The sequence below is a fragment of the Lathyrus oleraceus genome, chromosome 7 (genome assembly GCF_024323335.1).
Source record: "Lathyrus oleraceus cultivar Zhongwan6 chromosome 7, CAAS_Psat_ZW6_1.0, whole genome shotgun sequence".
NCBI lineage: Eukaryota > Viridiplantae > Streptophyta > Magnoliopsida > Fabales > Fabaceae > Lathyrus > Lathyrus oleraceus.
The window spans coordinates 85,593,337-85,665,425 of NC_066585.1; the positions used below are offsets into that span (position 1 = coordinate 85,593,337).

At 37.2% G+C, this 72,089-nt stretch overlaps 1 long non-coding RNA gene across 12 annotated transcripts; it reads left to right on the top strand.

Annotated features, from left to right (window-relative positions):
- Positions 1-10,362: 10,362 nt before the first annotated feature.
- On the top strand, positions 10,363-37,490 carry LOC127105643 (uncharacterized). 12 transcript variants are annotated; one of them, XR_007795077.1, is made up of 8 exons: positions 10,363-10,634; positions 10,762-10,866; positions 10,969-11,682; positions 11,754-11,851; positions 11,966-12,026; positions 12,179-12,243; positions 24,499-24,834; positions 37,085-37,490. It is a non-coding gene; the product is annotated as an uncharacterized LOC127105643 (long non-coding RNA). The 12 variants fall into 12 exon arrangements; XR_007795078.1 differs by lacking the exon at positions 12,179-12,243 and adding an exon at positions 24,322-24,386; XR_007795074.1 differs by lacking the exons at positions 11,966-12,026; positions 12,179-12,243 and adding exons at positions 24,109-24,169; positions 24,322-24,386.
- The last annotated feature ends 34,599 nt before the right edge of the window (positions 37,491-72,089 follow it).

The window sequence follows — 72,089 nt, forward strand, 5'->3', positions numbered from 1 at the left end:
TGTATCAGAAGGTGTGACATCAATCTTACAATTCTTCAGATCAAATCTCTTCAGAAGTTCTAATTCATACTTGAGTTGATGCAAAATAATACCTTTCTCAGAGTATCTGAATTCCATCCCTAGAAAGTATGTCATTTTGCCTAGATCAGTCATTTCGAATTCATTCATCAGAACTTTCTTGAACTTGGCTATCTCCTGTTCAGAACTTCCAGTCAGCAGTATATCATCAACATATAAACATACCAGAGTCATATTTCCTTCAGAAGTATGCTGAACATAGACACCGTACTCCATCTCACATTTCTGAAAGCCTTGCTTCTTGAAAAATGAATCAATCTTCAGATTCCAAGCTCTGGGCGCTTGTTTCAATCCATATAGAGTTTTGTATAATCTGTACACCATCCCTTCCTGATTCTTTTTCACAAATCCAGGAGGTTGTGACACGTAAACTTCTTCTTCTAATGGACCGTTCAGAAATGCAGATTTTACATCTAAATGCATCAGAGGCCAATTCCTGTTAGCAGCTATTGCAATCACCATTCTGATTGTTTCATGTCTTGCTACAGGTGCAAACACTTCAGAGTAATCCAGCCCAGGTTTCTGTAGAAATCCTCTGGCTACCAACCTTGCTTTATGTTTGCCAATTGAACCATCTGGCTTTAACTTCTGCTTGAAAACCCATCTGACGCTGATGGCTTTCTTGTCTTTTGGAAGTTCTGTCAGCTTCCAAGTCTTGTTTCTCTCTATAGCATCAAGTTCTTCTTTCATGGCCTTCAGCCAGAGCTTCTGCTTAAGAGTCTCTTCTGTACTTATGGGTTCAGAGTCTACTAACATGGCACACTGAATAACTTCTCCTTCAGAGTCTACTTCAGTGTCTTGCAGCATGTCAAATTCTGCATATCTTCTCGGGATCTTTCTGATTCTTTGTGGTCTCTGAACTTGTTCAGAGTCTTGAGCTTCAGAGTTTCTAGCTTCAGATGGTTGAATTCCTTCAGAGCTTTGACCATCTTCAAGGGCTGGCATATTTCCAGAGTCTGAATTGCCACCAGAGTCTGGATTATCAGAGTCACCTTCATCTTCTGAGTCTTCTCCAGAGTCAGAATCACTATCAGAATCAGAATCAACGTCAGAGTTTACTCCAACTTCAAAAATTCTTAACTCTGACCTTTCTTCAGAAGTTCTAACATCAGAATCAGATTGAGACTTATCCCAATTCCAAAGTTCTGATTCCTTCACAATCACATCTCTGCTGAATTCAATTTTGTTGGTTTCTGGACAATAAAGCTTGTATGCACCTGTACTGTGGTACCCTATCAGAATCATCACTTTGCTTCTATCATCCAGCTTCTGTCTTCTGGCTTCTGGAACATGTTTATAGCAAACAGAACCAAACACCTTCAGATGACTAACACTTTGCTTATCTCCAGTCCACTTCTGTATTGGAACTATTTCCTTCAACTTCTTCGTAGGACATCGGTTGAGTACATACGTTGCAGTGGCAACAGCTTCTCCCCAGAGCTTCTGAGGAAGTTTCTTCTCCTTTAGCATGCTTCTCACCATATCAAGCAAAGTGCGGTTTCTTCTTTCAGCAAGACCATTGTGTTGAGGGGTATAAGGAGCAGTAACCTCATGCTCAATTCCATTCTCCTCACAGAACTTCTGGAACTCTTTGGAGTTATACTCACCTCCACCGTCAGTTCTAAGAATCTTTAACTTCTGACCACTCTGATTCTCAGCCTTCATTCTGAACTTCTTGAATTCATCAAACACCTCGTGTTTAAACTTAATAAGGGATACCCATGTCATTCTTGTGAATTCATCAACAAATAACACAAAGTATGTATTCCCTCCAATTGATGCTACTGGAAATGGACCACACACATCAGAATGTACAACTCCCAAGGCATGTTTTGCTCTTGGAGCAGTTTCTGATGCAAATGGCAATCGTGGTTGTTTTCCTTCCATGCAAACTTTGCATGACTTTTCAGGCTTCTTAATTGCAGGAATTCCATGTACCAACTTCTTTGAATTCAGATGTTTTAAGCTTCTGAAATTCAAATGACCAAATCTTCTGTGCAACAACTCACTCTCCTTCTCAGCACTTGTTGCAGTAAGACATTCTGAGTCTGCAGTTCTGACATTCACCTTGAATGTTCTATTCCTTCCCTGTTCTGACTCCATAATCAACTTCTGATTGCAGTCATACAGCTTCAGAAGATTGTCCTTCATGGTAACTGAAAAACCTTTCTCAATTAATTGTCCCACACTCATCAGATTGCTTCTGATGTCAGGTACATACCACACGTTCTGAATCAATGTTGTTTTCCCATTGTTCAGAATCACTCTGACATTTCCCATACCTTCTGCATTAAGATATTTGTCATCAGCACATCTGATCTTTGTCCTCTTTTCAGAGTCAAAATCAACCAGCCATTTCTTGTTTCTAGTAAGATGATTTGAACAGCCAGTTTCCATATACCACCAGTCTATCAGATCCATATCATCAGATTCAGAGACCATCAATAGCACAGATTCGTCATCAGAACTTCTGGCTATATTTGCTTCTTCTGATTTTCTCTCCTTGTTTGACCAACAGTCTCTAGCAAAGTGACCAAACTTCTTACAACAGTAACATTGGATCTTCTTCTTGTCATACTTCTCTTTTCCCTTCTGAGCATTCTTTTGTCTATCAGAGGTTGAGCTTTCTGACTTCTGACCACCATCAGATCTTCTCCTGGCTTCTGACTGCTTCTGATACCTCCTATCAGAAGTTGCTTTCAGAGCTTGTTGCTCTACTTCCCTTTCAGAAGTTCTTTCAGTCAAACGCAACTCTTGCGCTTCTAGACTGCTCTGCAGCTCTTCAATTCTCATGGTGCTCAGATCTTTGAAATGTTCTATTGCTACCACAATGTAATCAAATTGACAGGTAAGGGATCTCAATACCTTCTCCATGATTGTTTCTTTAGAAAGAGTTTCTCCACACGCTTTCATCTCATTAGTGATCAGAATCACTCTGGAGATGTATTCAGAAACTTTCTCATTATTCTTCATGTTGAGATTCTCATATTGCTTTCTCAAGGACTGAAGCTTCACCTTCTTCACTGATGCGTCACCACCATAACATCTAACCAGTGTGTCCCACGCAGCCTTTGCTGTCGTTGAATCTGCAATCTTCTCAAACACATTTACATCAACACATTGATGAATGAAGAACAATGCTTTCTGATCCTTCTTCCTTACTTCCTTCTGCGCGTTTTTCTGTTCATCCGTCGCATCTGCTGCTACCGGAACATAACCATCAGTGACAAGATCTAGAACATCTTGAGCACCAAACAGTACACGCATTTGGATCATCCAACGATTCCAGTTTTTACCGTCAAATACTAGAAGTTTGGTGTTCATGTTGCCGTTTCCGTTCATCTTTGCACAATACACTCAGATTTCTCACACAGTGTTTCCCAACCCACAGAATTAAAATTTTGATCAGATTTTGTTCAAGATTCAACACGAATCTAAGAATCAAAATCAAACACACAAGACCTCACGTTCACTCGTGTTTCCCGTGTTTCCCAATGAATCCGAACCGGAGCTCTAGATACCAATTGTTGGTGCAAAGGTAGAATGAATGGAAATATTCTATTAAGAATGACGGCTACAAAACATGATAAAAGTTACAATGATTGTCACCCTATTTATAAGCTAAAACTAGGGTTACTAGAATAAGAGAAAATACTAAAATACCCTCTAACAAACTTAGGGGCTAAGAAAATAGTACAACTAAATATGAATTACTTCTAATAAGAATAACCAATATTACCCGCAAAACCGTGAACCCAATCACCATCAGCATTTCGAATCAATCCACCAAAACCCGAGACATCGAGATTACCGAGGTTACTGCCATCACTATTCAAAATTATATTACTACCTTTGTGTGCATTGCACGTGATCGTTCTCGTTGGATGAGACAAATTATGCTTGAGAAAATATTTAGCTAACATATTAGCATAATTCACAGTGATGAGCTTCAAAATTTAGGAAGATACCACTTCGTTTATAAGACCTAGTTTGTTCCTAGCGCGCCACAACCACCAGTAAGCAGACAAAAAGATAGAGTCATCATCGATGTCATGTCTAATCCAATCATATAAATTATCCTCTTGGAAGAATAATGAGTCCAAGAAGTCAATAGATTTCCAAAAGTGAGAATCAAATTCACAATATCTCATATTGTGTAGAGTTGTCCCAACGTCTTGATTGCATTTAGGGCAGTGATTTGTCTAGAGCATACCACGATGATACAACATCGATCTCCTAAGAAGGGGCTTATGTAAAGTCGTCCAAATGAATAATTTATCCTTCTTATAAGCAAGAATATGCCACACCCACTTCCAAGAGTTATTGTTTGTTGTATTCTTAACAAATTCAAGTATGTTGAGTCAATTATAACTATCTCGAGCAATATATAAATCATCTTAATTTCCTTTTCAAGTTAACTAATCAGGCACCATAGAATTCAAACAAATGGGGGAGACCATAAACTAGCTTATCCAACATAGAAGTATTGGCCTCTCGTACTTTTTAGATCCCAATATCACCCATTTTTTTGGGTTGTATGATTTTATTTCAGCCAACTAGATGCGCACCAGAGTTTGAATTGCCTTTCCACACAAAAACTCAAAGTCATCCTATCAATAAAGTCACAAGTTGGCTGAGGTAGCCAAGCCACTTACATATAATAATTTAGTATGAAGTTCAAGACAGACTTAGACAGAGTCAAACGACTAGCCCTATTTAACAATTTATGTTTCCAAGATGCTATCCTATGATCGATTTTCTCCTATAGGAACTCAAAGTCCTTACATTGAAGGCGATCATGCAACATACGGAAACCCAAGTATTTATCTAGAGTAAGAGTTCTCTTGATACATGTATTGGAGATAATTAAATCAATTTTACTACTCTTAATGGTAGAGGGGAATAACATTGTTGATTTAGAGACATTCACTTTAAGCCCAGAAAACATGGCAAAATGATTTAAGATATTTGAAATGACCCCTGCATGGGAGTTAGAAACCTTCATGAAAAGAAAAACATTGTCTGCAAAAAATAAGTGTGATGAAGGGGATACATGGCAGGTTTGAAATGGCTTTCATCAATTGCCCTGATGATTGTCTATGACAAGAATTTCATGCAGATAATAAAGAAATATGATGAAAGGGGGTCATATTACCGTAATCCTCTAGTCATAACAAAATTTGGTAGTCGGCTCTAATTCCAAATAATAGACATAGAAGAGCTAGTTACATAGTGCATGATCAACTTTATAGTAATGGGAGGAAACTCGTTTCGCTTCAAACAAAATTCTAAAACATCTCAATTAACATGATCATAGGCCTTTTCAAGATCTATTTTGAACACTGTATCAGTTTTTTAATTTTTAGATTTACGCAAATAATGAATTGCTTCTTGGAGGATAATGGCATTATAAGTTGTCCCACTACTAGGCAAAAAACTACACTGGAAGGGTCTAACTATCTGATTTAGATAATGAGCCTATCTATTAACCATAATCTTTGTAAAGGGTGTTGCATAAGCTAATGGGCCTGAATTCCTTTGAATTTTGCGGGCGAACTACCTTAGGAATTAATGCAATAAGAGTCTCACAAAGAGAGGATTGAAAGCTACATGTCACAAAACCATTTGATATAAGTTGGACAACGTCGTCTCTAACTATATACAAAAATTATTTGAAGAATCCATCAGGGTCGGGCGCCTTGAAAGCGTACATTTGATTCAACGCATAATTAACTTTTTCCCTCATTACCTGCAAAGTCAAAGAGTGTTTGGCTTCTTCAATAAGGATTAGATCCATAGTTGAGTCACCCATACTAGTGGGAAGTATAGAAGATGTAGGGAAGAAAATACCTTTAAAAAAGTGAGTGTTGTTTCTTGAGAATCGTGTCATTATTGCACCAAATGTAACACCCCTTTTTCTACCCCAAAATACTTAACATATAATCAGAGTAAATAAGCACGCATATAAACAAAAGGGCGTCACATCGACGTTTTCAAAAACTAAAAGATTTCAAAAACCAACATCGTTCATCATCAATACGCAATACACCTAGTCATTTCAAATAACACATTTCACTTATCATGAATATTCAAGAATATGCGTTCGTAGCGGAAAATAATGAATACTCATGCATTTCATCAAATGATCCATGTCCCATACCATGATCATCTCTCAATAATCTCTTCAAAATAAATGGAAACCATAATCAGAATATTTGGCACTATGGCCTCTCAACAGCAATTGCAAATAAGCATGTTCGCAAGTAATAACATAATACTTATCCAAATAGGATACGAGTTCAGTACTACTAATCTACCCAGTGTTACATGACCAAAGCATTGACTCATTACCTAGTCTTCAAACTAAAATACGTGAACTCTCCAGCTAATCTCGAGCGAGCTACCGTCCACTTACTTCAGCGCTACTACTCTTGAGTATCTGCGCGATACCCATGTAAAGGTAACATTCAAAGAAAGGGTGAGAATTCAAATCATTATGAAGAAGTATAATCAAGCACAATGATTAAATCAACAATTAAAGGAATTCATCACACTTCATATAACCATGTAAATAATATTCACCAACATCTATTTCACATGTTTCAAACATCCATCAAACTCAAGGAGTACAATATTAAAATCCAATATTATATTCTCAAATATACACATAACTACAATTATCACATAATCACATATGTTGTCAAGTTATGTATCCAAACATCACCATATCTCATACACACATCACAATCACAATAATGCATACACTCAATGATCACATAACTCTAATGTGACTCAATGTAAGACATGTGACTCTATGCATGCGGTACCTCAATGTGAACCCAACGTTTCATCGCTTTCCGATTCAATATCTAGAATCCAAGCCACGCTTCCGATCTAGACAAGAACAAAGTTACCACGCCTATTTCCAATTAAGGATCAACGTCTGCTACGCCTATTTCCAATTAAGGATCAACGTCTATATGGACCCAACGTTCCACCGCTTTCCGATTCAATATCTAGAATCCAAGCCACTACGTCTATTTCCAATTAAGGATCAACGTCTACTACGCCTATTTCCATTCAAGGATCAACGTCTAATACCATGTGAACCCACAGTTTCACCGCTTCCACTATGAAGCCGACCATGTCATGAATGAATGTACAAATACCAATACATATGCAATTAAGATCATCTCTACCATCTTAACATTCCACATATCACCATAATTCAACTCTATGAATTATCCACCAATGGTACATATACACATTTTTCGCACCTCGAAAAAATGGGGATACGACTTCAAAGCGAAGCGCGATCGCACGCTCGCAATGATGGACTGAACAGAGTCGCCACCGAACTTTATTTATTCCTAAAAAGGAAAGGGGAAATATCGATAAAACCCAAGACAAAGGAAAGGATAAGATATGGTCATCGCAACCAATATCAGGGTTCGGGAGTCGGTTACGCAAGGGGAAGGTATTAGCACCCCTCACGTCCGTTGTACTCAACGGGAACCATTAGGTCAGTTGTGTGCGTTAGTGTTAGTTAAAATGTTAGGCTTTTCAAATTATTAGGTGGGAAAGAAAGAATATAAGAGAGAAGAAATGTTTTTTGATTTTTGACGAAGGACTAAACCTAAGTTTTTTATTAGTGGGCCTGACAAGATTTACAAATCCTGCTCCTACGTATCTCAAAAGAGAAATCAAGGCTTACGTAGTTCTGGGTAGAAAAATGTTTGTTTGTTGGTCGATTTTAGCGAAAGCTATATTGTATTAATCGACAAAAACATCGTTTTACCCAAAACAGATGAGGAGTGAACGCATACCACACATCGAACGGATTTATAAATCTACATTCGGAAAAACGTCATTTATCTCTACTCAACAATCGTGGCCGAAACATTGTTTTGTATCACTTAAGACAATATATCTTTCATTTATGAAAAAGGTTTTTGATTAATCGCACGGCGGCGAGAAAAGAGTTTGATTGGTTGGATGTATTTTGAGTGATGGCGAGAACTTGGATGAGCGAGATATACATCTCGAATCCTAGCCTCAGGAGTGCATGGTATGCACCATGTTCCATTTCCATCTTTATTGAAAAAAGTTAAAATAGGAATTAAGTATTTTGGAATTTGATTGAGAAAGGGTTTGAAGAAACCGCACTGACAATTTTTAGACGATGGCGAGAGTTAAGATTGGCGAGGCATACGTCTCGAATCTTAACCTCAGGAGTGCATGGTATACACCATGTTCCATTTCCACCTTTATTGAGAAAAGTGTTTAAATAAGAATTATGTATTTTGAATTTTGATTGAGAAAGGGTTTGACGAAACCACATTGACAATTTTAGGCGATGGCGAGAGCTAAGATCGGCGAGGCATACGTCTCGAATCTTAACCTCAGGAGTGCATGGTATACACCATGTTCCATTTCCACCTTTACTGGAAAAGTGTTTAAATAAGAATTAAGTATTTTGGTTTTGTTGTGAAAATGACTTGACCTAGATCAAGTATTGATGGACGTTTAAGAGAAATTTGGATAAGTGTTTGAGAGAAAACAAAGTGGATAAATTGGATGATGGCGAGAACTAGGATTGGCGAGATATACATCTCGAATCCTAATCTCAGGAGTGCGTGGTATACACCACGTTCCATTTCCATCTTTATTGAAAAGGTCTTGAATATGAATTAATATTTTTTGAGTTTTTATTATGAAAATGGCTTGACGTTGGATCAAGCATTTGATGAAGTTTTTTGAAAGAAATGGAATAGAATGGGGTGAAGAAATGGATTGATTTGTTTATTGAGAAAATACTCGACATTGGATCGAGTCATTTATTTTTGTATTTTTTTGAAATTGTTGATTTTATTCTTGTGTTAGTATCTAACTAAATAGTCAAACAAATAAAGGAGTAAAATAGTACAAGATTATTACACATCGGGGGAGTGGGGTACATTTTGTCAAATGGGGACTAAAAAAATCATGAAATAATTAAATCGGGCCCAAACAACAAATAATGCAATGCATGAGTGTAAGTGCAAGAGAACCGGCTCATTGTAAGAAAGCCCAAGAGTAAGCTATGTGAGGTTGACGGCGATGCTTAAAAAGCAATCGACTTACAAGGGTGTGAAAATGGGCTCGATATTAAATCGAGAAAAAAATGATTTTTATAGTTTTAAAATGGTTTTGCATGCATGAGAAAATTAAAAGAAAGCAGATCAACCATGAGTATAATATAAACATAAACATAAAATAAAATGCTAAAAGATAATAAAATGCTGAAAGAGGAAAAAATGCTAAAAGAGAAAAAAAATGCTTAATACAAGTATCAAACCCACTACACTAAAGACCATGAAACTACCCCTCTCCACTAGACCATTTATGATTAGTTATTATTCACAATAACAACTATGGATATATAAACAGAACTAGCTGAAGATAGTTTAGAAAACAAATTAATTAAAATGAGATGGGCTAATGTTACTGGACTACCTAACTAAATGATGGAGGAATATAAAACAAAACCATAGCCGCCTGGCTGTTGGTTTGACTTGAGAAAAATGGCTCGACATTGGATCGAGCGCTTATTATTTTTTTCTTTTTTAGAACACGGTTGATTTTATTTGTTTTTAATTATAAAAAACGATTTTTTTTAAAAAGGTAATTTATTTTTATTTTTAAGACATCTTTTTCTTTAATAAAATATTTTTTTGGATATTATGATATTTTTGAATCCTTATATTTAATTTTTTTTAAAAAGATAAATCTAAGCACTTATGACTACAATATCCACACTTATGACTATTTTAATATATCACGATCTGTTTCATTTCTTTCTATTATTTATTTATTATTTTTTGAAAATATAATTAAAATAAATTAATGCTTACAATATCCACACTTATGACTATTTATTTGTTTGATTTTGAAACATTATGGGAAAAAAATAATTGATTTTTTTAAAATAATTTTTGGATAAAATAAATCTAGGCAATCACTTAAATAATAAAATCAAATATAAAGATGACAAAATTAAATTAAAAAAGAAAAAAAATCTCTCATTTTTTAGATACATATTATTTATTTTTTTTAAAATAAGAACTTAATCTTTTTAATTAATAATAAAATAAAAGAGAAAGAAAAAAAGAAAAAAAGTTTATATTTTTATTTATCCCTTTTTTATATTATTTTTTAGAACCTAAAAAAACACTAAAAATAAAAAAATAAAAAAAAATAAAAGGATAAAAAATAAAAATAAAAAATGAATGAGCTAGAGTTCACTCTTCCTATCTCAAACTCTCCATCGCTCTCATTCTATACCAAACCCCTCTCCTTTTTCAGAACAACAACACCTAAACCGTACAGAAGCATCACGAAATAACGCCGGTGATGGATTTTCAAACAATGACAAACAAATAATGGTAAACAATCGAACGCATCATGCATAAAGAGAAAGTGATAACCTGTGAACCCGCGGACGCGACGTCGACTTGATCGATTTGGCCTTCCTCTGAACTGCCTTCGCCTCCTTTTCTTCGTAGCGGTGGCTTCAGGTAATCTAACTCGATTAAGTTGATGTACTGTGCAAAAGATCTTGTGAGATTGATGAAAAATTTTGTAGCCGCCGCTCCAATTTTTTTCCCCACTGATTCACCCTTTCTCTCTATTTATCTTCTGCAGATAGGGTTTCGAATTTGGTCTATGGAGATCAAAAGGGGTTTCTGCCAAAAACACTTTTTGTGCTCAGTATTGGATTGGTCCCTTTGATGTTTGAATTTGGAACAGGTAATCTGAGCTCAAACTTTCTCTTTGAATTTTGTCTTTATTCCAATTTAGGAATTTATTTGAAATTTTAACTGACTTGCCAATTGCTTTGTGTTACTGCAGTAAAAATATTGAAGATTCAAAAGCAGTTTCGATTTTGATCACAGCTCTGGTTCACAGTTTCGGTTACGGTGAATGAAAATGTTCCGTCGGAGATCTCCGAAATTGAGTGCATTGACGAGGCATCATGGTCTGCGCCAAATCCAAAAGCATGCACGGGAATTTGAAATCCCCAATTATCTCGACCACTGATGGAAATCGGCAGAAGCAAATGATAGTTTGGTTGAGGTTGGTCATTTCCCGAGCTGCCAACAGTGTAATTATCTTGCCCATCCGACAACAGAATAATATTCGCAACTGGATTCTTTTCTTTTCGGTCTTCCATTATCTTGGCACCTTTTCTCAGCCCTTCCGCAATATTGGTACCACCATTTGCAACCAAAGAATTAACAGCTTGTAATGCCTGTTGCCGTCCAGAATTAGTCATCTTACATAGTGGAAGGAGACGGCGAGCCGTGGAAGAGAAAACAATAACAGAAATCCCATAGCCCTTTTTAGTAGTGCGAGCTTAGTTCCAGCCGGGCTACCACTGATGTCAAGCACAGTGACCAAGTCAAATAGGGCACGCGGAGTCTGCGAGGTCCGCGTCAAGCTGGTTTGATTTCTGCTAAGATTTTGTCTTCTGGTAGAAGCAGCGGCTGCAGCAGTAGCTTTGAGATGAACCAAAACTGTGAAGTTAGCACAAGTGTCGGACCTTGGAACGGAAGACACTTCAGGGTATGTTTTAATCTCCATTGCTCGAACAGCATCGGTATCTTCAGTACTCTTACCGTAAATATTTCTCTCAGAAATTGCATTGTTGGTGATGATGGAGCTGGAAGCATTCCAACAGAACTTTGCGGAAGACCGGCAGTCCTTGTTGGAGTCACTCAGAAGCTGATTGCAGGTATTTGGAAGACAGTTTGGTGCGATCCAAAACCAAGCCTGCTGTTATACTGCTGTTAGTGCATTAATATATTTGGGCTGTTATGCTATGCTGACTCGTGGTTTGAATTGGCAGGTTGACTCAAGGAATAGCATCTCAAAAACTGTTGTCTGCCGCAACCACACGCTCATACATGGTAATAAGATATGCCCCTATCCCTCAAGATTAATCAAACCATGATAAAGCTCATCATCTTGTTCTTCATTTTTCAATTTTGTTGTTCACACTGCTCAACTGTCTCTCTAACCGAACATTTTTCATCTTTTGTCTCCGCAATTCGTCGACAAGGCTTCCGGTGCTCTGTTGGAGTTGAGTCTCCTGCAAATGCAGTTCTTTCTCTCTAGTTGTAACAGGTGTTGCCTGCATAGTACCAACAGCTCTTTCCTCCATTGATTCTGTATTCCTACCTGCATAAGATTACTCCATTAGATTGACAGGCTTAACCTTCATTTCTTTCTGCTGCAGGTTTGTCAAGTTTGGAATTCTGCACAAAATTGCATTGGCCGCCGGTTGATTTTAATAACAGGTGCTTGGCTTGTATTTTGATGAGGCTGAAGCACAATAGTCAGTTTAAGAATTTAATCGTCTTGAAATGACTCCGGTGGGTCTTAGCATGACGGTAACCGTACATATATAATCCTGTACTTCCAAACTCCTTTGCTTTGTCAATGAGACCAGCTCTTCCAAAGAGATGGTCCATACAAGAATAGTGCTTAATCCTTGAATTTATTTGCGTAGACTTCTATCATTTGTCTAAATAGCAATTGCCCTTGTGTTACAAGACCGGAATGAATACAAGCTGTAGGTTTGAGGTATGTGAAATGACCGGATTGCAGATTGGTTCAGGTTGGAGAGGCTATTGGTTGAATTGAAACTGAATTCTGTTAGAAACTCAGTTGGAAAAAACCGGTTATCAATTATTGAATATTGGATCAATATTGAAGGTTGATTGTAAGGTCATTATGAGTGCTTTGGAGATTAAAAAAAATCTGTTATAGTGAAGAAGTCATTTTGCTTTTATTCCTGTTGTGGAATTTTTTTTATATTTCCTTTTAATTCCAACCAATTATTGTAATGTATTAGTCATTAGGATGTAATAAGTTGTAATAGTATTTAGCTTATGTAAAATGATTCACACAATGCCAAATCTCATGTAATGCAATGCATATGGACATGTTTATGGGATCATGCTTGGTTATTATTTTTTTGACATGGTTATTCTAAAGTAATTGGATTGTTAATGAATGAAATGATTATTTGGACATTTGAATGGTGTAATGAATGTTAGAATGAAATGAATTTGTGGTTGTAGAAATGGATAGGGATTATTTTGAAATAGTCTAAAACTCATCTAAATGTCAATTTAAAATCCAAAATCAAATAAAACCAATTAAAATCAAATTAGTCTAATTTGTTAAAATTACTTTGATATCAATTCTAACATTTATTCGAAAATAAAAATCAATTAGAGTTTGAATCATTAGTAAAAAAAACAATTAAGATTAATTCGAAATTTGAAATTAGATTTACTTTGAAATTAAATTAAAATTGAAAAATTAAAAAAGTCAAATAACTAAAATCCATTTTGTAATCACAAAGCACCATGATCAAAAAGTTGGATAATAACCAATGTTTATCACAAAACATGGATTTGGGAATGAATGTATGCAAATGAACTTTAGTCCAAGTGCCAAATAAAAAATAAAAAAATGGAAAAATTCGGGATCAAAATCGGGGTATGACAGTTGCCCCTATTTAAGTATCTTCAACTAGAGAATATGAAGCAGGACACTCTTCATATGATCATAGTGGGAGATGGTTAAATACTAAGAAGACTCGGATTTTGATCCTGAATCCCCATGACATGATGTGATATGATATGATATGATATGCATGGATGAAGGACTCTATATTTTTTGTGATTTTTATCTGCTAGGGATATGGTGGACCCTTAACAGGAGATGCTACTTAGACAGACCAAACTGTGGGGAATGCTGATGGTCCACAGGAAGACAGACAGGTGGTAAGAAACAAACTCGCTGGGGAAAACCAAATCCTGCTGGAGAGTCAAACACACACTGGGGAGTAATCGAAGTGGAGTTTGATAAGCAGTATTCAGAGTACAAGGGATTTCGGTAATAAGTTCACATATAACTTACTAGACCCGAATAAGAAAGAAAATGTCACAACAGGTTCAAACACAACAAACAGGTCATATATGACCTGACAATGCTGGGGAATAATCATGGAGAATAACTCTTCAGAACAGGTTCATATATGACCTGACACCGGAATAAAGCTCAACAACAGGTTCATACATGACCTGAATAGTATTGAACAAACAGAGGAAAAATCTTCAGAGCAGGTTCAAGTATGACCTGACACCGGAATAAAGGCTCAACAACAGGTTCATACATGACCTGAATAGTATTGAACAAAAATTGGAAAAACTCTTCAGAGCAGGTTCAAGTATGACCTGACACCGGAATAAAGGCTCAACAACAGGTTCATACATGACCTGAATAGTATTGAACAAACAGAGGAAAAATCTTCAGAGCAGGTTCAAGTATGACCTGACACCGGAATAGAGCTCAACAACAGGTTCATACATGACCTGAATAGTATTGAACAAACATTGGAAAAACTCTTCAGAGCAGGTTCAAGTATGACCGGACCCCGGAATAAAAGCTCAACAACAGGTTCATACATGACCTGAATAGTATTGAACAAAAATTGGAAAAACTCTTCAGAGCAGGTTCAAGTATGACCGGACCCCGGAATAAAAGCTCAACAACAGGTTCATACATGACCTGAAGAATAGTATTGAACAAAAATTGGAAAAACTCTTCAGAGCAGGTTCAAGTATGACCGGACCCCGGAATAAAAGCTCAACAACAGGTTCATACATGACCTGAATAGTATTGAACAAAAATTGGAAAAACTCTTCAGAGCAGGTTCAAATATGACCGGACCCCGGAATAAAAGCTCAACAACAGGTTCATACATGACCTGAATGGTATTGAACAAATAGAGAAGAAATCTTCAGAACAGGTTCAAGTATGACCTGACACCGGAATAAAAGCTCAACAACAGGTTCATACATGACCTGAATAGTATTGAACAAAAAATTGGAAAAACTCTTCAGAGCAAGTTCAAGTATGACCTGACCCCGGAATAAAAGGCTCAACAACAGGTTCATATATGACCTGAATGGTATTGAACAAAAATTGGAAAAACTCTTCAGAGCAGGTTCAAGTATGACCTGACCCCGGAATAAAAGCTCAACAACAGGTTCATACATGACCTGAATGGTATTGAACAAAAATTGGAAAAACTCTTCAGAGCAGGTTCAAGTATGACCTGACCCCGGGATAAAAGCTCAACAACAGGTTCATATATGACCTGAATGGTATTGAACAAAAATTGGATTTGAAAATGACTGCGAAAACCGGATGTGGGTTTAAGGGCACCAAATACAAACTGGAATCAAAGGTCAAAGGATCATAGGATCGACAACAAGACCTGGATCAATGCAAAATGAGCACGAAGTATATTTCGGCTATGCATGATTTGAATTTCCTTTTATGCATGATATATGAATGATCATGATTATGAGAATGCTGACACTGGGCAGACTGGGAGTTTGTAAAGGCTTTTTATGGAAGCTCATGATTCCTCAACACCGAGAACTCAACCAAATATTTTATGATAGATGTTGCCAAAGGAGGATTCTATCCAGTTTGATAACCACAACTTAGCCAATGGATCCTTTTGGAGGATTAATGAATCGTGCTAGCATAATTTTCGGGCACTCGTCTTTAACTCAATAGTTGTTGACGTATGGCAGAATTTGTTTGAGCAGTTTGAAAGCATGAAGGGGGTTCTTCCCCTCTGTGGCTCATCTTGCCCCAGTTTGTTGGGTCTTTGGAAATGTTCACCTTGAAAGTGGGTTTGGAAACAACTTTCCATGAGACTACCTCGAGATGGCTTGCCCCAAGTGTTTGAAACTTGCAATGATCCGAACTTTACTAACCAAATGTTGGAATGGTAGACTCTTGATTGATTGTCCTTTGGATAGTTGGACTCATTAAGCTCTGAGGTGGCTTGCCCCAGTCTAAGTCTTGAAGCAAATTACTCTTGGCTAACTTAACCTTGGAGTGATTGGACTTACTGAGCTCTGAGGTGGCTTGCCCCGGTCTGATTCTTGAAGCAAATTACTCTTGGCTAGATGACCCTTAGGGTGATTAGCTCGAATTAACTGATGCTCAAAGTGATTTCCCCTGTTTGGACTTCTTTCACTTTATCAATTTCCTCAACTGCATATTGTTGGAATTTCTTTGCTAAGTGTTGACTCGCAAATAAGATTGTTCATTCAAAAATGGTAATTTTAATTCAATGCTTATGCAAAAATTTGAAATCAAAATTTATTGATATGAACGGGTGAAATACAGTGAACGAGTCGTTGATAAGAACACAATGGTGATCAAGTCATTCACAGTATGCAAGTTGGTGCCATCAAATGATTAACAAAAATCGTTTGGAGTCAAGTTAATACAACCTTGTTATAGTATGCTTTCAAAATAAACCCTGCCTCAATTAGGTCTTTTAAGGGTTGTAACGTGGTCTGGTTCGCGGTTTCTTGAAACAAAAGGATATAAGGCTCAAAATTTGTTTTTACCCACCCCTTTCTTCTTGATGATCTCCAGTTCCTACGTTCAGTTAATTCGATACACGTATTCGACTTCCAAGAGGGTTCGAAGGTGTGATGAGGATTCAAGACGAATTTTCTTGAAATGGCAGTCACCTTATTTTGTTTTTTGTCGAGGATTTAATGACCTCTTTTGATTGATTTTCCTTATCCCTAATTTTGTCTGGACCGCTTCTTTGAAGCTCTCGGTCCATCGGGATGCCCTGACTTTTGCCTAAGTCATTTTGTGGTATTTGGCTTAGCGGGCTTTTTTTCTCTTTTTTTTTGAAATGTGTTGACTGCCACATTATTGGTGGATAAGGATCAACCAACAATAATTTTAGCTTTTCTCAACTTCTTCGACACTTCAACATGTGTGTGAAAGATAACATGTGGTTGAACCTATTTGGAGGGTGTACATATGGACGATTTTTTTTGAAGGATCGAATGCATGATCAAACTATCTGAACACAACTACCCTGCCCCTGGTTAAGATTAAGGGTTTTAGATCCGAAATAAACACCAACTTCTAGGCTCAAAGTGGTTGACTAGGGATTAACTCCTTATCTCTTCAGTGTTTGGGGATTTGAAACAATGCCTTACCTCATCGACAAGGTTTTACTCAAAAGCATACCACAGCAATTTCAGGTGTTTCGTTTTCATCATCCTCCTTCCAATCTTTGTTAACACAACAGTTTGATAAACAAAAGTGAATGAGAGGAGAATTTTTGTTTTTTAACATAAATGAAAAACGAGTGAATACGAATGGATCAATTCAAAAGATGCATAAACATTTCATTAATCTTACCAATTCAAATAAAACAACAATGTTTAAAAGCAAATAACAACCAACATGCAAAGAAACTACAAAAGAAGTGTTGAAACAACCAAATGATTGCCAGCTTTAGGGAATTGATTTCTTCAAACTTGAAGATTGGGATCAACCAGCTTTTTGACATGATGATCTTCAAATTCTTTTCTTTCAATCTCATCGTCGAACGCAACCCTCTTGGATCCACTACTCACTTCTCCTTTTCTTTCATTGGTATAGGTCGTGACATTGGAAATCCAAGGCGGTATCTCAATGCTCTTACCAGGAAACAATGATAGCTCACTAGCCACATCCCTGACATCTTCCTTGTGGTACAAAACCTTGAGGGGTCTCAAGGGTCTTTTCCCTTTCTCATTACCTGGCTCAGAAATCAAGGTATATGTACCTGAGCCTTCCTCCTTGAGTGTTGGTGACCTTATGTCAATTAATCCTTGCAGTTTGAGCTTAAAACTCTTGCATTCCTCGATGGAGTGCCCCATTGTCCCGGTATGGTATTCGCACTTGACCTTCGGATGATCTTCTTCAAAGATTAAGCTCTTTTTGTTAATCAACCCTCGCACCAAGGCTTTCAACGCTAAGCAAGAATCCAGGTCATGTCCCAATGCTCCTTTATGGAATTCACATGTTGCATTTGGATTGTACCATGGCAGGTATGGTGACACAGGTGCGAGAGCTCGAGGGGTCACCAAAGCATTTTGGATCAATTGCGGGTAGAGCTTGCTATATGGTACCGGAATCAATTCATTGTGATCCTTGTTCCTCTTGTTCTGATTCTGATTTTTGTTTTGAACCTGGCTTTGGTGACTTTGAGGAGCAATAGCCAGAGGATGTTGATGATGATGTCTTGAGGGAGGTCCATATACTGGTAAATGAGGAGTTTCCAAATAGAACTTCCCTTGACTTGGGGTAACACTAGATGGGTGCGGGGTAGTAGCTCTCTTCGTTGTAGCAGTGTATATTGGGTGACCCTCTTTTCTCAACAAGACTTGCAGGGTTTCCAAGACCCATCTCATTTGGCTCTTCAAAAGATTAAGTTCCTCCTTCAGCGCTTCTTGGCTTTTCCTTAGCTCGTCCATCATCCCCTGAGACATGGTTCTTTGCTCTTCGCGTGTTGAGAATCACTTTGCTTCACGGACAAAAGATGGATGAGTTTTTTTTGGTATTTTGTCTGGAGAATGACATGCATTATGATGCGATGCAAATGCAATGAATGAATGCAATGCAAGCCATGCATATTTGTGTTTTTCATACACGGGTTCAAAAGTCTGAGGTACTGATGAATCTGATTGTTTTCCAAGAATAGGTTCTCACCGGGTATGATCTAGGGTTTTGTTACAAAGGATCCCCAGAGTCATTGATTCACAAGAATGTTTGACGCTTACGGGAAATACTTTCCGGCCATCAACTCCATCAAGGGAATCTATTCTGGTTGAGGTTCTCGTACCGACCCTTACGAAGTATTCACCTTGGGAGTCCGTACTACGCAACCATCGACTGGGTTCTAGACAGGATACTCAGAGTCATGGATTCAAAAGACTGTTTGACGCTTACGGAAAATACTTTCCGGTCATCAACTCCATCTGGAGAATCTATTCTGAGCGAGGTTCTCGTATCGATCCTTACGAGGTATCCACCTCGGGAATCCATACTACGCAACCATCATTTCTAGTTGGCCAAAGGTTCAATGTTCTAAAAGGTTCTTAGAGTCATGGACCCCTTTGAAACATTGAAGCTTACGAGGTATACACCTCGGGCGACAATATTTGCAAAAGGATCTACTCTAAGTGAGGTTCTCGTACCGACCCTTACGAAGTATACACCTCGGGAGTCCGTACTACTCAACCATCGTCCTATCTTATGTTTTTCACTCTAGACTCGGGTGTAGAGTCTTTCCCACATGGTTTGCAATCAAATACCCAAATACCAACAATCACAATAGAACAAATATACAACAGATATATCAATATAATAATAAAGATAATAAATAAGGAAAAGCCAAACAATTAAACAAACAAAAGCACACAGACGTCCTAACTAGGCTTGACTCGCTTAGGGACTGTCTTCCCCAGCAGAGTCGCCATCTGTCGCACCTCGAAAAAATGGGGATACGACTTCAAAGCGAAGCACGATCGCACGCTCGCAATGATGGACTGAACAGAGTCGCCACCGAACTTTATTTATTCCTAAAAAGGAAAGGGGAAATATCGATAAAACCCAAGACAAAGGAAAGGATAAGATATGGTCATCGCAACCAATATCAGGGTTCGGGAGTCGGTTACGCAAGGGGAAGGTATTAGCACCCCTCACGTCCGTTGTACTCAACGGGAACCATTAGGTCAGTTGTGTGCGTTAGTGTTAGTTAAAATGTTAGGCTTTTCAAATTATTAGGTGGGAAAGAAAGAATATAAGAGAGAAGAAATGTTTTTTGATTTTTGACGAAGGACTAAACCTAAGTTTTTTATTAGTGGGCCTGACAAGATTTACAAATCCTGCTCCTACGTATCTCAAAAGAGAAATCAAGGCTTACGTAGTTCTGGGTAGAAAAATGTTTGTTTGTTGGTCGATTTTAGCGAAAGCTATATTGTATTAATCGACAAAAACATCGTTTTACCCAAAACAGATGAGGAGTGAACGCATACCACACATCGAACGGATTTATAAATCTACATTCGGAAAAACGTCATTTATCTCTACTCAACAATCGTGGCCGAAACATTGTTTTGTATCACTTAAGACAATATATCTTTCATTTATGAAAAAGGTTTTTGATTAATCGCACGGCGGCGAGAAAAGAGTTTGATTGGTTGGATGTATTTTGAGTGATGGCGAGAACTTGGATGAGCGAGATATACATCTCGAATCCTAGCCTCAGGAGTGCATGGTATGCACCATGTTCCATTTCCATCTTTATTGAAAAAAGTTAAAATAGGAATTAAGTATTTTGGAATTTGATTGAGAAAGGGTTTGAAGAAACCGCACTGACAATTTTTAGACGATGGCGAGAGTTAAGATTGGCGAGGCATACGTCTCGAATCTTAACCTCAGGAGTGCATGGTATACACCATGTTCCATTTCCACCTTTATTGAGAAAAGTGTTTAAATAAGAATTATGTATTTTGAATTTTGATTGAGAAAGGGTTTGACGAAACCACATTGACAATTTTAGGCGATGGCGAGAGCTAAGATCGGCGAGGCATACGTCTCGAATCTTAACCTCAGGAGTGCATGGTATACACCATGTTCCATTTCCACCTTTACTGGAAAAGTGTTTAAATAAGAATTAAGTATTTTGGTTTTGTTGTGAAAATGACTTGACCTAGATCAAGTATTGATGGACGTTTAAGAGAAATTTGGATAAGTGTTTGAGAGAAAACAAAGTGGATAAATTGGATGATGGCGAGAACTAGGATTGGCGAGATATACATCTCGAATCCTAATCTCAGGAGTGCGTGGTATACACCACGTTCCATTTCCATCTTTATTGAAAAGGTCTTGAATATGAATTAATATTTTTGAGTTTTTATTATGAAAATGGCTTGACGTTGGATCAAGCATTTGATGAAGTTTTTTGAAAGAAATGGAATAGAATGGGGTGAAGAAATGGATTGATTTGTTTATTGAGAAAATACTCGACATTGGATCGAGTCATTTATTTTTGTATTTTTTTGAAATTGTTGATTTTATTCTTGTGTTAGTATCTAACTAAATAGTCAAACAAATAAAGGAGTAAAATAGTACAAGATTATTACACATCGGGGGAGTGGGGTACATTTTGTCAAATGGGGACTAAAAAAATCATGAAATAATTAAATCGGGCCCAAACAACAAATAATGCAATGCATGAGTGTAAGTGCAAGAGAACCGGCTCATTGTAAGAAAGCCCAAGAGTAAGCTATGTGAGGTTGACGGCGATGCTTAAAAAGCAATCGACTTACAAGGGTGTGAAAATGGGCTCGATATTAAATCGAGAAAAAAATGATTTTTATAGTTTTAAAATGGTTTTGCATGCATGAGAAAATTAAAAGAAAGCAGATCAACCATGAGTATAATATAAACATAAACATAAAATAAAATGCTAAAAGATAATAAAATGCTGAAAGAGGAAAAAATGCTAAAAGAGAAAAAAAATGCTTAATACAAGTATCAAACCCACTACACTAAAGACCATGAAACTACCCCTCTCCACTAGACCATTTATGACTAGTTATTATTCACAATAACAACTATGGATATATAAACAGAACTAGCTGAAGATAGTTTAGAAAACAAATTAATTAAAATGAGATGGGCTAATGTTACTGGACTACCTAACTAAATGATGGAGGAATATAAAACAAAATCATAGCCGCCTGGCTGTTGGTTTGACTTGAGAAAAATGGCTCGACATTGGATCGAGCGCTTATTATTTTTTTCTTTTTTAGAACACGGTTGATTTTATTTGTTTTTAATTATAAAAAACGATTTTTTTTAAAAAGGTAATTTATTTTTATTTTTAAGACATCTTTTTCTTTAATAAAATATTTTTTTGGATATTATGATATTTTTGAATCCTTATATTTATTTTTTTTTAAAAAGATAAATCTAAGCACTTATGACTACAATATCCACACTTATGACTATTTTAATATATCACGATCTGTTTCATTTCTTTCTATTATTTATTTATTATTTTTTGAAAATATAATTAAAATAAATTAATGCTTACAATATCCACACTTATGACTATTTATTTGTTTGATTTTGAAACATTATGGGAAAAAAATAATTGATTTTTTTAAAATAATTTTTGGATAAAATAAATCTAGGCAATCACTTAAATAATAAAATCAAATATAAAGATGACAAAATTAAATTAAAAAAGAAAAAAAATCTCTCATTTTTTAGATACATATTATTTATTTTTTTTAAAATAAGAACTTAATCTTTTTAATTAATAATAAAATAAAAGAGAAAGAAAAAAAGAAAAAAAGTTTATATTTTTATTTATCCCTTTTTTATATTATTTTTTAGAACCTAAAAAAACACTAAAAATAAAAAAATAAAAAAAAATAAAAGGATAAAAAATAAAAATAAAAAATGAATGAGCTAGAGTTCACTCTTCCTCTCTCAAACTCTCCATCGCTCTCATTCTGTACCAAACCCCTCTCCTTTTTCAGAACAACAACACCTAAACCGTACAGAAGCATCACGAAATAACGCCGGTGATGGATTTTCAAACAATGACAAACAAATAATGGTAAACAATCGAACGCATCATGCATAAAGAGAAAGTGATAACCTGTGAACCCGCGGACGCGACGTCGACTTGATCGATTTGGCCTTCCTCTGAACTGCCTTCGCCTCCTTTTCTTCGTAGCGGTGGCTTCAGGTAATCTAACTCGATTAAGTTGATGTACTGTGCAAAAGATCTTGTGAGATTGATGAAAAATTTTGTAGCCGCCGCTCCAATTTTTTTCCCCACTGATTCACCCTTTCTCTCTATTTATCTTCTGCAGATAGGGTTTCGAATTTGGTCTATGGAGATCAAAAGGGGTTTCTGCCAAAAACACTTTTTGTGCTCAGTATTGGATTGGTCCCTTTGATGTTTGAATTTGGAACAGGTAATCTGAGCTCAAACTTTCTCTTTGAATTTTGTCTTTATTCCAATTTAGGAATTTATTTGAAATTTTAACTGACTTGCCAATTGCTTTGTGTTACTGCAGTAAAAATATTGAAGATTCAAAAGCAGTTTCGATTTTGATCACAGCTCTGGTTCACAGTTTCGGTTACGGTGAATGAAAATGTTCCGTCGGAGATCTCCGAAATTGAGTGCATTGACGAGGCATCATGGTCTGCGCCAAATCCAAAAGCATGCACGGGAATTTGAAATCCCCAATTATCTCGACCACTGATGGAAATCGGCAGAAGCAAATGATAGTTTGGTTGAGGTTGGTCATTTCCCGAGCTGCCAACAGTGTAATTATCTTGCCCATCCGACAACAGAATAATATTCGCAACTGGATTCTTTTCTTTTCGGTCTTCCATTATCTTGGCACCTTTTCTCAGCCCTTCCGCAATATTGGTACCACCATTTGCAACCAAAGAATTAACAGCTTGTAATGCCTGTTGCCGTCCAGAATTAGTCATCTTACATAGTGGAAGGAGACGGCGAGCCGTGGAAGAGAAAACAATAACAGAAATCCCATAGCCCTTTTTAGTAGTGCGAGCTTAGTTCCAGCCGGGCTACCACTGATGTCAAGCACAGTGACCAAGTCAAATAGGGCACGCGGAGTCTGCGAGGTCCGCGTCAAGCTGGTTTGATTTCTGCTAAGATTTTGTCTTCTGGTAGAAGCAGCGGCTGCAGCAGTAGCTTTGAGATGAACCAAAACTGTGAAGTTAGCACAAGTGTCGGACCTTGGAACGGAAGACACTTCAGGGTATGTTTTAATCTCCATTGCTCGAACAGCATCGGTATCTTCAGTACTCTTACCGTAAATATTTCTCTCAGAAATTGCATTGTTGGTGATGATGGAGCTGGAAGCATTCCAACAGAACTTTGCGGAAGACCGGCAGTCCTTGTTGGAGTCACTCAGAAGCTGATTGCAGGTATTTGGAAGACAGTTTGGTGCGATCCAAAACCAAGCCTGCTGTTATACTGCTGTTAGTGCATTAATATATTTGGGCTGTTATGCTATGCTGACTCGTGGTTTGAATTGGCAGGTTGACTCAAGGAATAGCATCTCAAAAACTGTTGTCTGCCGCAACCACACGCTCATACATGGTAATAAGATATGCCCCTATCCCTCAAGATTAATCAAACCATGATAAAGCTCATCATCTTGTTCTTCATTTTTCAATTTTGTTGTTCACACTGCTCAACTGTCTCTCTAACCGAACATTTTTCATCTTTTGTCTCCGCAATTCGTCGACAAGGCTTCCGGTGCTCTGTTGGAGTTGAGTCTCCTGCAAATGCAGTTCTTTCTCTCTAGTTGTAACAGGTGTTGCCTGCATAGTACCAACAGCTCTTTCCTCCATTGATTCTGTATTCCTACCTGCATAAGATTACTCCATTAGATTGACAGGCTTAACCTTCATTTCTTTCTGCTGCAGGTTTGTCAAGTTTGGAATTCTGCACAAAATTGCATTGGCCGCCGGTTGATTTTAATAACAGGTGCTTGGCTTGTATTTTGATGAGGCTGAAGCACAATAGTCAGTTTAAGAATTTAATCGTCTTGAAATGACTCCGGTGGGTCTTAGCATGACGGTAACCGTACATATATAATCCTGTACTTCCAAACTCCTTTGCTTTGTCAATGAGACCAGCTCTTCCAAAGAGATGGTCCATACAAGAATAGTGCTTAATCCTTGAATTTATTTGCGTAGACTTCTATCATTTGTCTAAATAGCAATTGCCCTTGTGTTACAAGACCGGAATGAATACAAGCTGTAGGTTTGAGGTATGTGAAATGACCGGATTGCAGATTGGTTCAGGTTGGAGAGGCTATTGGTTGAATTGAAACTGAATTCTGTTAGAAACTCAGTTGGAAAAAACCGGTTATCAATTATTGAATATTGGATCAATATTGAAGGTTGATTGTAAGGTCATTATGAGTGCTTTGGAGATTAAAAAAAATCTGTTATAGTGAAGAAGTCATTTTGCTTTTATTCCTGTTGTGGAATTTTTTTTATATTTCCTTTTAATTCCAACCAATTATTGTAATCTATTAGTCATTAGGATGTAATAAGTTCTAATAGTATTTAGCTTATGTAAAATGATTCACACAATGCCAAATCTCATGTAATGCAATGCATATGGACATGTTTATGGGATCATGCTTGGTTATTATTTTTTTGACATGGTTATTCTAAAGTAATTGGATTGTTAATGAATGAAATGATTATTTGGACATTTGAATGGTGTAATGAATGTTAGAATGAAATGAATTTGTGGTTGTAGAAATGGATAGGGATTATTTTGAAATAGTCTAAAACTCATCTAAATGTCAATTTAAAATCCAAAATCAAATAAAACCAATTAAAATCAAATTAGTCTAATTTGTTAAAATTACTTTGATATCAATTCTAACATTTATTCGAAAATAAAAATCAATTAGAGTTTGAATCATTAGTAAAAAAAACAATTAAGATTAATTCGAAATTTGAAATTAGATTTACTTTGAAATTAAATTAAAATTGAAAAATTAAAAAAGTCAAATAACTAAAATCCATTTTGTAATCACAAAGCACCATGATCAAAAAGTTGGATAATAACCAATGTTTATCACAAAACATGGATTTGGGAATGAATGTATGCAAATGAACTTTAGTCCAAGTGCCAAATAAAAAATAAAAAAATGGAAAAATTCGGGATCAAAATCGGGGTATGACAGTTGCCCCTATTTAAGTATCTTCAACTAGAGAATATGAAGCAGGACACTCTTCATATGATCATAGTGGGAGATGGTTAAATACTAAGAAGACTCGGATTTTGATCCTGAATCCCCATGACATGATGTGATATGATATGATATGATATGCATGGATGAAGGACTCTATATTTTTTGTGATTTTTATCTGCTAGGGATATGGTGGACCCTTAACAGGAGATGCTACTTAGACAGACCAAACTGTGGGGAATGCTGATGGTCCACAGGAAGACAGACAGGTGGTAAGAAACAAACTCGCTGGGGAAAACCAAATCCTGCTGGAGAGTCAAACACACACTGGGGAGTAATCGAAGTGGAGTTTGATAAGCAGTATTCAGAGTACAAGGGATTTCGGTAATAAGTTCACATATAACTTACTAGACCCGAATAAGAAAGAAAATGTCACAACAGGTTCAAACACAACAAACAGGTCATATATGACCTGACAATGCTGGGGAATAATCATGGAGAATAACTCTTCAGAACAGGTTCATATATGACCTGACACCGGAATAAAGCTCAACAACAGGTTCATACATGACCTGAATAGTATTGAACAAACAGAGGAAAAATCTTCAGAGCAGGTTCAAGTATGACCTGACACCGGAATAAAGGCTCAACAACAGGTTCATACATGACCTGAATAGTATTGAACAAAAATTGGAAAAACTCTTCAGAGCAGGTTCAAGTATGACCTGACACCGGAATAAAGGCTCAACAACAGGTTCATACATGACCTGAATAGTATTGAACAAACAGAGGAAAAATCTTCAGAGCAGGTTCAAGTATGACCTGACACCGGAATAGAGCTCAACAACAGGTTCATACATGACCTGAATAGTATTGAACAAACATTGGAAAAACTCTTCAGAGCAGGTTCAAGTATGATCGGACCCCGGAATAAAAGCTCAACAACAGGTTCATACATGACCTGAATAGTATTGAACAAAAATTGGAAAAACTCTTCAGAGCAGGTTCAAGTATGACCGGACCCCGGAATAAAAGCTCAACAACAGGTTCATACATGACCTGAATAGTATTGAACAAAAATTGGAAAAACTCTTCAGAGCAGGTTCAAGTATGACCGGACCCCGGAATAAAAGCTCAACAACAGGTTCATACATGACCTGAATAGTATTGAACAAAAATTGGAAAAACTCTTTAGAGCATGTTCAAGTATGACCGGACCCCGGAATAAAAGCTCAACAACAGGTTCATACATGACCTGAATAGTATTGAACAAAAATTGGAAAAACTCTTCAGAGCAGGTTCAAATATGACCGGACCCCGGAATAAAAGCTCAACAACAGGTTCATACATGACCTGAATGGTATTGAACAAATAGAGAAGAAATCTTCAGAACAGGTTCAAGTATGACCTGACACCGGAATAAAAGCTCAACAACAGGTTCATACATGACCTGAATAGTATTGAACAAAAAATTGGAAAAACTCTTCAGAGCAAGTTCAAGTATGACCTGACCCCGGAATAAAAGGCTCAACAACAGGTTCATATATGACCTGAATGGTATTGAACAAAAATTGGAAAAACTCTTCAGAGCAGGTTCAAGTATGACCTGACCCCGGAATAAAAGCTCAACAACAGGTTCATACATGACCTGAATGGTATTGAACAAAAATTGGAAAAACTCTTCAGAGCAGGTTCAAGTATGACCTGACCCCGGAATAAAAGCTCAACAACAGGTTCATATATGACCTGAATGGTATTGAACAAAAATTGGATTTGAAAATGACTGCGAAAACCGGATGTGGGTTTAAGGGCACCAAATACAAACTGGAATCAAAGGTCAAAGGATCATAGGATCGACAACAAGACCTGGATCAATGCAAAATGAGCACGAAGTACATTTCGGCTATGCATGATTTGAATTTCCTTTTATGCATGATATATGAATGATCATGATTATGAGAATGCTGACACTGGGTAGACTGGGAGTTTGTAAAGGCTTTTTATGGAAGCTCATGATTCCTCAACACCGAGAACTCAACCAAATATTTTATGATAGATGTTGTCAAAGGAGGATTCTATCCAGTTTGATAACCACAGCTTAGCCAATGGATCCTTTTGGAGGATTAATGAATCGTGCTAGCATAATTTTCGGGCACTCGTCTTAAACTCAATAGTTGTTGACGTATGGCAGAATTTGTTTGAGCAGTTTGAAAGCATGAAGGGGGTTCTTCCCCTCTGTGGCTCATCTTGCCCCAGTTTGTTGGGTCTTTGGAAATGTTCACCTTGAAAGTGGGTTTGGAAACAACTTTCCATGAGACTACCTCGAGATGGCTTGCCCCAAGTGTTTGAAACTTGCAATGATCCGAACTTGACTAACCAAATGTTGGAATGGTAGACTCTTGATTGATTGTCCTTTGGATAGTTGGACTCATTAAGCTCTGAGGTGGCTTGCCCATGTCTAAGTCTTGAAGCAAATTACTCTTGGCTAACTTAACCTTGGAGTGATTGGACTTACTGAGCTCTGAGGTGGCTTGCCCCGGTCTGATTCTTGAAGCAGATTACTCTTGGCTAGATGACCCTTAGGGTGATTAGCTCGAATTAACTGATGCTCAAAGTGATTTCCCCTGTTTGGACTTCTTTCACTTTATCAATTTCCTCAACTGCATATTGTTGGAATTTCTTTGCTAAGTGTTGACTCGCAAATAAGATTGTTCATTCAAAAATGGTAATTTTAATTCAATGCTTATGCAAAAATTTGAAATCAAAATTTATTGATATGAACGGGTGAAATACAGTGAACGAGTCGTTGATAAGAACACAATGGTGATCAAGTCATTCACAGTATGCAAGTTGGTGCCATCAAATGATTAACAAAAATCGTTTGGAGTCAAGTTAATACAACCTTGTTATAGTATGCTTTCAAAATAAACCCTGCCTCAATTAGGTCTTTTAAGGGTTGTAACGTGGTCTGGTTCGCGGTTTCTTGAAACAAAAGGATATAAGGCTCAAAATTTGTTTTTACCCACCCCTTTCTTCTTGATGATCTCCAGTTCCTACGTTCAGTTAATTCGATACACGTATTCGACTTCCAAGAGGGTTCGAAGGTGTGATGAGGATTCAAGACGAATTTTCTTGAAATGGCAGTCACCTTATTTTGTTTTTTGTCGAGGATTTAATGACCTCTTTTGATTGATTTTCCTTATCCCTAATTTTGCCTGGACCGCTTCTTTGAAGCTCTCGGTCCATCGGGATGCCCTGACTTTTGCCTAAGTCATTTTGTGGTATTTGGCTTAGCGGGCTTTTTTTCTCTTTTTTTTTGAAATGTGTTGACTGCCACATTATTGGTGGATAAGGATCAACCAACAATAATTTTAGCTTTTCTCAACTTCTTCGACACTTCAACATGTGTGTGAAAGATAACATGTGGTTGAACCTATTTGGAGGGTGTACATATGGACGATTTTTTTTGAAAGATCGAATGCATGATCAAACTATCTGAACACAACTACCCTGCCCCTGGTTAAGATTAAGGGTTTTAGATCCGAAATAAACACCAACTTCTAGGCTCAAAGTGGTTGACTAGGGATTAACTCCTTATCTCTTCAGTGTTTGGGGATTTGAAACAATGCCTTACCTCATCGACAAGGTTTTACTCAAAAGCATACCACAGCAATTTCAGGTGTTTCGTTTTCATCATCCTCCTTCCAATCTTTGTTAACACAACAGTTTGATAAACAAAAGTGAATGAGAGGAGAATTTTTGTTTTTTAACATAAATGAAAAACGAGTGAATACGAATGGATCAATTCAAAAGATGCATAAACATTTCATTAATCTTACCAATTCAAATAAAACAACAATGTTTAAAAGCAAATAACAACCAACATGCAAAGAAACTACAAAAGAAGTGTTGAAACAACCAAATGATTGCCAGCTTTAGGGAATTGATTTCTTCAAACTTGAAGATTGGGATCAACCAGCTTTTTGACATGATGATCTTCAAATTCTTTTCTTTCAATCTCATCGTCGAACGCAACCCTCTTGGATCCACTACTCACTTCTCCTTTTCTTTCATTGGTATAGGTCGTGACATTGGAAATCCAAGGCGGTATCTCAATGCTCTTACCAGGAAACAATGATAGCTCACTAGCCACATCCCTGACATCTTCCTTGTGGTACAAAACCTTGATGGGTCTCAAGGGTCTTTTCCCTTTCTCATTACCTGGCTCAGAAATCAAGGTATATGTACCTGAGCCTTCCTCCTTGAGTGTTGGTGACCTTATGTCAATTAATCCTTGCAGTTTGAGCTTAAAACTCTTGCATTCCTCGATGGAGTGCCCCATTGTCCCGGTATGGTATTCGCACTTGACCTTCGGATGATCTTCTTCAAATATTAAGCTCTTTTTGTTAATCAACCCTCGCACCAAGGCTTTCAACGCTAAGCAAGAATCCAGGTCATGTCCCAATGCTCCTTTATGGAATTCACATGTTGCATTTGGATTGTACCATGGCAGGTATGGTGACACAGGTGCGAGAGCTCGAGGGGTCACCAAAGCATTTTGGATCAATTGCGGGTAGAGCTTGCTATATGGTACCGGAATCAATTCATTGTGATCCTTGTTCCTCTTGTTCTGATTCTGATTTTTGTTTTGAACCTGGCTTTGGTGACTTTGAGGAGCAATAGCCAGAGGATGTTGATGATGATGTCTTGAGGGAGGTCCATATACTGGTAAATGAGGAGTTTCCAAATAGAACTTCCCTTGACTTGGGGTAACACTAGATGGGTGCGGGGTAGTAGCTCTCTTCGTTGTAGCAGTGTATATTGGGTGACCCTCTTTTCTCAACAAGACTTGCAGGGTTTCCAAGACCCATCTCATTTGGCTCTTCAAAAGATTAAGTTCCTCCTTCAGCGCTTCTTGGCTTTTCCTTAGCTCGTCCATCATCCCCTGAGACATGGTTCTTTGCTCTTCGCGTGTTGAGAATCACTTTGCTTCACGGACAAAAGATGGATGAGTTTTTTTTGGTATTTTGTCTGGAGAATGACATGCATTATGATGCGATGCAAATGCAATGAATGAATGCAATGCAAGCCATGCATATTTGTGTTTTTCATACACGGGTTCAAAAGTCTGAGGTACTGATGAATCTGATTGTTTTCCAAGAATAGGTTCTCACCGGGTATGATCTAGGGTTTTGTTACAAAGGATCCCCAGAGTCATTGATTCACAAGAATGTTTGACGCTTACGGGAAATACTTTCCGGCCATCAACTCCATCAAGGGAATCTATTCTGGTTGAGGTTCTCGTACCGACCCTTACGAAGTATTCACCTTGGGAGTCCGTACTACGCAACCATCGACTGGGTTCTAGACAGGATACTCAGAGTCATGGATTCAAAAGACTGTTTGACGCTTACGGAAAATACTTTCCGGTCATCAACTCCATCTGGAGAATCTATTCTGAGCGAGGTTCTCGTATCGATCCTTACGAGGTATCCACCTCGGGAATCCATACTACGCAACCATCATTTCTAGTTGGCCAAAGGTTCAATGTTCTAAAAGGTTCTTAGAGTCATGGACCCCTTTGAAACATTGAAGCTTACGAGGTATACACCTCGGGCGACAATATTTGCAAAAGGATCTACTCTAAGTGAGGTTCTCGTACCGACCCTTACGAAGTATACACCTCGGGAGTCCGTACTACTCAACCATCGTCCTATCTTATGTTTTTCACTCTAGACTCGGGTGTAGAGTCTTTCCCACATGGTTTGCAATCAAATACCCAAATACCAACAATCACAATAGAACAAATATACAACAGATATATCAATATAATAATAAAGATAATAAATAAGGAAAAGCCAAACAATTAAACAAACAAAAGCACACAGACGTCCTAACTAGGCTTGACTCGCTTAGGGACTGTCTTCCCCAGCAGAGTCGCCATCTGTCGCACCTCGAAAAAATGGGGATACGACTTCAAAGCGAAGCGCGATCGCACGCTCGCAATGATGGACTGAACAGAGTCGCCACCGAACTTTATTTATTCCTAAAAAGGAAAGGGGAAATATCGATAAAACCCAAGACAAAGGAAAGGATAAGATATGGTCATCGCAACCATTATCAGGGTTCGGGAGTCGGTTACGCAAGGGGAAGGTATTAGCACCCCTCACGTCCGTTGTACTCAACGGGAACCATTAGGTCAGTTGTGTGCGTTAGTGTTAGTTAAAATGTTAGGCTTTTCAAATTATTAGGTGGGAAAGAAAGAATATAAGAGAGAAGAAATGTTTTTTGATTTTTGACGAAGGACTAAACCTAACTTTTTTATTAGTGGGCCTGACAAGATTTACAAATCCTGCTCCTACGTATCTCAAAAGAGAAATCAAGGCTTACGTAGTTCTGGATAGAAAAATGTTTGTTTGTTGGTCGATTTTAGCGAAAGCTATATTGTATTAATCGACAAAAACATCGTTTTACCCAAAACAGATGAGGAGTGAACGCATACCACACATCGAACGGATTTATAAATCTACATTCGGAAAAGCGTCATTTATCTCTACTCAACAATCGTGGCCGAAACATTGTTTTGTATCACTTAAGACAATATATCTTTCATTTATGAAAAAGGTTTTTGATTAATCGCACGGCGGCGAGAAAAGAGTTTGATTGGTTGGATGTATTTTGAGTGATGGCGAGAACTTGGATGAGCGAGATATACATCTCGAATCCTAGCCTCAGGAGTACATGGTATACACCATGTTCCAATTCCATCTTTATTGAAAAAAGTTAAAATAGGAATTAAGTATTTTGGAATTTGATTGAGAAAGGGTTTGAAGAAACCGCACTGACAATTTTTAGACGATGGCGAGAGTTAAGATTGGCGAGGCATACGTCTCGAATCTTAACCTCAGGAGTGCATGGTATACACCATGTTCCATTTCCACCTTTATTGAGAAAAGTGTTTAAATAAGAATTATGTATTTTGAATTTTGATTGAGAAAGGGTTTGACGAAACCACATTGACAATTTTAGGCGATGGCGAGAGCTAAGATCGGCGAGGCATACGTCTCGAATCTTAACCTCAGGAGTGCATGGTATACACCATGTTCCATTTCCACCTTTACTGGAAAAGTGTTTAAATAAGAATTAAGTATTTTGGTTTTGTTGTGAAAATGACTTGACCTAGATCAAGTATTGATGGACGTTTAAGAGAAATTTGGATAAGTGTTTGAGAGAAAACAAAGTGGATAAATTGGATGATGGCGAGAACTAGGATTGGCGAGATATACATCTCGAATCCTAATCTTAGGAGTGCGTGGTATACACCACGTTCCATTTCCATCTTTATTGAAAAGGTCTTGAATATGAATTAATATTTTTTGAGTTTTTATTATGAAAATGGCTTGACGTTGGATCAAGCATTTGATGAAGTTTTTTGAAAGAAATGGAATAGAATGGGGTGAAGAAATGGATTGATTTGTTTATTGAGAAAATACTCGACATTGGATCGAGTCATTTATTTTTGTATTTTTTTGAAATTGTTGATTTTATTCTTGTGTTAGTATCTAACTAAATAGTCAAACAAATAAAGGAGTAAAATAGTACAAGATTATTACACATCGGGGGAGTGGGGTACATTTTGTCAAATGGGGACTAAAAAAATCATGAAATAATTAAATCGGGCCCAAACAACAAATAATGCAATGCATGAGTGTAAGTGCAAGAGAACCGGCTCATTGTAAGAAAGCCCAAGAGTAAGCTATGTGAGGTTGACGGCGATGCTTAAAAAGCAATCGACTTACAAGGGTGTGAAAATGGGCTCGATATTAAATCGAGAAAAAAAATAATTTTTATAGTTTTAAAATGGTTTTGCATGCATGAGAAAATTAAAAGAAAGCAGATCAACCATGAGTATAATATAAACATAAACATAAAATAAAATGCTAAAAGATAATAAAATGCTGAAAGAGGAAAAAATGCTAAAAGAGAAAAAAAATGCTTAATACAAGTATCAAACCCACTACACTAAAGACCATGAAACCACCCCTCTCCACTAGACCATTTATGATTAGTTATTATTCACAATAACAACTATGGATATATAAACAGAACTAGCTGAAGATAGTTTAGAAAACAAATTAATTAAAATGAGATGGGCTAATGTTACTGGACTACATAACTAAATGATGGAGGAATATAAAACAAAACCATAGCCGCCTGGCTGTTGGTTTGACTTGAGAAAAATGGCTCGACATTGGATCGAGCGCTTATTATTTTTTCCTTTTTTAGAACACGGTTGATTTTATTTGTTTTTAATTATAAAAAACGATTTTTTTTAAAAAGGTAATTTATTTTTATTTTTAAGACATCTTTTTCTTTAATAAAATATTTTTTTGGATATTATGATATTTTTGAATCCTTATATTTAATTTTTTTTTAAAAAGATAAATCTAAACACTTATGACTACAATATCCACACTTATGACTATTTTAATATATCACGATCTGTTTCATTTCTTTCTATTATTTATTTATTTATTATTTTTTGAAAATATAATTAAAATAAATTAATGCTTACAATATCCACACTTATGACTATTTATTTGTTTGATTTTGAAACATTATGGGAAAAAAATAATTGATTTTTTTAAAATAATTTTTGGATAAAATAAATCTAGGCAATCACTTAAATAATAAAATCAAATATAAAGATGACAAAATTAAATTAAAAAAGAAAAAAAATCTCTCATTTTTTAGATACATATTATTTATTTTTTTAAAAATAAGAACTTAATCTTTTTAATTAATAATAAAATAAAAGAGAAAGAAAAAAAGAAAAAAAGTTTATATTTTTATTTATCCCTTTTTTATATTATTTTTTAGAACCTAAAAAAACACTAAAAAAAAATAAAAAAAAATAATAAAAGGATAAAAAATAAAAATAAAAAATGAATGAGCTAGAGTTCACTCTTCCTCTCTCAAACTCTCCATCGCTCTCATTCTGTACCAAACCCCTCTCCTTTTTCAGAACAACAACACCTAAACCGTACAGAAGCATCACGAAATAACGTCGGTGATGGATTTTCAAACAATGACAAACAAATAATGGTAAACAATCGAACGCATCATGCATAAAGAGAAAGTGATAACCTGTGAACCCGCGGACGCGACGTCGACTTGATCGATTTGGCCTTCCTCTGAACTGCCTTCGCCTCCTTTTCTTCGTAGCGGTGGCTTCAGGTAATCTAACTCGATTAAGTTGATGTACTGTGCAAAAGATCTTGTGAGATTGATGAAAAAATTTGTAGCCGCCGCTCCAATTTTTCTTTTCCCACCGATTCACCCTTTCTCTCTATTTATCTTCTGCAGATAGGGTTTCGAATTTGGTCTATGGAGATCAAAAGGGGTTTCTGCCAAAAACACTTTTTGTGCTCAGTATTGGATTGGTCCCTTTGATGTTTGAATTTGGAACAGGTAATCTGAGCTCAAACTTTCTCTTTGAATTTTGTCTCTATTCCAATTTAGGAATTTATTTGAAATTTTAACTGACTTGCCAATTGCTTTGTGTTACTGCAGTAAAAATATTGAAGATTCAAAAGCAGTTTCGATTTTGATCACAGCTCTGGTTCACAGTTTCGGTTACGGTGAATGAAAATGTTCCGTCGGAGATCTCCGAAATTGAGTGCATTGACGAGGCATCATGGTCTGCGCCAAATCCAAAAGCATGCACGGGAATTTGAAATCCCCAATTATCTCGACCACTGATGGAAATCGGCAGAAGCAAATGATAGTTTGGTTGAGGTTGGTCATTTCCCGAGCTGCCAACAGTGTAATTATCTTGCCCATCCGACAACAGAATAATATTCGCAACTGGATTCTTTTCTTTTCGGTCTTCCATTATCTTGGCACCTTTTCTCAGCCCTTCCGCAATATTGGTACCACCATTTGCAACCAAAGAATTAACAGCTTGTAATGCCTGTTGCCGTCCAGAATCAGTCATCTTACATAGTGGAAGGAGACGGCGAGCCGTGGAAGAGAAAACAATAACAGAAATCCCATAGCCCTTTTTAGTAGTGCGAGCTTAGTTCCAGCCGGGCTACCACTGATGTCAAGCACAGTGACCAAGTCAAATAGGGCACGCGGAGTCTGCGAGGTCCGCGTCAAGCTGGTTTGATTTCTGCTAAGATTTTGTCTTCTGGTAGAAGCAGCGGCTGCAGCAGTAGCTTTGAGATGAACCAAAACTGTGAAGTTAGCACAAGTGTCGGACCTTGGAACGGAAGACACTTCAGGGTATGTTTTAATCTCCATTGCTCGAACAGCATCGGTATCTTCAGTACTCTTACCGTAAATATTTCTCTCAGAAATTGCATTGTTGGTGATGATGGAGCTGGAAGCATTCCAACAGAACTTTGCGGAAGACCGGCAGTCCTTGTTGGAGTCACTCAGAAGCTGATTGCAGGTATTTGGAAGACAGTTTGGTGCGATCCAAAACCAAGCCTGCTGTTATACTGCTGTTAGTGCATTAATATATTTGGGCTGTTATGCTATGCTGACTCGTGGTTTGAATTGGCAGGTTGACTCAAGGAATAGCATCTCAAAAACTGTTGTCTGCCGCAACCACACGCTCATACATGGTAATAAGATATGCCCCTATCCCTCAAGATTAATCAAACCATGATAAAGCTCATCATCTTGTTCTTCATTTTTCAATTTTGTTGTTCACACTGCTCAACTGTCTCTCTAACCGAACATTTTTCATCTTTTGTCTCCGCAATTCGTCGACAAGGCTTCTGGTGCTCTGTTGGAGTTGAGTCTCCTGCAAATGCAGTTCTTTCTCTCTAGTTGTAACAGGTGTTGCCTGCATAATACCAACAGCTCTTTCCTCCATTGATTCTGTATTCCTACCTGCATAAGATTACTCCATTAGATTGACAGGCTTAACCTTCATTTCTTTCTGCTGCAGGTTTGTCAAGTTTGGAATTCTGCACAAAATTGCATTGGCCGCCGGTTGATTTTAATAACAGGTGCTTGGCTTGTATTTTGATGAGGCTGAAGCACAATAGTCAGTTTAAGAATTTAATCGTCTTGAAATGACTCCGGTGGGTCTTAGCATGACGGTAACCGTACATATATAATCCTGTACTTCCAAACTCCTTTGCTTTGTCAATGAGACCAGCTCTTCCAAAGAGATGGTCCATACAAGAATAGTGCTTAATCCTTGAATTTATTTGCGTAGACTTCTATCATTTGTCTAAATAGCAATTGCCCTTGTGTTACAAGACCGGAATGAATACAAGCTGTAGGTTTGAGGTATGTGAAATGACCGGATTGCAGATTGGTTCAGGTTGGAGAGGCTATTGGTTGAATTGAAACTGAATTCTGTTAGAAACTCAGTTGGAAAAAACCGGTTATCAATTATTGAATATTGGATCAATATTGAAGGTTGATTGTAAGGTCATTATGAGTGCTTTGGAGATTAAAAAAAAATCTGTTATAGTGAAGAAGTCATTTTGCTTTTATTCCTGTTGTGGAATTTTTTTTATATTTCCTTTTAATTCCAACCAATTATTGTAATGTATTAGTCATTAGGATGTAATAAGTTGTAATAGTATTTAGCTTATGTAAAATGATTCACACAATGCCAAATCTCATGTAATGCAATGCATATGGACATGTTTATGGGATCATGCTTGGTTATTATTTTTTTGACATGGTTATTCTAAAGTAATTGGATTGTTAATGAATGAAATGATTATTTGGACATTTGAATGGTGTAATGAATGTTAGAATGAAATGAATTTGTGGTTGTAGAAATGGATAGGGATTATTTTGAAATAGTCTAAAACTCATCTAAATGTCAATTTAAAATCCAAAACCAAATAAAATCAATTAAAATCAAATTAGTCTATAATTTGTTAAAATTACTTTGATATCAATTCTAACATTTATTCGAAAATAAAAATCAATTAGAGTTTGAATCATTAGTAAAAAAAACAATTAAGATTAATTCGAAATTTGAAATTAGATTTACTTTGAAATTAAATTAAAATTGAAAAATTAAAAAAGTCAAATAACTAAAATCCATTTTGTAATCACAAAGCACCATGATCAAAAAGTTGGATAATAACCAATGTTTATCACAAAACATGGATTTGGGAATGAATGTATGCAAATGAACTTTAGTCCAAGTGCCAAATAAAAAATAAAAAAATGGAAAAATTCGGGATCAAAATCGGGGTATGACAACATTCATAACAAATACACCATTCACATAATATGCAATTAAGATCATCTCTAACATCTTAATCATTCTACATATAACCATAATTCAACTCTATGAATTATCCACCAATAGTACATATACACATTCATAACAATATATCATTCACAAATATAGGCTAGTTATCAAATGCGCATACGTAGATTTCATTCCAAAACGAATACAACATTTAAAATATCAATTTTTCACATTTCAAACAATGTTAACCAGTTAACGCATATGGTTAATCGGTTAACGCGTAACTGAATGCACTTCCTGGCAATTTTCAACGGTGTTAACCGGTTAACGCATTTGGTTAACAGGTTAACGCAAGACAGAATACAATTTTCTAACAGATTTTCAACAGTGTTAACCGGTTAACGCATATGGTTAACCGGTTAACGCAAAACATAATGCTATTCCTGCGTTAACAAAAAAACAGAATGCAGAATTTCTTGTGTTTTTCATCGTTGGAGGACCTTCGGACCTCCGATTTCAATTCCGTAAAAAGCCAAATGTTCAGAAAATTATAACTCATACAATACTCTCATTATATAACGTTAATTTGTAGTTTTAACACAATCAATCACCACAATCAAGCATATTCATCAAAACCGAACAATTCCAAACAACCATACAAAATTAGGGATTTTAACCTAAACGTACATCTACCCATTGACCCAATCATACTAACCCATAATAATAAGGATTCCCCCCTTACCTCTTCAATTTTCTGGAAACCCTAGCTCCTCTCTTGTTTTTCCCCTCTTCTCCTTACTTTTCCTCTTCTCTTTCTCTATTGTTGTCAAATGATCAAGTGAATCCTAATTCTCACTCTCCTCACCTCTTATATACTAGTATCATATTTGGGCTTAAAGAGTGATACTTCTAATTTAATTAATAGGCCCAATAAGACCTAATATTTAAATATCTCTATTTAATTCAAATAAATTAAACTAACACAATAAACCCACCAAGCTAATTAATATAATTAATTATTCAATTATATCTCATATCAACTAAATAATTAATTAACACACCAAATTAATTAATATACTCAATTATTATGCTACCTAACAACCAATTAATTAATTACCACTCCAAATAAATAAATAAAATATAGTAATAATAATATAATAATTAAATACTAAAATTGGGTTGTTACAACTCTCCCCCACTTAAAAGATTTTCGTCCTCGAAAATACCTCAAACGAACAACTCCAGATACGATTCCTTCATCTTATCCTCGAGTTCCCAAGTAATATTGCCATTGGCGACTCCGCCCCATATCACTTTCACCAAAGCAATTTCCTTATCATCTAATGGAACAACATGCGATGGATCCGCAATGTACCTCCTCAATTGAGACACATGGAACACATCATGAAGATTAAAAAGTGATGGTGGTAATGCAATCCGATATGCCACTTCACCTACCTTCTCGGAAATCTGATAAGGACCAATGAATCGCGGCGTCAACTTACGCGACTTCAAAGCTCTACCAACACCCGTTATTGGCGTAACTCGAAGAAACACATGCTCATCTTTCTCAAACTCAAGAGCCTTCCTCCTCTTATCATGATAACTCTTTTGACGACTCTGAGAAGCCTTCATCTTCTCTTAAATCATCTTAATCTTATCCGTAGTCTCTTGAATCAACTCGGGTCTAACCACAGCACTCTCTCCCGATTCATACCAACACAAAGGAGTTCTACACCTTCTACCATAAAGAGCCTCAAAAGGTGCCATTCCAATACTCGAATGGAAACTGTTGTTATACGTAAACTCGATCAAAGGCAAGAAACTATCCCAATTTCCTCCTTGTTCCAAAACACAAGACCTCAAAAGATCTTCAAGTGACTGAATAGTCCTCTCCGTTTGACCATCAGTTTGCGGATGATATGCCGAACTCAAACGCAACTTCGTACCCAAAGCACTTTGCAAACCTACCCAAAATCTCGAAGTGAACCTCGGATCTCTATCCGAAACAATGCTCGACGGAATACCATGCAAACACACAATCCTTTCGATGTACAACTTAGCAAGTCTCTCCATCGAATAATCCATCCTCATCGGAATAAAATGAGCATATTTCGTCAACCTATCCACAACGACCCAAATCGCCTCACAATTACTCGATGTTCTCGGCAAACCCGAAACAAAACCCATAGAGATACTATCCCACTTCCACTCAGGAATAGATAACGGTTGCATCAAACCAGACGGCTTTTGATGTTCAATCTATGACTTTTGACAAGTCAAACATGAATACACAAATTCCGCTACATCCTTCTTCATACCTTGCCACAAAAACATCTTTCTCAAGTCTTGATACATTTTAGTAGCACCAGGATGAATACTCAGACCACTTCTATGCCCTTCCTCAAGAATCCTCTTTCTCAAATCCGCAACATCCGGAACACAAACTCGATCACGACACCTCATGATACTATTCTCATCAATCCGAAAGTCACCACCTTTGCCTTGATTAATCAATGTCATAACATCGACTAATTTCAAATCCGACTTCTGACCTTCTCTAATCTCGTCAAGAATGCCACACGTAAGCTTCAACATACCAAGCTTAACACACAAAGACGTCGCTTCACAAGCCAAACTCAAATCTCTAAATTGCTCAAACAATTCAAACTCTCGAATCATCAACATAGACATGTGCAATGACTTCCTACTCAATGCATCGGCTACAACATTCGCCTTTCCAGGATGATAATTCAAACCAAAATCATAATCTTTCAAGAATTCCAACCATCTCCTTTGCCTCATGTTCAATTCTTTCTAATCGAACAAGTAATTTAAACTCTTGTGATCACTAAACACCTCAAATCGCGATCCAAACAAGTAATGTCTCCAAAGCTTCAACACAAACACAATGGCAGCCAACTCTAAATCATGCGTCGGATAATTCCTCTCATGAACTTTAAGTTGCCTTGACGCGTAAGCTACCACTTGCCCTTTTTGCATCAAAACGCCTCCCAAACCCAACAAAGAGCATCACAATACACAACGAAAGTTTCTAACGGATCCGGTAAAATCAGAATAGGAGCCGTAGTCAATCTTCTCTTAAGCTCTTGAAAATTCGCTTCACACTGCGAAGTCCAAATGAAAGCTTTACCTTTCCTAGTCAATTACGTCAATGGTAACGACAACCTAGAAAATCCTTCAATGAACTTCCTATAATAACCAGCCAAACCAAGGAAACTTTGAATCTCAGCAACAGACTTAGGAGCTTCCCATTAAGATACAGCTTCAATCTTCGTAGGATCCATAGAAATACCACCACTCGAAATCACATGTCCAAGAAAACTTACTTCACTCAACCAAAACTCACATTTGGAGAGTTTAGCAAACAACTTCCTCTCTTTCAACACCGATAACACAACCTTCAAATGCTCGGCATGATCCTCTTTACTCTTGGAATAAATCAATATATCATCGATGAACACAACAAAAAACTTATCCAGATAATCATGAAAAATTCTATTCATATACTCCATAAATACACCAGGTGCATTAGTCACACCAAAAGGCATCACGGAGTACTCGTAGTGACCGTACCTTGTCCGAAAAGCAGTCTTTTGAATATCCTCAGCCTTTACACGGATATTATGATACCCAGACCTCAAATCAATCTTGCTAAACACACAAGCTCCAACTAACTGATCCATCAGATCGTCAATCCTCGGAAGTGGATATTTGTTCTTAATCGTCACTTTATTCAGTTGTCTATAGTCAACACATAATCTCATAGAACCTTCTTTCTTCTTGACCAACAGAACAGGTGCACCCCATGGCGACACACTAGGACGAATAAACTTCTTCTCGAGCAAGTCTTCAAGTTGACTCTTCAACTCCTTCAACTCGGAAGCAGACATCCTATAGGGAGCCATCGATACAGGACTAGTTCCAGGAACTAAATCAATCGAAAACTCAACCTCACGTTCCGGCGGTAAATCACTTATATCTTCCGGAAATACCTCCGCAAACTCACAGACTATTGGCAATTCTTCAATCGTCCTCTTCTCACGAATATCCAAATTTGCCAACAACATAAACAACTTGGCACCACCTTGCACCGATTCATCAACTTGCTTAGCAGACACAAACCAATCTTCCTTAGCACCAACCTCAGGAAAGATAACCGTCTTCTCGAAACAGTTGATATGCACCCGATTAAATTCTAACCAATTCATACCCAAAATCACATCAAGTTTCTCTAAAGGAAGACAAACTAAATCAATTCCAAAATCCCTACCAAAGATACTCATCGGACACTTCAGACACACATAGGAAGTAGAAACAGAACCCATAGCAGGTGTATCAATAACCATACTTCTACGCATATCAGATAATATAAGATTCAATCTCTTAGCACAATCCAAAGAAATGAAAGAATGTGTTGCACCGATATCAATAATGGCAGTCAAAGGTGTACCATTAATAAAGCACGTACCTTGGATTAGCCTATCATCGGTAGTGGCCTCCGCACCAGACAATGCAAACACCTTTCCCTTCGCTTACTCCTTCTTCGGCTTATCACATTGGGTACTAATGTGACCTTTCTCACCATAATTGTAACAAGTCACACTCGAACCAACTCCACAATTGTTGGCTTTGTGACCACTCTTGCCACACTTGAAACACGTCGCAGGATCCTTACTACAATCAACAGCACGATGACCTTCAACGCCACAGTTGAAACACTTAAGTGGAGTAGAAGATCCTCCCGCACTTGGCTTCTTGCCAAAACCAACTTGTCTCCTCTTGTCATCATACGGTTTCCCACGATTCTGGTTTTTCCCCTTCAAACTCTTGTAGAAAGAAGCACTCTCCCTACTATCTTCATCATAAATCCGACTCTTGTTAACCAACTCCGTAAAACGAGTAATCTGTTGGTAACCAATGGCCTTCTTGATATCATGTCTCAAGCCATTCACGAACTTCAAACATTTAGATCTCTCAGCATTAGCAGTATTGTAATGAGGACAATACTTGATAAGCTCCTGAAATCTAGCAGCATATTCAGCAACAGTACCATTTCCTTGCTTCAATTCAAGAAACTCCACCTCTTTCTTCCCACGACAATCTTCTGGAAAATAGTTCTCCAAGAAGACATCACGGAAAAGAGCCCAAGTAACCTCAATGTTGTCTTCTTCAAATCTCTGAAGAGTGTTATTCCACCAATCTTCAGCTTCCTTCTCAAGCATATGAGTACCAAACTGCACTTTCTGAGCATCAGTACAGTTCATGACTCTGAAGATCTTCTCAATTGCCTTCAGCCAAGCTTGAGCTTTATCAGGTTCATGCCCACCCTCAAAGACAGGAGGATTGTTCCGCTGGAATCTCCCCAAGGCACGAAACTCATCACCATCTCCATTTCGGTTACCAGCATTCGCTTGAGGGATCTGACCCATGGATTCAGCCAACATCCTCAGCGCCTCAGCAATGGCATCATCATTCCTGCCTGGACCCATCATCCTGATCAGTCCGAACAATCAAACAAACAGTATCGATCGTGTCAGATACACAAATCAAATACAACGGGATGGAACCTTAACGACCATTGACCAACTGGTCGACCATGCTCTGATACCACTTATGTAACACCCCTTTTTCTACCCCAAAATACTTAACATATAATCAGAATAAATAAGCACGCATATAAACAAAAGTGTGTCACATCGACGTTTTCAAAAACTAAAAGCTTTCAAAAACCAACATCGTTCATCATCAATACGCAATACACTTGGTCATTTCAAATAACACATTTCACTTATCATGAATATTCAAGAATATGCGTTCGCAGCGGAAAATAATGAATACTCATGCATTTCATCAAATGATCCATGTCCCATACCATGATCATCTCTCAATAATCTCTTCAAAATAAACGGAAACCATAATCAGAATATTTGGCACTATGGCCTCTCAACAGCAATTGCAAATAAGCATGTTCGCAAGTAATAACATAATACTTATCCAAATAGGATACAAGTTCAGTACTACTAATCTACCCAGTGTTACATGACCAGAGCATTGAATCATTACCTAGTCTTCAAACTAAAATATGGGAACTCTCCAGCTAATCTCGAGCGAGCTACCGTCCACTTACTTCAGCGCTACTACTCCTGAGTATCTGCGCGATACCCATGTAAAGGTAACATTCAAACAGAAAGGGTGAGAATTCAAATCATTATGAAGAAGTATAATCAAGCACAATGATTAAATCAACAATTAAAGGAATTCATCACACTTCATATAACCATGTAAATAATATTCACCAACATCTATTTCACATGTTTCAAACATCCATCAAACTCAAGGAGTACAATATTAAAATCCAATATTATATTCTCAAATATACACATAACTACAACTATCACATAATCACATATGTTGTCAAGTTATGTATCCAAACATCATCAAATTCCATCACCATATCTCATACACACATCACAATCACAATAATGCATACACTCAATGATCACATAACTCTAATGTGACTCAATGCAAGACATGTGACTCTATGCATGCGGTACCTCAATGTGAACCCAACGTTTCACCGCTTTCCGATTCAATATCTAGAATCCAAGCCACGCTTCCGATCCGGACAAGATCAAAGCTACCACGCCTATTTCCAATTAAGGATCAACGTCTGCTACGCCTATTTCCAATTAAGGATCAACGTCTATATGGACCCAACGTTCCACCGCTTTCCGATTCAATATCTAGAATCCAAGCCACTACGTCTATTTCCAATTAAGGATCAACATCTGCTACGCCTATTTCCATTCAAGGATCAACGTCTAATACCATGTGAACCCACAGTTTCACCGCTTCCACTATGAAGCCGACCATGCCATGAATGAATGTACAAATACCAATACATATGCAATTAAGATCATCTCTACCATCTTAACATTCCACATATCACCATAATTCAACTCTATGAATTATCCACCAATGGTACATATACACATTCATAACAAATACACCGTTCACATAATATACAATTAAGATCATCTTTACCATCTTAATAATTCTACATATAACCATAATTCAACTTTATGAATTATCCACCAATAGTACATATACACATTCATAACAATATATCATTCACAAATATAGGCTAGTTATCAAATGCGCACACATAGATTTCATTCCAAAACGAATACAGCATTTAAAATATCAAATTTTCACTTTTCAAACAGTGTTAACGCATATGGTTAATCAGTTAACGCATAACAGAATGCACTTCTTGGAAATTTTCAACGGTGTTAACCGGTTAACGCAAGACAGAATACAATTTTCTAACAAATTTTCAACAGTGTTAACCGGTTAACGCATTTGGTTAACCGGTTAACGCAAAACAGAATGCTATTCATGCGTTAACAGAAAAACAGAATGCAGAATTTCCTGCGTTTTTCATTGTTGGAGGACCTTCGGACCTCCGATTTCAATTCCGTAAAAAGCCAAACATTCAGAAAATTATAACTCATACAATACTCTTATTATATAACGTTAATTTGCAGTTTTAACACAATCAATCACCACAATCAAGCATACTCATCAAAACCGAACAATTCCAAACAACCATACATAATTAGGGATTTTAACCTAAACGTACATCTACCCATTGACCCAATCATACTAACCCATAATAATAAGGATTCCCCCCTTACCTCTTCAATTTTTTGGAAACCCTAGCTCCTCTCTTGTTCTTCCCCTCTTCTCGTTACTTTTCCTCTTCTCTTTCTCTATTGTTGTCAATTGATCAAGTGAATCCTAATTCTCACTCTCCTCACCTCTTATATACTAGTATCATATTTGGGCTTAAAGAGTGATACTTCTAGTTTAATTAATAGGCCCAATACGACCTAATATTTAAATATCTCTATTTAATTCAAATAAATTAAACTAACACAATAAAGCCACCAAGCTAATTAATATAATTAATTATTCAATTATATCTCATATCAACTAAATAATTAATTAACACACCAAATTAATTAATATACTCAATTATTATGCTACCTAACAACCAATTAATTAATTACCTCTCCAAATAAATAAATAAAATATAGTAATAATAATATAATAATTAAATACTAAAATTGGGTTGTTACACCAAACACCATTGGGAAGAAGAAAGCCATGGACTTTATTTCTCTTTTGCCTGATTACCATCTTGGTATAAAAAATGTGGTGTTACGATCTCCCAATTTAATCCAATCATGTATGGATTTTTGATACCAATGAATCTTTTTTTGCGCAAGAATCGCATCATACTCCGATTAGAGATAAACGAGTTTTGTTGAATCTATTCTCTCCAAAGAGCATTGGATATCCTTGAGTATCTTCTCAATGTTGTGCTTCTGTTTGTTGATATTGCCAAAAGTTTCCTTATTAAGGCTAAAACCATTCTGCATGTTTTAGAGACAAGTTACAATGCCATATGGGGATTCCCTCAAGCATTCTAGACTATATTGGAGTATTCCGGGTGAGTGATCTAAGTTGCCTCAAACCTAAAAGGATGCAGCATATGGTCTTGGAGTGGAAGGTCACACCTAAGGATAATGGAGTTTTAATCATAATGAAATTTATACAACACCTCAACATATGCATCAAGGAAGGCCATGCGCCAGGCAAAGTTAACTAGTGTCATGCCCATCTTGCGATAGACTAATCAATTACCAATACAAGGCCCATTCCACATGAATTTACATCCAAATAATGTCTACTTCAACTAAATTACATTTGTCAATGACATTCAACAAAGCATCTTCCCTAAAATGATTAAAATTACCTCCTTTGTGTTCACTCGGATAAATGATGTCGTTAAAATCTCCAATTAGCATACAAGGACCATCAACAACGCTCCTCCGATCAATGAGGTGGAGCCATAAGTCAAGATAAGAAGTGTACAACGGACTAGCATAAATTCCAATAACATACCAAGAGTAAGTTCCCAATGATAGCTTGATATTATCCATAAAGACATCATGTGCGACAATTAAAATGTTACTACCATTATGCTTTAACACCTAAATTCCCCTAGATTGACCATGTGCATCCACATAATGAACACTCACATCTTCAGCTTTATCCCAAAAGGATTTGGTCTTATGAAAACCAATGTGTGTTTCCATAATGATTAATAATGTTAGAGAGTATTTTCTAATCACATTCATCATGTGTCTTTTAGCCTTATTATAAAAGGCTCCCCATATATTCCAAGAGATCACAGTGACTTCTTTGAACCCTGTCACACCCTAATTTTAATCTTGAATCGCCGAATCGATACATACATAATAATTTTTGCATCTCTGCATATCATATCAGGCATCCCATGCCGCATAATACCTAAAATGTCAGTCAAAATAAACTTTCGGATCTACAGACAGATCGGTTGAATCAATTTTCAAATATGTACCAAATTAGCGGGCGGAAAATTTCAAAATCGAGCTTACAAACGTCAATTTTATTAATCTACGGTTTGCGTAGTTTAACCTAGTGTGCTCATTTTATTTTTTTTGACTACTTTTTTGGTCACATTTTGATCTGCTTGAGCCTTTTCAACCGGACATTTTTCACTTCAAAATTTGATCAAAACTTGTATCTTTCTAAGAAGTTTATTTCACGCTGATCATTGTGGCGCAATCATTTTAATTTTTCGAGCATTTTTGCATCCGTTTTGTATTCATTTCGAGTTTTTTAATTTTTATTTTTCTATCAAAATGTTTAGAAAAAATAAATAGATTTTTCTATGGTTTCGTTTCGATTCTATTTCATTTATTTAAGTTTGTTTAAATTTATTTTGTTTTAATTAAGTGAACTCATTTTAAGCTCTATAATCATATAAAGAGTATGTTTGGAAATTGTAAAAATAATAAACCATATTATCACCATATATATTGTAGCTTGACTGATGCAATTGGAGGACACCACAATGATATTACGCGCGACGCTCACTATTTGGTCTTCTATTTCTCAATTTCTAAAGTTCAATTCAGCAGCCAATAGAACTTGAAAGAAGGAAGTACATGCTTGATTATTGGGCTTTCTTTGAAAGCTCAAAAAGAGTGAAGTAGATAGGAGACTTCTTCTTTTTAAAGAAAAAAGGCAAAAAATAGAGAATTTGAGAAAAAGGTTGTTTCTTTCCTTTTTTGATGTGAGTTTTTCTTCTTTGTTCATCATCATCTCACCATAGCTAGTTGTTCCTCTGTTTCTCATTGAAAACACGTTTTCCTCCAACCTCACCGCCATAACATGTCGTCCACTCAACATATTCTTCTTCCTCGCGACACCTCCTTCAACCACCCAACACGTTCTTCTTCCTTGCGACACCTCCTTCAAGCAACCAACGTCTCTCTTTCGTTTCCCTCAATGTCATCTCACAACACCATAAGATCGACGCCCTTCCACTTTTCCATTTGCAAATAACGTCACACATTCTTCTTCCCAAAAAAACTTAAATCACCATTGTGATTCTCCCTCTGTGACTCCTTAGAACCACTCTCACCCTCTTCATAATTCATCCAAACGCATTTCCTCCACCTTTGATTTATATTTTCAATCCAAGCACATTACCACCAAATCGCAGATCTCACGCAAACTCAACAGCCATGCGCGACAACATAATATCCACCATCCCACCTCAAATGAACAACATTCATGAACTGAACAACGCCACTCATAACTCCCTCTGTTAACCCATGATCTACCGTGGCAGCAACGACAATGATGTTTTTGGGCTTCAGAGTTATCTCCATGCAACAATTCTCTCAGCTCATAAAATTATCATGAAGAAAAGAACAACAACCGGAACGACGACTCTCGATGTTTGGGGTAACAATTTCGATTCAGATCCGTATTGATTTTTACTGTGATTGTTTTTGTTTATCATATTCATGTGGAATTTTTTTTATTGTTTTTGGTCACAAAGAATTATGCGTATGATTTTTAAAAAGTAGAGCGATGAAGAATCATGCGTTTGTTTTTCAAATTGGGAGCGATGAACGGTGTTTTGGGGAAATGGCTTGTTACTATGCGTTTAAGTTTTAGTAGAGTGTTTTTTTTTGTATTATTTAGTTTAGTATTAGTATAATATTTATTATTTAATTATGTTTGGTTAATTATAATAGTGATTTTATTCAATTGGTTTTCTCACTTGTTGAAATTTTGTCTCATATATTGTATATAATTAGTAGTCTTGGTGTATCAATCATTTGAATTTACGTTGTTTGGTTATGTTTGTAAAGCTTGTGTAACGGTTGTAAATAAAGTATTATATAATGTGTAGTTGTTAGTTGTTTTTATTCCATTGCATTTAAAATCATATTTGAAATTTGTGGATTCGACATTTTTATGTCGTTATGCCGTTGAAATCCTGTTTCGATATATTAATTGTATTTCCTTGTGTTATGACATTTGCATACGACGTCTCATTTGTTGTCGATACATACAAACCGACTTTGAGCATATTACTTAGATTTTTTGCATTTATTTATTGACTTTTCGCTTATTTTGAATTTCGATTGTGAGGTTTACTAAATTACGGTTTGATACCGTTTGCATTGTCATTGTGTATTAAGCCTCTCTTTGCATTTTCATTTGTTGAGATTTTGAGTTCATTCACGTTCCATGCCATATTGCAATAATACCTTATACGTTAAAAATCATTTCAATTCGTGTTAACATAAAACAATCCAATGTTATTGCGTGTAAATCGAATTTGAGCTCAACTTCCAGTTGCTTTGCACGTTCTTGCGTTATGTGACATTGATTCACGTCATCGCATCATGATCTTAATCCGTGCATGTTTCACCTATTGTTTTAATTTTTTCGATTTAATTATAATGAACATGTGTTGTGCATATGTCGTGTGTGTTACTATCTCTCATCTTTTGGCTTACTTTTGGGGCTTCTTACAATGAGACCTTTCTTAGTGTATGTACACTCATTTGCTTGCATTTGTTTGATTCGGTTTTGCTTTAATAATTTCATTATCTCATACCCCCATTCGACAAATGTACCCCCACTCTCATGATGTGTAATAATTTTATCACTTTATTTATGATTGCTTTATTTAGAAAGTTTCTATCACAAGAATAACATTAACCCTTTTTTCAAGAAGAAGAAAAATAAAAATTTGATCCAATGTCAAGTATTTTCTCAAAGACAAAACTACTCAACCATTTAAAACCCTTATATTCAATCCATTTCTACCATTCCCAATTTCTCAAAATTTTCATCTTCAACCATTTTCAAACTCTCAAACCTTTTTTTTCTCAAACCTTTTGCAATCGTTAATCAAATGTTTAATCCAACTTCAAGCCATTTTCCCAATGAAAAATAAAAAACACGTAACCACTATTGAATACTTTTCAATAAAATGGATGAAAGGAACGGAGTGTAGTCCACGAGCTCCTGAGAGTTATGATCTGAGATGTAGTTCTCGTCAATCCAAATCCTCATCATCCTCAAATCAATTCCACAACGCTTAATAAACCTCGACTAGCTTCGAGTGTGTTTCCTCATATAAACTTCAATACATATAAGAATATCAAAACCCTTTTGCAAATAAGATGAAAAAGGAATGGGGTGTAGTCCACGAACTCCCGAGAGATGGGAAATGAGATGTAGTTCTCACCCTTCCGAACTCTTTCGTCATCCAAAAATACTTCAAACCAATCAAACTCTTTTCTAGCCGCCGCACGATTGAACTTCAAACCTTTTTCTCAAATGAAAGGTACTTTGTCGCGAGACGACGAATGTTGATTTATAAATCCATTTGGTCGTGATGCAAAGGTTCCCTTCTCCACTTGTTTTGGGTAGCCAACAATGTTTTTGTCGATTGACAGAAAGTAACTTTCACTAAAATTGACCAACAAACAAATATTTTCTACCCATAACTACGTAAGCCTTGAGTTTTCTATTGCACTCGAAGATACGTAGGAGAAGGATTTGTAAATCTTGTCAGGCACATTAATAAAAAATCTAAAAACATTTTTTCTTTTCTTTTGTCCTATTCTTATTTTCCCTCTTAATAACTTGAGAAGCCTAACATTTCTAAGCTAATACTAATGCACACAACTAACCAAAAAGTTCCCGTTGAGTACAAAGGACGTGAGGGGTGATAATACCTTCCCCTTTCGTAAACGACTCTCGAACCATAATTTGGTTACGACGACCAATATCATTGTTGTTCTTTCTTGGGTTTTATCGATATTTCTCCTTTCCTTTTTAGGAATAAATAAAGTTCGGTGGCGACTTTGTTTAGCTTATCCCGCGAGCGTGCGATTGTGCTTCACTAAGTCGTGTTCTCATTTTTTGAGGTACGACAGCTGGCGATTATGCTAGGGACCCGGTTCCCTAAGTGAGTAAAGCCTAGTTAGGTTGTTGTGTGCCTTTTGATTTCTTTAATTGTGTAGATTTTCTTTATTTCTTTTGATCTCTATTGTTATATTGATATACTCTGTTGTATTGGTTACATTATGTTGTAGTATTGGATCATTACTCTGATTGCAAACCTTATGGGAGAGACTTTCTACTCGAGTCTATAGTGAAAACATGATATAAGAATAATGGCCGCATAGAGTGAGTCCCCGATATGTAGTTCTTGTAAGGGTCGACACAAGAACCTCATTTAGAGTATATCCTTTGAAAGTGTTGTCGCCCAACATGTAGTTGTTGTCAACTCCAATGTTTTTGTTGAAGGAGAAGAGCGATCCAAAACGCAGCGGAATTTAAAATTTCTCCTTTAATGATCCTTACGAATGGGCATGATCAGTGATAGAATCTTTACCTCTTGTGGCGATTGTAACCTTTGATGCAGATCTACGGAGCGATCACGAACGTTGAACGATGACAACACCAATACTCAGTCCACACGAATGGATTCCTTCAATCTCAGTGCTAGCTGCTACGAATGAAGGCTGAGAGAGAGAGAGAGAGAGAGAGAGAGAGAGAGAGAGAGAGAGAGAGAGAGAAACGAAATTGCAAATGCATAAATGCTTCTACACAAGGGTTCTATTTATAGAACCACTTGTGTGGGCTGCAAGCTAAAAAACCCACTCAAGTGTATGTGGCCCATATCTTATAATATGCCAAAATCACTTAAGCTCATGGTACCTTACCATATTTCGTATTCTACTTAAGTACACCGTACCTTACGATGTTCTATAATTCACTTAAGTGTACTGTACATTACGGTATTCCTTAGTTACTCTATCTCTCATCAATCCGTCCTTTTGTATGTGACCCTATAGGTTTTCGCGGCATTGGCAATTATATTAAATCACGTATTTAACATAATAAACAGTGAGCGGTATCTAGCAACACATCACTGCTACCCAAGACACGAAAATGTCATGTGATCTGACAAATCCTTTTGTGATAATACTTATGTGTACAATTACCCTTTTGCCCTTATGTTTATATTGAACACAAGGCATAGACCGCGTCATCCTTGTCCAGTTCAATATTGGGCCCATAGACATTTATCCTGTTACGCAGGATGGGCAAATTCCATCTAGGTCACTCATGTCCCTTAGCATGCTTCGTGGAGTACCCATCAACTGTCTTTATGGTCATCCAGTTACGGACAATGTTTGATCAGCAATAAGGCACTCGACTCTACATCTAGGGTCCATAATGGTTTCAGGTCGAAGGGTGGTATACACCATTATCACCATGAGAATAACTTATGACACTTTGCATAACATTCTATATAGTATTCTCATAGCGGGTCAATCCAGTATAAATATTACTCTTAATATTCATACCTATGTTTAAGACTTGATAACTTCTTATCCATGATCCATGAGATGTGATCATCAGTCTATATACTTAATAGTGTTAATGCTTTAATGTTATCCCACTTCATAATAAAGCTCGACTATGGATACTTTAAGAATAGTGTCCTTATGTTTAATGTGATCTCATGATTAAGTCACACTTGATACATTAAACGGACTATCTATTCTAGGGACTTTATTAGACAAACATAATAAAGAAAAAGCCTTTTATTATTAATAAATAATTCGATACAAGTACCAAAAGTATTGGCCTCTAGGGCTTACACCAACAATTTCCCACTAACATTAGAGCCAATTAGGCATACCCCTAATGCCCATAGATTTAGTATGGCCATCATGTTTCTGCTGCGCAAGAGGCTTTGTCAGTGGGTCAGCAATATTGTCAAGTGTAGGTACTCTGCATATTTTCACATCTCCTTTATCTATTATCTCTCGAATGAGGTGATAATGCCTAAGTATGTGTTTGGATCGTTGGTGAGATCTAGGTTCCTTAGCTTGTGCGATAGCACCATTGTTATCACAATAGAGACCAATGGGATCCACAATACTAGGAACTATGTCAAGTTCACTAATGAACTTTTTGATCCAAACAACTTCCTTTGCTGCACTTGAGGCAGCAATATACTCGGCCTCGGTTGTAGAATCAGCAACTGTATCTTGCTTTGAACTTTTCCAGCTCACAGCGCCACCATTTAAGCAAAGCACATAACCAGATTGCGATCTAAAGTCATCCTTATCTGTCTGGAAGCTAGCATCGGTGTATCCAATTATAGTCAGCTCTTCCTGACCTCCATATATCAAGAATGAGTCCTTAGTCCTTCTCAAATACTTAAGGATATTCTTGACAGCTACCCAATGAGCATCACCAGGATCATATTGGTACCTACTCGTTGCACTTAAAGCATACGAGACATCTGGTCCAGTACATAACATGGCATACATGATAGATCCTATTGCAGATGCATATGGAATCTTATTCATGCGATCCCTTTCTTCCTTAGTTGAAGGGGATTGTGTTTTTGATAGACACAGACCATGTTGCATAGATATGAATCCTTTCTTGGAATCATGCATATTAAAGCGTCTCAGCACTTTGTCTATGTACGTACTCTGACTTAGGCCAAGCAGTTTTTGTGATCTATCTCTATAGATTCTGATTCCTAATATATAGGCTGCTTCACCTAGGTCCTTCATAGAAAAGCATTTCCCCAACCAAGACTTTACTTGTTGCAGGGTAGGGACATCGTTTCCAATGAGTAATATGTCATCTACATATAATACTAGGAAAAAGATCATGCTCCCACTAACCTTCTTGTAGACACAAGGCTCATCTTCGTTCTTGATGAATCCATATTGTTTTACTGTTTCAGCAAAACGAAGATTTCAGCTTCTGGAAGCTTGCTTCAATCCATAGATTGATCTTTGTAACTTACGTACCTTTTGGGCTTCTTCTGGTATGTCAAATCCTCCAGGCTGTGTCATGTACACATCATCAAGAAGATTCCCATTAAGGAAAGAAATTTTGACATCCATCTGCCATATTTCATAATCATGATATGCAGCGATATCAAGTAAAATCCAAACAGATTTAAGCATTGCAACTCGTGAAAAGGTTTCATCATAGTCAACCCCATGAATTTGTTTATATCCTTTTGCAACCAATCTTTCCTTACAGGTATGTACCTTACCATCCATGTCAGTCTTCTTTTTGAAGACCCACTTGTATCCTATAGGGTTAACTCCTACAGGAGGCTCTACCAAGGTCCAAACATGGTTTGTGTACATGGAATCCATTTCAGATTTCATGGCTTCTAGCCACTTCTCAGACTTGGGACCAGTTATGGCCTTTTGGTAGGTCAAAGGCTCATCTTGATCCATGAGTAATACATCACCTTGATCAGCTATGAGATATCCATATCTCTCAGGTAGGTGACGTATCCTGCTTGACCTACGATGGTCTTATTCTACTTGAGCAGGTTGCTCTCTCACAACTACTTGTGTTTCCTGCTCTAATTCCTCCATAGGTGTATCAATGCTTTATGATTCTTGAATTTCTTCAAGCTCTACTTTCCTCCCACTGATTCCTTTGGAAATAAAATCCTTTTCTAGGAAAACTCCAGTTCGAGCGACAAACACTTTGCCCTTAGAAGGATTGTAGAAGTAATACCCTATTGTTTCTTTAGGATACCCCACAAATAAGCATTTGTCAAATTTGGGCTCAAGCTTATTTGAAATTTGTCGTTTCACATAAACTTCGCAACCCCAAATCTTCATGTAAGATATATGTGGTTTCTTACCACTCCATATATCATATGGTGTCTTCTCAACCTTTTTGGATGGAACACGGTTAAGTACGTAAGTTGTTGTCAATAGAGCATGTCCCCAAAAGGAGTTTGGAAGATCGGCGTGACTCATCATGGATCGGACCATGTCTAACAGGGTTCAATTTCTTCTCTCAGATACACCATTCCATTGGGATGTTCCAGGAGGAGTAAGTTGGGATAGGATCCCACACTCTTTCAGATGGTCATCAAACTCTAGGCTTAAATACTCACCACCTCGATCTGATCGAAGAGTTTTAATATTCTTACCTAGTTGTTTTTGTACTTCATTCTTGAATTCCTTGAACTTTTCAAAGGACTCTAATTTGTGTTTCATTAAATACACATAACCATATCTACTGAAATCATCAGTAAATGTGATGAAGTACTGAAAACCTCCTATGGCTGGTATGTTCAGTGGTGTGATACATCAGTATGTATGAGGGCCAAAAGATCATTAGCTCTTTCACCTTTTCCTGTGAATGGAGTTTTTGTCATCTTTCCAATTAAACAAGATCTGCATGTCTCATATGATTCATAATCAAAAGAGTCCAAGAGTCCATCTTTATGGAGTTTGGAAATGTTTTTCTCATTTATGTGGCCTAATCGACAATGCCAAAGGTAAGTTGGATTTAACTCATTAGGTTTCATCCTTTTAGTATTAATGTTATAAATAGGCATTTCAAGATCAAGGACATATAGTCCATTGTTCATTTGTGCAGTAGCATAAAATATATCATTCAAATAAATTGAGCAACAATTATTCTTTATTATAAATGAAAAACCAAACTTGTCCAAACAAGAAACGCCAATAATATTCCTGCTAATTGCAGGTACATAATAACAGTTCTCTAACTGAATTATTAAACCACTAGGTAAAGTCAATACATAAGTTTCTACGGCTAAAGCAACAACCTTTGCTCCATTGCCAACTCATAGGTCAACTTCACCTTTTGCCAAATCTCTACTCCTTTTTAGCCCCTGCACATTGGTACAAATGTGAGAACCGCATCCAGTATCTAATACCCATGATGCAGAAGTAGATATGTTATTTTCAATAACAAAAATACCTGAAGTTGAAGTCTCTACTCCATTCTTCTTATCTTCCAGGTACTTTGGGCAGTTTCTCTTCCAGTGTCTGATCTTACCGCAATGGAAGCAGGTGCCTTCCTTGGATATGCCTCCACTAGGCTTCAAAGCAGCAATAGTGGGTTTGAGTTTGGCAACTTCCTTGCCTTTCCCTTTATCACCCTGCTTGGTGGGTCTTTTGTTCTATCTCTTTCCATTTCCGATCATCAGAATGGACTTCCCTTTTGACTTCAGATTCTGCTCAGCAGTTCTTAACATGGCTAGCAGTTCAGGAAGAGATTTGTCCATATCATTCATATTGAAATTTAGGACAAATTGACTGAATCTATCTCGCAACGATTGCAAGATCAAATCAGTCGCAAGTTCCTTTCCGAGAGGAAAACCCAACCTCTCAAGGTTTTCCACATACCCAATCATCTTGAGCACATGGGGACCTACAGGGGCTCCCCCGGCTAACTTGCCTTGAAAAGGGGATTTTGAAACTTCAAACCTTTCATGCCTTGCTTGCTCTTGATAAAGCATCTTCAGGTGTTCGATCATATCGAACACTGCCATGTTCTCATGTTGCTTTTGCAACTCTGAGTTCATGGTAGCTAGCATGAGACAAGCAGTTTCATTGGCATCATCGACATGCTTCTTATAAGCATCTCTTTCTGCCTTAAGTGCAGAACTAGGAGGTTCCTCTTCAGGAACAGGTTTCTCAATGACATACAACTTTCTATCATGTTTGAGATAATCCTCAGATTTCGGTGTCAATCCAAAAAATCTATCCCAGACAATTTTTCCTTGTCATGGATTGATTGCAAAATGTTGTTAGAGGTGTTTGTTGTCATGGTAATTGTCATACGGTGAACTGGACTTTTTGTTTTAATCGCAATGTCGCGGTTAGCAAGAGTCGCCACCGACTTTTCTTTTATCCCATAAGGAAAGGTGGAAAAGAACAGGAAAGACCTTAATTTAAATTCTTAGGTTCGGGAGGTACGTTATACAAAGGGAAGGGGTTAGCACCCTTTGTATCCATGGTTATCCATGGGCTCTTAATTGCTCAATCATTTATGTTTTCTAGTTTGAAAAAGGTAGTTGAGAAATGTGTAGGAAAGGTTTCGAAAAGGAGAATTTAACTTTGTAATGATTCTTGCATGAATGTATACAAAGTGGTTATCTCATTTAGATTTGAAAGTTATTTAGAAAAATATAACTCAGCAATGATCCTAGTACGGATGTATGCTAAGTGGTGATTTTCCAAAAGGATGTTTGAAATGTGTAAGGTGGGAAAAATATTTTAGGTTATGAATGAGCAATTAAGGGTTGTACCTGTCCGAGGTCCTTCCGGGCATTTCCTATCCTTGTGAGGGTAAAACTGTCCTTACTATTGGGAAGTAAGTAGTTTTACCCTTGGGATGTAGAAGGGTCATCGTAGGGTCATCGGCTGGTCATTGAAGGCAACAGTTGTGAGGATACCTTAGCATTCGAAGGGACTATCATCATTTAACCGTAGGCTACACCGAAGGGTCATCGAGGGACAAAATCGTATTTTTGAAGGCAACATCCGAGGGACCATGATGATTTAACCGAAGGGTCTTTGCTAAGGGTATCCCCGCATTCGCGGGACATGACCGTATTACGTAATCGGGGGGTAACAAAGAGAGGTCCGATGTCATTTATTTAAAGTCCATATTTTAACGTTCATTCGGTAATTATGATGAACCTCCACATTAAAATCAACATATTAAAATCAATACATTAAAAATTAATACATTAAAATTAATTAGGCAATCAGTATGAATCTTCACATTAAAGTGAAGTAATTTAGAATCCATCTCCACGAAGGTCTCCCACACGTAAAGTGGAGTACCTAGCCGGCCACTTCATTGGGGATATGGAATCTTTTACACCATTCAACACACGGGTTAGAGCATTAAGATAAAATATGTTTTGACAATTGCACCATAAAAATACAACATAACAGTCAGGAATTCAGGCCAAATGATGCAGAACCATGATTAGATAAACATAAAATGGACAACAAAGAGACAAAGCAGCCGCTGTCCTGTTCGCCTCTGCTTCGCCTAGCGAAGGCTCAGCGAATGCTCGCTGCAGGCTCGCTTAGCGATGAGCTAGCGAGCGGCCACGGGTTTGGAGTTTGACAGCAGCATGACTTCCGAAAACCTGCACTCTTATGGCATTTGATCACAGGCATAGCATAGACAATTATACAGGATGTTCATACTTAGATTCACATACGAAATCAGATTACATATCAAAATTTTAATTGGAATGCATCATGTATGTAACGAATATCAATTGGAAACGTAAAACAGCGGTGATACGCAAACCTGTGTGCAATTGCGATATTGAAAGGGACTGATTGCTTGGAGGCCGGATTGAGTTGGGCAGCGGTAGTTCCGGCGCGGATGGGCTGCCTTCAGGTTAGCAGGGTTTTTGCACCAGGGTTTCCGTCCTTCGCCTTGGTCTCTCCGTTTCGGTGTCCGTCCGTCTGTCTGTGTGTCTTCCTCTGTGTTTCTCCCTTTTGGGTCTGTCCTTTTTCGTGGCTGAGGAGCTGGTATTTATAGTAGTAGTGGTGGTGACCTAATGGGCTTAAAATGAGGTCCAAAACTTCAGATTTTCGCAAGCTTCGCTAGGCGAAGGAATAGCTCGCCTAGCGAGCAAGCCATTCTGGGCTTTTTTCTGGATCTGATGCTTCGCTGGGCGAGTGTCATGATGAAGTGTTCGCTAGGCGAAGGAATTGCTCGCCTAGCGAGCAAGCTATTTTGGGCCATTTTTGGATTGGGCCTGTTGTGAGCTGGGCTTTTGTCCATTTGATGTCAGTGCCTTGCAGAACAAGTCGGAATGCCTTGAAAGATGCCTTGTAATATCAACGGGCAAATTTTGGGGTATGACAGTAATCTACATAAAAATAATGAAAATATAAGTATTAATAACATATTTAATTAGGCCTTTAATTAAATATGCTCCCACTATTTTACTCAAAACAAATGACCCTCACCATTTGATTCGGAAAATCCCGTTGGAAGATTTTCTAGTCGGTCGAGATCCACATTTCACTTTGTTTTAAGTCCGCATAGGCGGATTACACAAAACTAGGTTATTTAGGTAGGAACTCCTTCCAATTGTATCTAATACAACTCTCGAATATTTTAGTTAGGTGAATAACTCCTTATTCCAATCCATCACATGGATCATTTCCAACTCTTGCTTCTAAACATATATAATCTTATTATAATTTGTTTAGTTAAGTTTGACCCATTGTTTTAGCAATTGGATATTACAATTATCCCATCGCACCTTACTAATATAGAACATGCACCTCGCGTTGGTGAATCCTACATTATCCGATACTAGTCTTAATGAGTGCTAAAACTTGGAAAACATAAACTTAATATTTAATTTGAGGGAATTTGCAATTATTCTGATCTCACCGGCTTATTTATCATATAAATCGTCTCTCACATGCATCAACATATATTCACATGCATCAACATACATAATGAAACAGTTATGGCCCCTAGCGCAATTGTTCTCCCAAGCCAATGAGAGAACCTAAGCTAACCTAATAACGATATAAGCTTCTCCAAGCAAGATCTTCAAGTTTGTCCTCCTTTGATATTGAATTCTTCTCTTTCTTCATAACATTACATTACATAAAAGAAACTTGTTTTACATACGAAGGAGCGAGATGAGAAAAGAAGTTACATTGTGATATTAAAAGAGAGGCACGACACGCAGGTCATATTTAAAAAACCCAAAACAAAATAAAGTAAAACTAAGGCCATAACCGATCACCACAAGACAATAATAATAAACACATTATTATTAATCATTTTAATTCTTTTAATTAATTAAAACCAAATTAAATTTCGGCAACCGATCACACTATACAGAGTTAGCCGGCGGTCCGCTGCCCGGTCAGCCGAAATTTGTAATGAACAATTCATTTGAAATCGACGTCGTTTTTCGCATCAACACTTGATACTTTAAAGCACAACTCTTGCGCACTCACAACCCTAATAGCATAAATCTTTGACAACACAACCCTTGTGCCATCATTAACCCTAATGCACCAATTTCAGACCGTCAAACACACCTCGATTGTCGAAGGGTGGTATACACCATTATCACCATGAGAATAACTTATGACACTTTGCATAACATTCTATATAGTATTCTCATAGCGGGTCAATCCGGTATAAATATTACTCTTAATAATCATACCTATGTTTAAGACTTGATAACTTCTTATCCATGATCCATGAGATGTGATCATCAGTCTATATACATAATAGTGTTAATGCTTTAATGTTATCCCACTTCATAATAAAGCTCGACTATGGATACTTTAAGAATAGTGTCCTTATGTTTAATGTGATCTCATGATTAAGTCACACTTGATACATTAAACGGACTATCTATTCTAGGGACTTTATTAGACAAACATAATAAAGAAAAAGCCTTTTATTATTAATAAATAATTCGATACAAGTACCAAAAGTATTGGCCTCTAGGGCTTACACCAACAATTTCCCACTAACATTAGAGCCAATCAGGCATACCCCTAATGCCCATAGATTTAGTATGGCCATCATGTTTCTGCTGCGCAAGAGGCTTTGTCAGTGGGTCAGCAATATTGTCAAGTGTAGGTACTCTGCATATTTTCACATCTCCTTTATCTATTATCTCTCGAATGAGGTGATAATGCCTAAGTATGTGTTTGGATCGTTGGTGAGATCTAGGTTCCTTAGCTTGTGCGATAGCACCATTGTTATCACAATAGAGACCAATGGGATCCACAATGCTAGGAACTATGCCAAGTTCACTAATGAACTTTTTGATCCAAACAACTTCCTTTGCTGCACTTGAGGCAGCAATATACTCGGCCTCGGTTGTAGAATCAGCAACTGTATCTTGCTTTGAACTTTTCCAGCTCACAGCGCCACCGTTTAAGCAAAGCACATAACCAGATTGCGATCTAAAGTCATCCTTATCTGTCTGGAAGCTAGCATCGGTGTATCCAATTATAGTCAGCTCTTCCTGACCTCCATATATCAAGAATGAGTCCTTAGTCCTTCTCAAATACTTAAGGATATTCTTGACAGCTACCCAATGAGCATCACCAGGATCATATTGGTACCTACTCGTTGCACTTAAAGCATACGAGACATCTGGTCCAGTACATAACATGGCATACATGATAGATCCTATTGCAGATGCATATGGAATCTTATTCATGCGATCCCTTTCTTCCTTAGTTGAAGGGGATTGTGTTTTTGATAGACACAGACCATGTTGCATAGATATGAATCCTTTCTTGGAATCATGCATATTAAAGCGTCTCAGCACTTTGTCTATGTACGTACTCTGACTTAGGCCAAGCAGTTTTTGTGATCTATCTCTATAGATTCTGATTCCTAATATATAGGCTGCTTCACCTAGGTCCTTCATAGAAAAGCATTTCCCCAACCAAGACTTTACTTGTTGCAGGGTAGGGACATTGTTTCCAATGAGTAATATGTCATCTACATATAGTACTAGGAAAAAGATCATGCTCCCACTAACCTTCTTGTAGACACAAGGCTTATCTTCGTTCTTGATGAATCCATATTGTTTTACTGTTTCAGCAAAACAAAGATTTCAGCTTCTGGAAGCTTGCTTCAATCCATAGATTGATCTTTGTAACTTACATACCTTTTGGGCTTCTTCTGGTATGTCAAATCCTCCAGGCTGTGTCATGTACACATCATCAAGAAGATTCCCATTAAGGAAAGACATTTTGACATCCATCTGCCATATTTCATAATCATGATATGCAACGATATCAAGTAAAATCCAAACAGATTTAAGCATTGCAACTCGTGAAAAGGTTTCATCATAGTCAACCCCATGAATTTGTTTATATCCTTTTGCAACCAATCTTTCCTTACAGGTATGTACCTTACCATCCATGTCAGTCTTCTTTTTGAAGACCCACTTGTATCCTATAGGGTTAACTCCTACAGGAGGCTCTACCAAGGTCCAAACATGGTTTGCGTACATGGAGTCCATTTCAGATTTCATGGCTTCTAGCCACTTCTCAGACTTGGGACCAGTTATGGCCTCTTGGTAGGTCAAAGGCTCATCTTGATCCATGAGTAATACATCACCTTGATCAGCTATGAGATATCCATATCTCTCAGGTAGGTGACGTATCCTGCTTGACCTACGATGGTCTTATTCTACTTGAGCAGGTTGCTCTCTCACAACTACTTGTGTTTCCTGCTCTAATTCCTCCATAGGTGTATCAATGCTTTATGATTCTTGAATTTCTTCAAGCTCTACTTTCCTCCCACTGATTCCTTTGGAAATAAAATCCTTTTCTAGGAAAACTCCAGTTCGAGCGACAAACACTTTGCCCTTAGAAGGATTGTAGAAGTAATACCCTATTATTTCTTTAGGATACCCCACAAATAAGCATTTGTCAAATTTGGGCTCAAGCTTATTTGAAATTTGTCGTTTCACATAAACTTCGCAACCCCAAATCTTCATGTAAGATATATGTGGTTTCTTGCCACTCCATATCTCATATGGTGTCTTCTCAACCTTTTTGGATGGAACACGGTTAAGTACGTAAGTTGTTGTCAATAGAGCATGTCCCCAAAAGGAGTTTGGAAGATCGGCGTGACTCATCATGGATCGGACCATGTCTAACAGGGTTCAATTTCTTCTCCTAGATACACCATTCCATTGGGATGTTCCAGGAGGAGTAAGTTGGGATAGGATCCCACACTCTTTCAGATGGTCATCAAACTCTAGGCTTAAATACTCACCACCTCGATCTGATCGAAGAGTTTTAATATTCTTACCTAGTTGTTTTTGTACTTCATTCTTGAATTCCTTGAACTTTTCAAAGGACTCTAATTTGTGTTTCATTAAATACACATAACCATATCTACTGAAATCATCAGTAAATGTGATGAAGTACTGAAAACCTCCTATGGCTGGTATGTTCAGTGGTCCACATACATCAGTATGTATGAGGGCCAAAAGATCATTAGCTCTTTCACCTTTTCCTGTGAATGGAGTTTTTGTCATCTTTCCAATTAAACAAGATCTGCATGTCTCATATGATTCATAATCAAAAGAGTCCAAGAGTCCATCTTTATGGAGTTTGGAAATGTTTTTCTCATTTATGTGGCCTAATCGACAATGCCAAAGGTAAGTTGGATTTAACTCATTAGGTTTCATCCTTTTAGTATTAATGTTATAAATAGGCATTTCAAGATCAAGGACATATAGTCCATTGTTCATTTGTGCAGTAGCATAAAATATATCATTCAAATAAATTGAGCAACAATTATTCTTTATTATAAATGAAAAACCAAACTTGTCCAAACAAGAAACGCCAATAATATTCCTGCTAATTGCAGGTACATAATAACAGTTCTCTAACTGAATTATTAAACCACTAGGTAAAGTCAATACATAAGTTTCTACGGCTAAAGCAGCAACCTTTGCTCCATTGCCAACTCATAGGTCAACTTCACCTTTTGCCAAATCTCTACTCCTTTTTAGCCCCTGCACATTGGTACAAATGTGAGAACCGCATCCAGTATCTAATACCCATGATGCAGAAGTAGATATGTTATTTTCAATAACAAAAATACCTGAAGTTGAAGTCTCTACTCCATTCTTCTTATCTTCCAGGTACTTTGGGCAGTTTCTCTTCCAGTGTCTGATCTTACCGCAATGGAAGCAGGTGCCTTCCTTGGCTATGCCTCCACTAGGCTTCAAAGCAGCAATAGTGGGTTTGAGTTTGGCAACTTCCTTGCCTTTCCCTTTATCACCCTGCTTGGTGGGTCTTTTGTTCTATCTCTTTCCATTTCCGATCATCAGAATGGACTTCCCTTTTGACTTCAGATTCTGCTCAGCAGTTCTTAACATGGCTAGCAGTTCAGGAAGAGATTTGTCCATATCATTCATATTGAAATTTAGGACAAATTGACTGAATCTATCTCGCAACGATTGCAAGATCAAATCATTCGCAAGTTCCTTTCCGAGAGGAAAACCCAACCTCTCAAGGTTTTCCACATACCCAATCATCTTGAGCACATGGGGACCTACAGGGGCTCCCCCGGCTAACTTGCCTTGAAAAGGGGATTTTGAAACTTCAAACCTTTCATGCCTTGCTTGCTCTTGATAAAGCATCTTCAGGTGTTCGATCATATCGAACACTGCCATGTTCTCATGTTGCTTTTGCAACTCTGAGTTCATGGTAGCTAGCATGAGACAAGCAGTTTCATTGGCATCATCGACATGCTTCTTATAAGCATCTCTTTCTGCCTTAGGTGTAGAACTAGGAGGTTCCTCTTCGGGAACAGGTTTCTCAATGACATACAACTTTCTATCATGTTTGAGGACAATCCTCAGATTTCGGTGTCAATCCAAAAAATCTATCCCAGACAATTTTTCCTTGTCATGGATTGATTGCAAAATGTTGTTAGAGGTGTTTGTTGTCATGGTAATCTACATGAAAATAATGAAAATATAAGCATTAATAACATATTTAATTAGGCCTTTAATTAAATATGCTCCCACTATTTTACTCAAAACAAATGACCCTCACCATTTGATTCGGAAAATCCCGTTGGAAGATTTTCTAGTCGGTCGAGATCCACATTTCACTTTGTTTTAAGTCCGCGTAGGCGGATTACACAAAACTAGGTTATTTAGGTAGGAACTCCTTCCAATTGTATCTAATACAACTCTCGAATATTTTAGTTGGGTGAATAACTCCTTATTCCAATCCATTACATGGATCATTTCCAACTCTTGCTTCTAAACATATATAATCTTATTATAATTTGTTTAGTTAAGTTTGACCCATTGTTTTAGCAATTGGATATTACAATTATCCCATCGCACCTTACTAATATAGAACATGCACCTCGCGTTGGTGAATCCTACATTATCCGATACTAGTCTTAATGAGTGCTAAAACTTGGAAAACATAAACTTAATATTTAATTTGAGGGAGTTTGCAATTATTCTGATCTCACCAGCTTATTTATCATATAAATCGTCTCTCACATGCATCAACATATATTCACATGCATCAACATACATAATGAAACAGTTATGGCCCCTAGCGCAATTGTTCTCCCAAGCCAATGAGTGAACCTAAGCTAACCTAATAACGATATAAGCTTCTCCAAGCAAGATCTTCAAGTTTGTCCTCCTTTGATATTGAATTCTTCTCTTTCTTCATAACATTACATTACATAAAAGAAACTCGTTTTACATACGAAGGAGCGAGATGAGAAAAGAAGTTACATTGTGAGATTAAAAGAGAGGCACGACACGCAGGTCATATTTAAAAAACCCAAAACAAAATAAAGTAAAACTAAGGCCATAACCGATCACCACAAGACAATAATAATAAACACATTATTATTATTCATTTTAATTCTTTTAATTAATTAAAACCAAATTAAATTTCGGCAACCGATCACACTATACAGAGTTAGCCGGGGGTCCGCTGCCCGGTCAGCCGAAATTTGTAATGAATAATTCATTTGAAATCGACGTCGTTTTTCGCATCAACACTTGATACTTTAAAGCACAACTCTTGCGCAGTCACAACCCTAATAGCATAAATCTTTGACAACACAACCCTTGTGCCATCATTAACCCTAATGCACCAATTTCAGACCGTCAAACACACCTCGATTGTTGATTCAGTATGATTGATCAACACGTCATTGCTTCACCATACTAATGTCGGATCAAGAAGCAAACGACCATTGATCGCTCAAAGGAAAACAACCATTAAGTGTTTGAATGAACGAAACAGAAACAGTATATCATATATACCGTATTTTGCATCAAGATTACTTATATCATATATATAACTTGATCGATCTCAATTGCATAACCTATGTACGATCGATGTATCGCTGCTTCACCATACTAATGTCGGATTCCGAAGCATAGTCAACATCAATCATCCAAATCGTACACACATGATGCCAAATTTAATTACTCGTTTATTCTTTGATTCACTCTGTCTTTTAATGGTATTAATACAGAAAATACAAAAATAAACAGCTATCAAATGCATGGTTTCGTAAGTCGCTCTGATACCACTGAAGGAGAAGAGCGATCCAAAACGCAGCGGAATTTAAAATTTCTCCTTTAATGATCCTTACGAATGCGCATGATCAGTGATAGAATCGTTACCTCTTGTGGCGATTGTAACCTTTGATGCAGATCTACGGAGCGATCACGAACGTTGAACGATGACAACGCCTCTACTCAGTCCACACGAACGGATTCCTTCAATCTCAGTGCTAGCTGCTACGAATGAAGGCTTTGAGTGAGTGAGTGAGTGAGTGAGTGAGTGAGAGAGAGAGAGAGAGAGAGAGAGAGAGACTAAATTGCAACTGCACAAATGCTTCTACACAAGAGTTCTATTTATAGAACCACTTGTGTGGGCTGCAAGCTAAAAAGCCCACTCAAGTGTATGTGGCCCATATCTTATAATATGTCAAAATCACTTAAGCGCGTGGTATCTTACCATATTTCGTATTCTACTTAAGTACACCGTACCTTACGATGTTCTACAATTCACTTAAGTGTACTGTACATTACGGTATTCCTTAGTTACTCTATCTCTCATCAATCCGTCCTTTTGTGTGTGACCCTGTAGGTTTTCGCGGCATTTGAAATTATATTAAATCACGTATTTAACATAATAAACAGTGAGCGGTATCTAGCAACACATCACTGCTACCCAAGACACGAAAATGTCATGTGATCTGAAAAATCCTTTTGTGATGATACTTATGTTTACAATTACCCTTTTGCCCTTATGTCTATATTGAACACAAGGCATATACCGTGTCATCCTTGTCCTGTTCAATATTGGGCCCATAGACATTTATCCTGTTATGCAGGATGGGCAAATTCCATCTAGGTCACTCATGTCCCTTAGCATGCTTCGTGGAGTACCCATCAACTGTCTTTATGGTCATCCAGTTACGGACAATGTTTGATCAGCAATAAGGCACTCGACTCTATATCTAGGGTCCATAGTGGTTTCAGGTCGAAGGGTGGCATACACCATTATCACCATGAGAATAACTTATGACACTTTGCATAACATTCTATATAGTATTCTCATAGCGGGTCAATCCAGTATAAATATTACTCTTAATATTCATACCTATGTTTAAGATTTGATAACTCCTTATCCATGATCCATGAGATGTGATCATCAGTCTATATACATAATAGTCTTAATGCTTTAATGTTATCCCACTTCACAATAAAGCTCGACTATGGATACTTTAAGAATAGTGTCCTTATGTTTAATGTGATCTCATGATTAAGTCACACTTGATACATTAAACGGACTATCTATTCTAGGGACTTTATTAGACAAACATAATAAAGAAAAAGCCTTTTATTTTTAATAAATAATTCGATACAAGTACCAAAAGTATTGGCCTCTAGGGATTACACCAACAACCTCCCACTAGCACTAGAGCCAATCACGCATACCCCTAATGCCCATAGATCTAGTATGGTCGTCATGCTTCTACTGCGCAAGAGGCTTTGTCAGTGGGTCAGCAATATTGTCAAGTGTAGGTACTCTGCATATTTTCACATCTCCTCTATCTATTATCTCTCGAATGAGGTGATAACACCTAAGTATGTGTGTGGATCGTTGATGAGATCTAGGTTCATTAGCTTGTGCGATAGCACCATTGTTATCACAATAGAGACCAATGGGATCCACAATGCTAGGAACTATGCCAAGTTCACTAATGAACTTTTTGATCCAAACAACTTCCTTTGCTGCACTTGAGGCAGCAATATACTCGGACTCGGTTGTAGAATCAGCAACGGTGTCTTACTTTGAACGTTTCCAACTCACAGCGCCACCGTTTAAGCAAAACACATAACCAGATTGCGATCTAAAGTCATTTTTATTTGTCTTGAAGCTAGCATCAGTGTATCCAATTACAGCCAGCTCTTCCTGACCTCTATATATCAAGAATGAGTCCTTAGTCCTTCCAAATACTTAAGGATATTCTTGACAACTACCCAATGAGCATCACCAGGATCAGATTGATACCTACTCGTTGCACTCAAAGCATACGAGACATCTGATCGAGTACATAACATGGCATACATGATAGATCCTATTGCAAATGCATACGGAATCTTATTCATGCGATCCCTTTCTTCCTTAGTTGAAGGGGATTGTGTTTTTGATAGACACATGCCATGTTGCATAGATATGAATCCTTTCTTGGAATCATGCATATTAAAGCGTCTCAACACTTTGTCTATGTACATACTCTGACTTAGGCCAAGCAGTTTTTGTGATCTATCTCTATAGATTCCGATTCCTAATATATAGGCTGCTTCACCTAGGTCCTTCATAGAAAAGCATTTCCCCAACCAAGACTTTACTTGTTGCAGGGTAGGGATCTACATATAATACTAGGAAAAAGATCATGCTCCCACTAACCTTCTTGTAGACACAAGGCTCATCTTCGTTTTTGATGAATCTATATTGTTTTACTGTTTCATCAAAACGAAGATTCTAGCTTCTGGAAGCTTGCTTCAATCCATAGATTGATCTTTGTAACTTACATATCGTTTGGGCTTCTTCTGGTATGTCAAATCCTTTAGGTTGTGTCATGTACACATCCTCAAGAAGATTCCCATTAAGGAAAGCAGTTTTGACATCCATCTGCCATATTTCATAATCATGATATGCAGCGATAGCAAGTAAAATCCGAACAGATTTAAGCATTGCAACTGGTGAAAAGGTTTCGTCATAGTCAACCCCCTAAATTTGTTTATATCATTTTGCAACCAGTTTTGCCTCATAGGCATGTACCTTACCATCCATGTCAGTCTTCTTTTTGAAGACCCTCTTGTATCCTGTAGGGTTAACTCCTACAGGAGGCTCTACCAAGGTCCAAACTTAGTTTGTGTACATGGAATCCATTTCAGATTTCATGGCTTCTAGCCACTTCTCAGACTCAGAACCAATTATGGCCTCTTGGTAGGTCACAAGCTCATCTTGATCCATGAGTAATACATCACCTTGATCAGTTATGAGATATCCATATCTCTCAGGTAGGTGACGTATCCTGCTTGACCTACGTTGGTCTTGTTCTACTTGAGCAGGTTTCTCTTCCACAACTACTTGTGTTTTCTGCTCTAATTCCTCCATAGGTGTATCAATGCTTTGTGATTCTTGAATTTCTTCAAGCTCTACTTTCCTCCCACTGATTCCTTTAGAAATAAAATCCTTTTCTAGGAAAACTCCAGTTTGAGCGACAACCACTTTGCCCTCAGAAGGATTGTAGAAGTAATACCCTCTTGTTTCTTTAGGATACCCCACAAATAAGCATTTTTCAGATTTGGGCTCAAGCTTAGTTGAAATTTGTCGTTTCACATAAACTTCGCAACCCCAAATCATCATGTAAGACATATGTGGTTTCTTACCACTCCATATCTCATATGGTGTCTTCTCAACCTTTTTGGATGGAACACGGTTAAGTGTGTAAGCTGCTGTCAATAGAGCATGTCCTCAAAAGGAGTTTGGAAGATCGGCGTGACTCATCATGGATCGGACTATGTCTAACAGGGTTCGATTTCTTCTCTCAGATACACCATTCCATTGGGGTGTTCCAGGAGGAGTAAGTTGGGATAGGATTCAACACTCTTTCAGATGGTCATCAAACTCTAGGCTTAAATACTCACCACCTCGATCTGATCGAAGAGTTTTAATATTCTTACCTAGTTGTTTTTGTACTTCATTCTTGAATTCCTTGAACTTTTCAAAGGACTCTGATTTGTGTTTCATTAAATACACATAACCATATCTACTGAAATCATCAGTAAATGTGATGAAGTACTGAAAACCTCCTCTGGCTGGTATGTTCAGTGGTCCACATACATCAGTATGTATGAGGGCCAAAAGATCATTAGCTCTTTCACCTTTTTCTGTGAATGTAGACTTTGTCATCTTTCCAATTAAACAAGATCTGCATGTCTCATATGATTCATAATTAAAAGAGTCTAAGAGTCCATCTTTATGGAGTTTGAAAATGCGTTTCTCATTTATGTGGCCTAATCGACAATGCCAAAGGTAAGTTGGATTTAACTCATTAGGTTTCATCCTTTTAGTATTAATGTTATAAATAGGCATTTCAAGATCAAGGACATATAGTCCATTGTTCATTTGTGCAGTAGCATAGAATATATTATTCAAATAAATTGAGCAACAATTGTTCTTTATTATAAATGAAAAACCAAACTTGTCCAAACAAGAAACGGAAATAATATTCCCACTAATTGTAGGTACATAATAACAGTTCTCTAACTGAATTATTAAACCACTAGGTAAATGTAATACATAAGTTCCTACGGCTAAATCATCAACCTTTGCTCCATTGCCAACTCGTAGGTCAACTTCACCTTTTGCCAAATCTTTACTCCTTTTTAGCCTCTGCACATTAGTACAAATGTGAGAACCGCATCCAGTATCTAATACCCATGATGCAGAAGTAGATAAATTAATTTTAATAACCAAAATATCTGAAGTTGAAGTCTCTACTCCATTCTTCTTATCTTCCAGGTACTTTGGGCAGTTTCTCTTCCAGTGTCTGGTCTTACCGCAATGGAAGCAGGTGCCTTCCTTTGATATGCCTCCACTAGGCTTCAAAGCAGCAACAATGGGTTTGGGTTTAGAAACTTCTTTGCCTTTCCCTTTATCACTCTGCTTGGTGGGTCTTTTGTTCTGTCTCTTTCCATTTCCGATCATCAGAATGGACTTCCCTTTTGACTTCAAATTCTGCTCAGCAGTTCTTAACATGGCTAGCAGTTCAGGAAGAGATTTGTCCATATCATTCATATTGAAATTTAGGACAAATTGACTGAATCTATGTGGCAACGATTGCAAGATCAAATCAGTCGCAAGTTCCTTTCCGAGGGGAAAACCCAACCTCTCAAGGTTTTCCACATACCCAATCATCTTGAGCACATGGGGACCTACAGGGGCTCCCTCAGCTGACTTGCCTTGAAAAAGGGCTTTTGAAACTTCAAATCTTTCATGCCTTCCTTGCTCTTTATAGAGCATCTTCAGGTGTACGATCATATCGAACGCTACCATGTTCTCATGTTGCTTTTGCAATTCTGAGTTCATGGTAGCTAGCATGAGGCAAGCAGTTTCATTGGCATCATCGACATGCTTCTTATAAGCATCTCTTTCTGCCTTAGGTGCAGAACTAGGAGGTTCCTCTTCAGGAACAGATTTCTCCAAGACATACAGCTTTCTATCATGTTTGAGGATAATCCTCAGATTTCGGTGCCAATCTAGAAAATTTATCCCAGACAATTTTTCTTTGTCAACGATTGATCGCAAAATGTTGTTAGAGGTGTTTGTTGTCATGGTAATCTACATGAAAATAATGAAAATATAAGTATCAATAACATATTTAATTAGGCCTTTAATTAAATATACTCCCACTATTTTACTCAAAACAAATGACCCTCACCATTTGATTCGGAAAATCCCGTTGGAAGATTTTTCTAATGGGTCAAGATCCACATTTCACTTTGATTTAAGTCCGCGTAGGCGGATTACACAAAACTAGGTTATTTAGGTAGGAACTCCTTTCAATTGTATCTAATACAACTCTCGAATATTTTAGTTGGGTGAATAACTTCTTATTCCAATCCATCACATGGATCATTTCCAACTCTTGCTTCTAAACATATATAATCT